The sequence below is a fragment of the Aedes albopictus genome, chromosome 2 (assembly GCF_035046485.1).
Source record: "Aedes albopictus strain Foshan chromosome 2, AalbF5, whole genome shotgun sequence".
Taxonomy (NCBI): Eukaryota; Metazoa; Arthropoda; class Insecta; order Diptera; family Culicidae; genus Aedes; species Aedes albopictus.
Genome location: NC_085137.1, coordinates 67,213,372 through 67,285,460, shown reverse-complemented (window position 1 = coordinate 67,285,460; position 72,089 = coordinate 67,213,372). Strand labels below are relative to the sequence as shown.

General features: G+C 40.5%; 3 protein-coding genes across 4 annotated transcripts; 2 read left to right on the top strand and 1 right to left on the bottom strand.

Annotated features, from left to right (window-relative positions):
• The first annotated feature begins 47,472 nt into the window (after positions 1-47,472).
• LOC109423874 (uncharacterized) lies at positions 47,473-49,950 on the top strand. The gene is made up of 5 exons (XM_062849799.1): positions 47,473-47,809; positions 47,887-47,982; positions 48,710-48,918; positions 48,982-49,749; positions 49,825-49,950. Exons 1-4 carry the CDS (start codon positions 47,546-47,548, stop codon positions 49,019-49,021), a joined length of 609 nt encoding a protein of 202 aa, XP_062705783.1. The 5' UTR covers positions 47,473-47,545; the 3' UTR covers positions 49,022-49,749; positions 49,825-49,950.
• Positions 49,951-55,929: 5,979 nt separating this feature from the next.
• LOC109404797 (sorting nexin-21) lies at positions 55,930-65,759 on the bottom strand. 2 transcript variants are annotated; one of them, XM_019677745.3, is made up of 4 exons: positions 65,522-65,759; positions 65,254-65,418; positions 56,572-57,280; positions 55,930-56,507 (listed from the first exon to the last, which is right to left on the bottom strand). In XM_019677745.3, coding segments are annotated over exons 1-4 (1,011 nt in total). In that variant the 5' UTR covers positions 65,523-65,759; the 3' UTR covers positions 55,930-56,371. The 2 variants fall into 2 exon arrangements, with proteins under 2 accessions (XP_019533290.3, XP_019533291.3); XM_019677746.3 differs by having other exon boundaries at positions 65,308-65,418; positions 65,522-65,758.
• A 551-nt stretch (positions 65,760-66,310) lies between these two features.
• LOC109423883 (pre-mRNA-splicing factor ATP-dependent RNA helicase DHX16) lies at positions 66,311-69,508 on the top strand. The gene is made up of 4 exons (XM_029871418.2): positions 66,311-67,708; positions 67,766-67,880; positions 67,984-69,273; positions 69,344-69,508. The coding sequence occupies exons 1-3, from the start codon at positions 66,422-66,424 to the stop codon at positions 69,258-69,260; spliced, it is 2,679 nt and encodes an 892-aa protein (XP_029727278.2). The 5' UTR covers positions 66,311-66,421; the 3' UTR covers positions 69,261-69,273; positions 69,344-69,508.
• Positions 69,509-72,089: the final 2,581 nt, after the last annotated feature.

Genomic DNA, 72,089 nt, shown 5'->3' with positions numbered 1-72,089 from the left:
ACATAACCGATCAGTGAAATGACAGATGCGGCGAACAAGAAAAAAAAACGGCGAAGCTAGCGAAGCTTTAGGCCGACTCGGGTTTACACTCATCCGTTCTTCTTTTGACGGATTTTGAGGCGAACGGACGCGTTCGTGTCGCGCTCCGTATCCACAGAGATTTAGGACCGTTTGAACTCGGATTTACGACAGGGGCTTAAATATGAACCCTGGGGGAGACCCATGTAGCTAATTCGTGAAACTGTCAAGTCGTCATGAGCAAAACTCATCTGCTTCTCAAACAGCAAATTGTACAAAAAGTTGTTCATAATTGGTGAAAGGCCGCTTTCGTGCAGTTTGTCGGAAAGAATATCGACACAAACTGAATCAAAAGCCCCCTTGATATCCAAAAACACTGAACCCATTTGCTGCTTTTGCGCAAAGGCAAGTTGAATTTATGAAGAAAGCAACGCAAGACAGTCGTTCGTTCCTTTGCCTCTGCGGAAACCAAACTGTGTATTTGACAACATGCCATTCGATTCAACCCATTTGTCCAGTCGAAAGAGAATCATCTTCTCCAACAACTTCCGTAGACAAGACAACATCGCGATTGGACGGTACGAATTATGATCCGACGCGGGTTTACCGGGTTTTTGAATAGCTATCACTCTCACTTACCTCCAATCATCCGGAATGATGTTGTTATCCAGGAACTGATTGAACAAGTTCAACAAGCGCCTCTTAGCGACGTCGGGGAGGTTTTTAAGCAAGTTGAACTTAATTCGATCCATTCCTGGAGCGGAATTGTTGCATGAAAGAAGAGCAAGTGAGAATTCAACCATCGAAAACGGCCTTTCCATATCGTCTCTATCCTCGGAAACGTCACGAACTATTCGCTCCACGGGTACGGAATCTGGACAAACTTTTTTTGCGAACTTGAGAATCCACCGAGGAGAGCTTTCTCGATCCTCGTTTACCGACGACGCGTTACGCATTGTTCTCCCGACGTTCCAAAGAGTTCTCGTCGATGTCTCGCATAACAAACTCTCGACGAACCGACGCCAGTAACCGCTTTTTTAGCCTTTAGCAAGTTCTTAAACTTACTTTCAAGGGAAGTGTACCGCTTAAAGTTTTCGACCAAACCGCATTTCCGAAACTTTTTGAATACAGCGGATTTCTCCCGATGGATTTCCGTACACTCGCTATCGCACCACGGATTGGGAGTTTTCCTGCGAACCGACGGACCGGACACTGGCCGACGTTGTGCCTGAAGCGCGCTACTGATGATCAGTTCTGATAGGAACCGATACTCTTCCAGCGGTGGGAGGACTTCTACCGATTGCTCACCGTCGATAATTGCTCCCGCGTACTCCCCCCAGTCAATGTGTTTCGTGAGGTCGTAGGAAATGTCGATAGATGGAGGAGGTTGACGTGAACCATTGGAAATAGAAGCAATGATCGGAAGGTAATCACTACCATGGGGATCCTGGATAACCCTCCATGTGCACTCCAGCGATAGTGAGCTCGAACAGATTGAGAGGTCTAATCGGCTGTCTCTAGGACTGCCATCTTTTGCTGGAGGTGCCACTCGCGTAACTTCTCCGGTGTTCAAAATTGTCATTTTGAAGTCGTCGCAGAGGTCATATATCAAAGTTGAACGGCTGTCATCGTACAGTTCCCCCCCAGCCTGTACCATGGGAGTTGAAATCCCCCATGAGCAGCCGTGGCTCAGGCATAACCGAGCAGATGTGGGTGAGATCCCTGCGAGATATCGCAGTTCTCGGTGGAAGATATATGGAGGCAACACTGAGGGTTTTACGTCGAATAGTCACCTCACATGCGACGGCTTCGATACCTGTCATCGGATGAAAATCGACTCTGTAAAATGAGTGCTGCTTTTTGATCCCTAAAAGCACCCCTCCGTACGAGTCGGTAGAGCCGGTAGAGCGTGAAATTTTTGGATTATGTAAGTATAGTGGTCAGCTGGACTTTTCGAGAACGAAAAGTTCTGAATTAATCAATTATAATCTGCAAAATGCGGAAGAATGTGCAGCAGAAGTGTGTTCCAGTTAGTGCGAGTGAAAACGTACCGAAAAGATAAAGATTTTGTTAGCCGGTGCGAGAGGACGCCGTGCTAAATGTGGGGTGTTTTGCAAGTGCGAGAGGTCACCTAGCAAAAAACAGAATTCGCCGGTGCGAGAGGACGCCGAGCAGAAAATTGAAGAGAAAGTTGTTTTGCAGGTGCGAGAGGACACCAAGCAAAAAAAAAATATGTATGAGCTGGTGTGTGTAGACGCCATGAAAAATTTAATTCTTTCGCAGATGCGAGAGGACACTTAGCGTAAAGCAAAGTATTTGTCGGTGCAAGTGGACGCTGGGCAGGAAGAGGCCGTTTCGCAAATGCGAAAGTGAGCCTGGAAAACAATTTGGAAAAGGCCTGGCAAACAAAACAAAATCGAATGGAAAAGTTTAATACAGTGACGATTCGTTCGTTGAGAGCTCGTTAGATGGGCTGTCTCGATGGTTGGATGTTCACTGGTTGGGACAAAACCCAACTAAAAAGCACTGTCAATGTCAAAATAGATGTCAAAACGAGTTTGACGTCTTACCGCCGTCGCATCACAGCTCCTGTATACAGAACGTTTGCGCAAGTATGTGATTGTTCCGTGACGTATTTCTCGTCACTGGCGTGTGTCTAGAGCATTTTGATCAGTTGTCAGTTGCCCCAACGAACGAACACGATTCGCTAATCGGGGCGCAGTCGTGACCCAACCAGCGAATCCGGACTGTAAAGGTGAAACGATTATTGAAAAAGAATTGAAAAAAAATGCTGGTCTATATTTGAACTGAAGTTGGAACATTGGTTGGAATTTGATTAAGCTTAAAGTGATTAAGTTTGGAATTAAACTGGATTCAATTTTGAGATTAGGATTGGATTTAAATCGGAGTTTGAATCAAATTGAGCTAGATACAGGTTGGATTTGATTTGGACTATGATGGATTTGAATTTTTTTTGGAATGGAATGGATTTGGATTGGATTCATATTGTTTCTAAATTGGATCGAGTTTGAATTATTATTATTATTATTTATTAAAGACACTTTACCACGTTTGGTAGTGGCATTAGTGACTGCGATCAAGTTTGAATGGTATTTGGATTCGGTTCGAATTTGAATTGGATTTGGTTGCAGTTGTATTGGATATGATTAAAATTCGATTGAATTTGATATGGATTAGATTTGGTTTTGATTTGAATTACATTTCGATTGGGTTTAGACTGTATTGACATTAGATTTAGATTTCATCGGAATTGGATTGAATTTTAAATAAGTTTTAAGTAGTTTCGTCTAGCCGATTTAGGTTGAATCCAAAATGAACTTTGATTTGGAATGGCTTTGAAATAAATTTTGATTGGGTTTGTTTTGGATTTGGGTTGGTTTAATGTTGCATAAACATTTGATTGAATATGATTTTGTTTTGGATTGGCTCGGAATTAGGATTGAATTTGAATTGAATTTTGATTGAATTTTATTTGACATTGGGTATGGATGTGATTTATCTTCGATTTGGATTGGATTGAATTTCAATTAAAATTGAAATAAACTTGGACTAGATTATTTAGATTTGAATTGAACTTGGATTACATTTGAATTGTATAGAATTTTTATTGGTTTCGGATTGTATTCTAATAGGAGTTGGATTAAATTTGAATTATATTCTGATTGGATTTGATTTGGACTAGATATGGAATGGGTTGAATTGAATGTGGATAGCATTTGGCTCGGCATTTAGCTTGAATTGAAACTGGATTCATATGGACTGCATTTGAAGTTGAATTGGATTTTGACTGTACTTACATTGGATAGGTAGATGATATAGATTGGAATGAACTTGGATGAGATTCGAATTGAAGGCGGATCAGAATAAAATGAAATTAAAATTTGAATTAGAATTGGATTTCAACTTGTTATGAAATGAATCTGGATTGGATTTGTTTAGGACTTAGATGAGATTTGGTTTTGATTTTCAATTATTTAAATTTCATTTGGGTTGGATTTATGTCACGATTTATGTTGAATGCTAATTTCATTAGAATTGGACTGGATTTGGATTAAATAAGGATTGAGTTTGGATTCAAAATCGATTTTAATTGATTCCACATTGGGTTTTGATTTGATTTGAATAGGCTTTGGATTTAGGTTTGATATACAATTGATTAAATTTGGATTGGTGTCGGATCTGCTTCGCATTTGGATTGAACTCGAATTAGATAGAAGTTGGTTTGGATATGGATGTGATTTAGATTGCATTGATTAGATTGATTTTTGATTAGAATTGAATTGAATTTGGATTAGATTTGGATTGCAATTGTTGTTGATTTGAATTGAATCATTCCGATTTCATTGTAATTGAATTGGATTGGGATTGACATTTGATTTTGATAAAATTTATCTAATAAAAATTTCGATTTGATTTGAATTTAATTTCGATTGGGTTTTAATTTAACTAAAAATGTACTTGGGTTGGATTGGAATTAAATGTTGATTGGATTTGAAATCCATCGGGATTGGACTGGGGTTTGATAAAGTTTTGATAAGTTTCGATTTGCATTTCGTTTAAAATTAAATTAAAATTGAATTTCATTTTGATTATACTGAAATTGGATGTGGACTGAATTGAGAACGAATTCGTATTGAATTTAGGTAAAGTTTCTATTGAACTTTGATTGGGATAGGATTTGGTATGGATTTGTATTTTAATTCAATGTAAATCAACAATACTTCATTACTGGTTTTGTCGTAGATAGGCTTCTGATAGACTGAATAAAATATTTTTCATATGTTGTTTTACACTGTGAATATTCTAGAATTGAAGTCCAATTTTCTTCTAATCTGATTATATGAGGAGAGTAGAGGAGGGGGATAATGTAGTATATGTAGTATATGTGGTGAAGAACAAAATAATTATCAACTCTTTATTTGAAAAATGAAGTTTAAATTTATTCAGTTTGGCATTGCAAGTTTCTTCTAGTGCATCTGCCAACACTGACAGTCGACATAACCGATCAGTGAAATGACAGATGCGGCGAACAAGAAAAAAAAACGGCGAAGCTAGCGAAGCTTTAGGCCGACTCGGGTTTACACTCATCCGTTCTTCTTTTGACGAATTTTGAGGCGAACGGACGCGTTCGTGTCGCGCTCCGTATCCACAGAGATTTAGGACCGTTTGAACTCGGATTTACGACAATAACCACTCAAAAAGAATAGAAAAAGGACTTATAAATTGGGGCAGAAATATAACACAATAAACGCCTAAGAGTATGCAATGCATGGTTCTTGTAATTTCATGTAGTTTCGACTGCAGTGTTCATCATTTCTATTTTTTTAACAAATCAAATAAAGAGAGCTCACTATGTGTGGCATAAGCAAACGTTAAAATACTTTAGAAGTTAGATTTTACACAGATAATTATTTCTAATAAAGTAATTGAGTTTTTCCTTCAGCACCCCACAAACTCTCTTTACGTACTCACCATACGTAAACTTTTCAGAAGTTTTTCATATTTAAAAAAGATAATCGTGTTAAGTAATGTTCCATTTAATGTGTCTCCTTTGACAGATACGTATTTCGACCTCAACTATATGGTCGTCTTCGGTGTCTCGTATTTACAGGTATTCTACCAACACGCCCAGGTTCATCATCATTCCATGTTTTGATATAAAATTTAAACCAGATATACTCTACACGGCTTCTCCACTTATGTTTGTACTATTCCATGATTGTTTATTCATGAACAATATGTGAATTTTATGGTGTTATTCTGGGCACTATCAAAGTTACATCGAAAAGATAATGTGAAATCCACGAATGAATCCCGGGAGGATATACAGAAGGAATTCTGAGAGTCATATCTGGTAGAGTTCTGAGGGAATCTCAACTGAAAGCTTGGTAGGAATCCCTGAAATAATCACAGAAGAAATCCTGGGAGGAATTGCTGTAAAAATCCCGAGCGGGGATCCCGGCTTATAGAAAGAATTCCATTAGGATTCTCTGAATATGTTTCGACAGAACACTTTGAAAGTATACTAAAATGAATCTGTGAAGTAATTCCAGAAGGAATCCGTGAATGAATGCTGGGTAAAATTTCTGAAAGAATTCTTTCAGGATTTTCTAAAGCAATTCTGGCAGAAATCCCTGAAGTTATTCCTGAAGGAATCCCGTAAAGAATACGTGATGTATTCCCTCGAGAGATTATGACAGGAATGCCGGCCAGAAGCTGAGCAGACATTCTTGCAAGAACCATAGAAGATGTCTCTATGATCTAGGGTTACACGCTATGTTCAAAAGGAAGTATTATGAAAAATGAATGTACCTTAAATGTTATTCCCTAGGATCATAGGTTTGGACCTCTAGTTTCAGAATCTGTGCGGGTTAAAATATTCCATCTTGGATTTTTTGATATTTTTAATTTTTTTTCCTATTTTCCCATACAAATGTCGAAAAAAGTCATTTTAAGGTCAAATTCATCCTATACAAAAATGTATGAAAAAAACGCAAGATGGATGATTTTAAATTGCACATATTCTGAATCTAGAGGTCCAAAAATACGGTTCTAGCGAAAAAAATTTGAGGTACATTCACTTTTCATAATACTTCCCTTTGGACAGCGTGGGTTGCCTGAAAACAATCTCGGAAGAAACATATATGTTTTCATTTTTTTTTTTTCGGGAGGGATCTTTTAAGGAATAACAGCAGGAATCATGGAAGGAATCTTTGAAGGAATTCCAGCACAAATCCCTGAAAGAATGCAGAAAAGAATAACTAACAGAATCCTTTCATGATTTTCCAAAACAACGCCTGCAAAAATCCCTGAAGAGAACTCCGGAGCAATCCATACAGCAATCTCGAAAGCAATATCTGAAGGAATCTCGGGAATAAACCTGAGAAGATTCTCGAAAGGAATGCCTGAAGAATTCCTGGAAAGAATTCCTGAAGGTATCTCAAAAAAGAACCTCAGCTCATCTAATCTCATCTCAATTCTTCACCCTATTCTCTAGCCTCTACCTTACTGTCTTCTTTGCCCTCTATTCCAACCCTCTATCCTACGCTCTATCATAACCTTCAACTCTACCATCTGCCCTACCCTCTAAACTATCCTCTACTATAACCACTGCCATAACCTTTACCGTACCCTCTAGCCTATATTGTGCTTAATCGTATCGTCTAACCTACTCTCTACCCTAACATTTTTCGTACCCTCAAACCTACTCTCTATTCTACTCTTCTCCCTACCGTCTACCCTATCCTCTACCCTACTCTACCCTTCTACTCCACTCCCTCTACTCTATCATTCACCCAGACGCTTTACCCGACCGTCTGTTCCACCTTTTATCCTACCCGCTACCCTTTAGATACGCATATTGCATGGTATTATAGCTCAAACTACCATTCCGTGGCCACTAACTTGGGTACGGTCCGCCATCTTGGGTTTCAAAATGGCGTCAGATATTAATTTTTGTGTTCTACTCATGAAGCCCGATCGATAGATACCCATATTGCATGGTTTCATAGCTCAAGCACTCATTCTGTGGCCGCCATTTTGGATATGGGCCGCCATCTTGGATTTCTAAACAGAGTCAAATATCGTTTTTTGACTTCTACTCATAAAGCCCGATCGATAGATACCCATATTGCATAGTATCATAGCTCAAACTACCATTCCGTGGCCACCATCTTGGATATGGTCCGCCACCTTGAATTTCAAAATGGCGCAAAATATCGATTTTTACTTCTACTCATCATGCCCGATCGATAGATACCCATATTGCATGGTATCATAGCTCAAACTACCATTCCATGGGCGCCATCTTGGATATGGTCCGCCATCTTTGATTTCGAAATAGGGTCAAATATCGATTCTGACTTCTACTTATGAAGCCCGATCGATAGATACCCATCTTGGTTTTCGAAATAGGGTCAAATGTCGATTTTTGACTTCTACTCATGAAACCCGATCGATCGATACCCATATTGCATGGTACTATAGATCAAAAACTACCATTCCGTGGCCGCCATTTTGGATATGGTCCGCCATCTTGGATTTCAAAATGGCGTTAAATATCGTTTTTTTACTTCTACTCATCATGCCCGATCGATCGATACTCATATTGCATGGTATCATAGCTCAAACGACCATTCTGTGGCCGCCGTCTTGGATATGGTCCGCCATCTTTGATTTCAAAATGGCGTCGGATATTAATTTTTGACTTCTACTCATCAAGCCCGATCGATAGATACCCATATTGCATGGTATCATAGATCAAACTGCCATTTCATGGCCGCCATATTGGTTATGGTCCGCCATCTTTGATTTCAAAATGGCGTCGGATATTAATTTTCGAGTTCTACTTGTGAAGCCCGATCGATAGATACCCATATTGCATAGTATCCGAAGCAGCATTGTCGTTAAAAGCATATATTCTGTAGTTTTGACCGCCATCTTGGAACCTAAGGCGCCATCTTGAATTTAAATATCCTTGCTACCACCTCCACATCCTAAGGAATGTGTGATTAACAACTCTGCCCAAGAAATGAACTGTAAATTATTAACCATTGTCAAGATTCCAGGGAAATAACTTTATTTTTCGCATTGGAAATGATGCTCACAGATCGTGACAATATGCATTCTTTGCAGCATCGTTTACGCCACCTAGTGAACCAGTCACATACTATATTATCCACTATGAGCAAGGTATGGGTGTGGAGAACATCTTCTCTGAAGAAAGTATTCTAAAATTTTGCATAATTCTGGAGATATTCACATCAAAAGGACTGTCCTATTTATAGGACGCTGGGCGTTCGGGGCATCTGTCCTATAAATAGGACGCTGGGCGGATATGGGTTAATAATTACAATAAATCTTCTGTACCATAAAACGCCTAAAAGTAGGCAATTTTTAGCAATTACTTAGAAAACATCGACCGGCTTGAGGACGGACCAGCACAATTGTGCTGGTCCTAATTTGACCCCAAAAAGTGCATAGGTGGATAAAGTAGCCGAAGTAAAGAAAGTTTTATTCTAGATGACGTTAAGTTTATAAGAGAAAATTAGAGATAATCATTCTTTTATGGTCCGTCACGAAAGGGATATAGAGCTCTTCCATCTCAACGCACGAATTGCGTAAACACAACCTTTTTCAATTCCAACGAAATGTTACTCATGAATGAGATTCTATTCGAAAATATTCTTCATGATAGGTATATATATTTCTTTTGCAATATTCATCTCCTAACTGTGGAAAAGGGCGTTTGAAAAAAAAAACTAATTTTCATCATTAAAAAATTGTAATTCGAAAACGGTTTGTTGGACTGAAATGATATCTTCGAAGATGTTTCAGGATATTCAAAAAACTGTTAAAAAAATATATATACTGAGAGTTATATTCATCTCAAATCTATGTTAGATGGAAAGAATATTGAGGAAAATTGAAATTCTATAACATCTAACATACACAGCAAAAAAAATCTTGTGATATCACATCATTTTCGCTGCACATTAGTCGCGTCGTAAAAGTGATGTACAGATTACATTCTTTTCGCGCAGCAAATTAGCCGCCGCAGCTTGAAAGTGGGTCTAGCAATCGCTATAGAGCCGAATCGATAGATGAATTATTTATAAGTATAATATTGGGATGGATTCGTACACTGATCCGTTCATTGGGAGGCATATCCTTTACCTCTCGGCCATTTCACCGAGTTGGAATGAGCATGATAAATATGATACTGCTTTTAGGTATCTGCTGAAACGGGTTTATCGACGCTTTTCGCTGCCAACCAGGGTGTACATGGTAAGTGTAATAATTGTTGGAAAACGATGTAATCGGCAGAAATTACATCCAAAAACGGATACATCGCCAGAAAATACGCGCCTGGATATTACAAAATTATTTGCTGTGCAGACCCGAGATGAATATTACTCTCAGGGTATTTTTTAAGTACTTCAAATATCCTGAAACATATTCGAAGACATCATTTCAATCCAACAAACCGTATTCGAGTTACAATTGTTTGAAGAAGCAAAACACATTTTTTATATGCCCTTTTCAAAAGTTAGATAAGGAAAGATAATTATGTGTTGATGCAAAAATAATTGATTCACGAAATTCAGCCATTCAGCGGAGCGCATGAAGAAAGTCTAGGTATTTCAATTTGAAAAATATCGAGTCAAAGGTGGCATTTCTTTCTCTTGTTTTGGGTTGGAAATACTCAATATCATGTTCAAATTTATGGCCTATCGACATATGAGGCGTCTCAAATATTATCTGGTTTAGAATTTATGGCTCATATTGTGCGCATTAACTTTCACGTTGCTACCCTGTAATCTAATCTACCTATATCCAAAGGCCCAAATTGAATTTGGTCATAAAGATATCGTGCTCAGACTCTTCCGGCCAAAATATTATTGATAATCTTGCATTGGTTAGTGTTTCATTTGACTCATAATGTCATTCAACCCAAACAATACATAGTAGGGTATTTTCCTAAAACGCTAGTTTTTGTTTTTATATTCCAAATTTGAGGACACTAACTATGCAATCTATTTTACATATATTTTACTAGTAAATATCATTTTAGCAATCATTTTCGAAAAACGTACTCAACTAGAGTAAAACTTAACTTATATTCAATGCGTTTGGTTTGAATAGGTCGAATCTACATAGGACTAGGAGTCACAGCAAACTTACGGTCAATTTAAATCAAACGTCCTTAGATACAAACGCCTAGAAAAGTGGATATTAAATTAGTAATTTTACCGCGCTTTACAATCATTTGCATCAAAACAAAAAGTTGTTGAAAATGCCACTGATTGAGGGTAATGAATATACGCTGCTATACATGATTCGCCAATCTCGTGCTAATAACTCCCCAACGCCAGTTACCCCTCCAATTGGCTATCGAATCATTGTATAGGGTGAATTAGCTGTGATCCAACGCGCCACTATTGAAGCTGCCACACATCAAAACAATCCAAACTCCATTGCTCGTGGACAGCAACGGGCCCGTCATCGCTGACGAAGCATGGTGATCTTGAACTTGAAGCAGCCTACAATACGCACGCAAGGCCAAACCACCAGTCGCTGTTTTTGTACTAGGTCAGTGAAACCGAAACGGATTAGGCTCTGGCTGTCTGGCTTCGGCACCATGGATAAATAAATCATTCAAGATCAAAGTCCAATCTTGTGAGGAATTTGTCGTGACTGATGCTGATTTGCCCTATAACTATTGCTCGTGATCTAATCTCCACCAGGAATCTCACGAAATACTTAGTGAAGCTGATGTGGTAACATATCACACCAAATACCTGCAGTAGTTTGAAACACTTAACACGACGGTGCACCTGTTACCGCGCGGTAACCCGGTGAGCAAATGAGGAATACGTAGGTGTGATTTCCTACTTCCACATTTGATTTGCAAACCGGATAATTTTGCAAGCGGACAGACAGGTGTGCCGTGCGGTCAACTTTGGCTGCGATCGCGACTCGGATTGTCAATGATCATGACAAACGATCACGAGCGGAACCTTGAGACTGGAAACAAGTTGTATTTTTACGATCACCAGAGGTGGTTGTTCCACGTCAAAGGCTTTAGAAGTGGCACAGCTCTCAAGTTGAACGCACCCTCTATTCGAAAGGCATTTTAAACCCAAACTGAACTGACATCCTACTCTATAAAATGTATATGCAGGTTAGCAAGCCGGAAAGTACAACAAAAACTTTTCCTCTTATTGCCTTTACGAAGGCCATTTTTCAACAATAAAGAAATAGCAAAGTATAATGCTTTCGATCATAAATAACGAAACCAGATGACTTCATGACGCAATCAAAATTTTATTACTTTACTACAAGAAGTTCACAGAGAAATGTTAGGCGGCATTCTATCCAGAAATGCGAGGTAAAGGATTGCATCCCGAGCAGAGGAGAATATCAAAATGATAACAACGGAATCACAGAATCTGTGTTTATATCTTGGTTTGTTATTATTAACTTATTGAAGCACTACCTTTCCATAACATGTTTTGTTGGACAAACTTATTTTGTTATGATCGTGCTATTAATATATTTTCTTCAAATAACATTTCAAAAACATGTTTTGTTGTAGAACAAGTTCAGTTATTATTGAATTATTGGGACTTTGCAAATATTTGATCATCAATAATACATCAATAACAAGTTTTGCAATAAAACTACTCCATTTGAGATTGACGTTGTTCACAGCATTTCGCAAGGAACTGTTGAGAAAATCATGGTTTCTTGACAGTTCCTTTTCCTCTTCTTTCGGACATTACATTCTAACTGTGTCAGCAGGAAGCCTCCATTGAGTTCGTCACGCTAAAATTGGGGATTTTCGCCCCTCCCCTCCCCTCTTCGTACGGGGTTTTCCTATACTTAACACATTGCTGGTCATATTTTCACAAACCCCCCTTCCTCCTCAGACCTTATAAGATCTTATAACTCATTCTGCTTTAAAATTGTTATCAATAACTTGTTAATTTCAAAATTTGTTATTGAAATGTCAGGAACATTTTTTTGTTATGATTTTTGTTATTTTGCCGCTTATGACAGATAAGTTTATAACATGATACGTTATGTTAATAACACAAAAATAACTCTTTACGTTTCTCAGTTATTTTGCCAAAATAACATATTTTGTTATTCTGTTGATATTCTCTATTGCTCGGGATATCAAGAAAATCCACGTAGTTCTCACAAGAATTTAAACCGAAATAACCACTTCCAATAATGATGATGAACCTGGGCTGTTTGTGGAATACCTGTACACGGTGCTCAATAAGTTCGGATACACAATCAAATTGAATTTATTTCCCATTTTGTAATTCAGATTTTCAAAGTGAATGTAATAATTGAAAGCTCACAAAGTACTGTTCAAATACAGTACGTGTTTTGAAATAAACTGTCATTTATCCTTTTGTAATAATTGCAAATGTGTCTCAAGCAGTGCTGCGAAGTGTCAGTATCAACCGACATATAAAGCTGAAATTGAGAATGGTAACCACTCATTTATCCATTCACTATCGGAATATCAATTGAATAGCCTCTGATCATTCAATGGACATCAGCTCCAGCCTCAGTCAAGGCACATACCATTCAATTGAGCTCCAGCTAGGAAGCAAAATGTGTGGTGTTGTAGGTTTAAAGCTTTTACCATGATTTTATTTTAGTATAGTGAGTTCAACTGCAGTGTTGCGAAAATTCATCTCATTCATTTGAACACTAACCAATAAATCTTTTCAGTCATTCCTTCTATTCATGTTCAAAACGATTTCATTAAATCAGAGCACCTATCAAATGAGAAGCGAATCCTTGTCAATTGAATAAATTGTCACTCGAATGAGTAGCTGGGCACGAAACACAAAAATATCGAATGTCGAGTCAATTTTTATCGAATGTTGGGCCACTGTTGGACCAACAACGAACAAGTATTGAGTTCATGTTGGGTTTGGTGGCCAAAATAAAAATAGGTGAATGATAGGTTGATGTCGGGTTAGAAGTCATCAATGATGGTAAAAGCTTTAAACCTACAACACCACACATTTTGCTTCCTAGCTGGAGCTCAATTGAATGGTATGTGCCTTGACTGAGGCTGGAGCTGATGTAAATTGAATGATCAGAGGCTATTCAGTTGATATTCTGATAGTGAATAAAAAAAATGAGTGGTTGGTTACCATTCTCAATTTCAGCTTCAAAGGTCGGTTGATACTGACACTTCGCAGCACTGCTTAAAAGTCAACGTTTTAGACTTCTGTAGCATGAGCAACTGAGTCCAGTCGAATCAACTACAACACACTGAATGCGACCTTACAGTTAAGGTCGAAATACGTATCTGTCAAAGCATGCAAATTCTTAGTGGAATGAAATGGAACAGCACCTAACCCGATTTTCTTTTTTACTCACTTCCAATGTTTCGTTAGGATCATTTTCCAGAAGCTTCTTGACGAAAGCCTTTTGAAATTTGTTTTAATTTTTAATTCCTCACAAAAAATCCTTACAAGACATGATTTTCTTCGGAAATATAACAAACCAGGAGTTTTTTTTTACCCACATTTGGATTGTATCTGGTAATTTGGCCGAATGCCGTTTAGTCGAATTATGATCGAAAAAAATTCGGTGCTGCGGTGAAGCCCCAAAAACTGCGCTGATAGGGTAGTGAAATTTTCAAAAACAGTTTTATCATCTATGATCTTTCTAGATTTATTGATAAAGAACAAGTTGGCATTCTGACTGCTGAGGCAATCATTGGAAAAAGTCTCTTCTTTTGATCATAGGCTATTCTTTTCAGCTTTACCCATAAGAGATTTCGTTGGCTTTGAAACCGCTAATATTTTCATCAGAAATTTATCCTTCTTTCAATTGAGTTCTACTATTGTATGGAATAGTAACATGATAAAATGATTCATCCCATTTTTCGGCAAAACATCATGCGAATGGCGTTTGGGCATAAGATCCTTTCGACCAAATAACTATCGTCCAAACTGAATTCGCCTGGAGCCATTCACATTTTTTCAAGCAGTATTCCTTCGAGTTTAATTTCAAATCAAGTGAAGAATCCAGCATGAAGTCTAGAATTATTATTTGCATGAAATTTCATAGCTTTTTTGCAAACCTTTTCCAAGATAAGAGAAAGTTTTGATGAATGATTGTTTAATTAGTTTTCAAGCCTTGTACCGTCTTTTCGAACACTCTATGTATAATACCCTCTTCGAAAGAGTGTAATCAGTTTTGTACCTATAGTTCTGTTTCTATAAACTAATTACACTCGTTCGAAGTAGTTTTCTAAGTATTTGAATTTGTAGTGAAATTGCCAACAAAAATAGAACTCGAATGGATCTGTAAAAAAAATCGATGATTGATTGTGTTAGAAATTTTTTTCATTTGATTGCAAGGAAATTGACTTTTTTATAACAAGTGCACCAGAATTTGCGTATAATTATACTTAATTAGACTTAATTTTGCTTATGTTAGACATCTACTGTACAATCTGGAAGTATTATATTACAATTGTTTCAGAAAATCTGGTTTATCCCGATTTTCAGCCCAAATGTTCTTCTGCAAAGTTGGTCAGATGGACGAAACACATTACTTTACTAAACAAAACATATTTAAAAATCTAAATATTGATATTTTTTGAAATGGTAGTTTTGGGAGCTTTCAAAAATATGTTATTTTTTACCCTATTTCATGTTATTACAAAAGTCCAGGGAAAATTTGAGATCAACCGTTGTACTAGAGGTTCAGATTCAAACACCCTAACTTAAGCAGTTTGTATGAAAAACAGTTATTACGCACATTATTCATGTAGTACTGTGTTTTATACATTGCCAGACATTCGTTGAGCCGCGGTCAAAACATTTAAAAAAATGCTCAAAACCCACACATCAGTTTTTATAATATTTATCGTGGTGATAGTATAACTAATACAGTTTAATGACTAGGTGATACATCAAACTTACTCTAAAACAAAAACGAGGGTACAACCCTATAAACGTGTGTTTTTACCTAGACAATCATTTAGCCGAGATGAATAAAAATGTAATTTTCTATGGAATTGTGGCAATTTTGTGAATTCGAAAGTATAACTTTTAGTTCATCAGATGTTAGTAATATAATTGACCTGAAATGTGTATATATTTAGCCATTCCATAGAAAAAAACGATATAGTGCAACTCCGATTGTCGTGCAACATGGTGGGTTTGTAGTTCATCGGAAATAATTAGACCCGTATTTTTTATTTTTTAATCCTTATAAAACTATGAATTCCAAAAACACAAGGAATCACTCAAAAAGTAATACAAGGCATAGTTTTATCTACAATATCCAGTAATTTTAGAGCGGCTAGTATTAAAATAAATGACTCTTTATATTCAAAAAATCATATCTCAAAAACTTAATACACACATCTCTGATTTTTTTTATATGTTACGCCAAATTTTCTGATAAAAATATAGAACCAGGGTACCTCTTTGCTGTTGAGACCATGAAAACGTGAAAAACTGAAATAAATGCATATTTTTACCCCTAAACTCAATTTGGCGCCTTCAACGTATTTTTCCTTAAAACTACAATTCAATAGCTTTTAATAAAAAAAATAAGTTTAAAATCGGTCAACTGGTGCAAAAGTTATAATTTATTTGAAAAACAAAAGTTTTTGAAAACCTCGTTTTTTTTAGAACCACCCTATCTGAAAATTCATCACCCCAATGACGAAATAAAAAAACGGGTCTTATTATTTTCGATGATCTACAAACCCACCAAGTTTCACAACAATCGGAGTTGCACTATATCGCTTTTCTATGAAATGGCTTAATATATACACATTTCAGGTCAATTATATTACTAACATCTTATAAACTAAAAGCTATACTTTCGAAAAATACTCACAAAATTGCCACAATTCCATAGAAAATCACATTTTTATTCATCTCGGCTAAATGAATGTCTAGGCAAAAATACACGTTTATAGGATTGTACCCTCGTTTTTGTTTTAGTGCAAGTTTGATCGTAATACAGATTTAGTTGTGAAATTCAGAGAAATATTACAATTTTTGTCTGACAATTCCTGGAATTCTTGCAAGAATTCCCGGAAAAATACTTGGAGGAACTCATGAAGGATTTCCTGAAAGAATAGTAAAAGTAATACCAGAATGAGTCATTGGCGTAATTCTTAATGGGATTTGTGAAGGAGCTCTTGGAAGAAAATCCTGAAGGAATTATTGATCAAAAAAGCGGTAGGCCTTGCGAATAAATGATAAGGCAAGAAATCAGCGTGATTACTTGGCCAGGAATTGCAAGAATTGCATTAATATTGTTGGTGCAAGTCATGGAAAAGCTTCAATGTGGAACAACTTAGTAGATATTTTTAGTGCAGTTCAGGTCGAAATTTCTAGAACAGATTTTTCATACTTAATAGACACAATTAAAACCAGTGCACTACAGTTTTCTCTCTTCTAAATTTTAAAGAAATTAGCTAGTTTTTAATCAATGTAGGGTATCGTATAACTCAGTCAAATTTGAACCAATTGACACAACTTTTGAAATGTGGTGAGATAGGTATAGTATCTACCCGTGTACAACATTTCAAGTCAATTGGTTCAAAATTGACTGAGTTATAGTGGAAAACAGACGAATATAGAAGCCACCGCAAAAGTGGCGCGATACCCTAGATTAGTAATAAAAGGCTGAAATGGCATCATAAGGCACTGCCGCCCTCTAGCTACGCCTATTTTCAAGGCCAGTCACGACGAATAAAATTGATCAAAACATATCCAACGGGGTCACCGCCAAACGAGACCGGCATTCACCTTCAAGCAGAATAGTACACCGCGCAAACCGCAAGTGCATTCCGACTGGCTGCGTTGCTTGTTATACAATAAACACTTTGAATGCGGGTCTAGACTAGACGGTCATCGTCACGCTCACGCTGCTGTGCCCCATTGTAGGTACAAGAACGAAGCATTCAATCTACCACGGCTCTGTGGGTCAAGATCTTTGCATGTAAGTGTTGAACACCTTACAGCCGATTGGAATGATTGTTGGCGCAAAAATGCTAGAATTTTAGATTTGCAAGTTAATCTTAGCACAAACGAACACCTCGACGAATGGCATCGAGCGTGTGAATAACTAATGCGATTCGAAACATTTTACCATAACAACTTTGAAACTGATTGATACCTTATCTATCGAAATGAGGCTCATTTGTAAACTATCAATGCATCAGCATCGAAATGCAACGCGATCGCGATCGCATTCCACTAGTAGGTAGTGGATGAAATCACCGAACGATCGTCACCGGCAGTTGTGGCGGGATTTCCCCTCCCCGATCGACAACGGCGGCGATCGTCTGCTGGAATCGGTCGACCATAAAGTTACTAATTGGATGGTTTTTCGATAAACCGGTCGAGCAGCAACGTCACCACGCCGATGTAAACCACCGAACGATATCTTTCACTTGCCATTCTGCTACGACAATTGTCTTTCCCCTCTTGTCTAGGTTATGTGCGGAGATATATGTACCTAGATGATCGCGGCACGCGCTGAACGATGCCCTCAAGCATTGCAAACTTACCGGTCGCGGATATTCTCCAGGTAGTTGGCGATGTAGTCCACCATCTCCTTGGCGAAGTCTTTGAACTGCGGGGCCTGCATTTCGGTCTGTTGCGAAGAGAAATAGTTGAAAAAACGTTAGGACGAAACTTGATACAGTATTGAAAGCATATGGTGGAGTGATTTTATGGATTAGTCGGAGAACAATTACTTACGACAGGTGGAACTTCGAACTTGTTAGTGCCCATTCCGAATTTTGTTAGGAAGCTTGCAAGGTTAGCGGAAAATTTAGTAAAACAGAACATATCTAGAAAAGGGTGATAGTAAGGGTAATGGTTCAGTGTTGATCTTACGCGGGGAAACTCTGGGACTGGCATGTTTGGATAAAAATGGTAGGACGCTTGGACGAACAAAATTGTTTCAGAACTGAAAAACACTAGAAACCAACGGAGCAACGTGCACGTAGTGTGGTCAACACAATACTAAACGGAATACAATAGGATAAAGTTTTGATCGTTGCTGGAACGCTGTTTAGGTAAACGATCAAAACATATCGTTTGCTATAATTGGTTAGAGATTGTGAGTGTTATGTAGCTTCGGGCTTGATAAATTTCAGGCGTTTCAAATGTAAATTGGCGCCATATTACATACACTGGAATAGAAAAGTTTGCCAGACATATCGATTTTCTTACTGTTTTTTGTTGTTTCGAATGTTTAAGAGCACATTGATCGATTGGAATGATTAAAAGTTGAAGCCCAACACAAAACGAAAACCTTGGTAGGACAACACTATTGCATTATCTTACCCATTTTTTACATAGGAAATTTTGTAGAACTTTTCTGATTTTTCCACTATACAAAAGTACCTATAAAATGAAAAAAAAACGAAAACTAAAACCGAAAAAGTCACACCAATCCATTTAAAATCTGCGCTGAGGTTTGCGCCTGTATAAAAATATATGTTTTTGGTAAATCAAATTCGTAAAAAAAATCAAAATATTTTACTCAAGAGAACATCAACTATTCAAGCCCATATTGACTTTTATTGCAAAATAGTACCGTAAAATGGGGTGTTAAGGGACAGAAAAAAAAAAATTTCCCCATTAATTCATGGGTTCTACTTCTTAAAGCTTTCAGGAAAAGCAGTTCGATCATTGTCTTGCTGACTGCTACGCATATAGATTACAAAATTTGACGATTTTTGGAGAAATTGAAGATATTTAACAAAATGTGCGAATTTTTGGAAAACATGAAAATGGGGTGTTAAGAAACTTAAGGGGATAAATGTTAAAGTTCTTATATTTCAAAGAAAGATAAAACTTGATTAATTGTAAACAGTGATTGAAATATTTCTTGAACATCGCCGAAAAAGATTATCATAGTCCTGAAGGTGCAGGACAAGTTTCATTGTCATCTACCTTTGCATATAAGTTTTTGTTTGTTAAAGCCTCGAAATCTGAAAAAAACCGTCAATTGTACCTGAATGGCTTCAATTTTTAACAAACACATTATTCACAGTTACTATTTAGGGTAACCAAGTTGAACAGTTCAGACTGACCAACAGATTGTAAACTAAGGATGTATATTGACAGTTTTTTGTTAACATAAAAACTCTTTTATATTGAAATGTTTTATATGCAAGCATCATTAGATAGCCCAGTGTGTAAACTGTATATTCAATGCTGATATTTCTACTCTGGAGCAACGCTGATACGTCATATTTTAGATGTTGAGATATTTTAGCAGCCATGCGTCATCTTCACAAATACTTGCTTTTGTAAAAGTTACTGACAGTCTGGTTTGCATAATATATGGAACAAGTGAGCATATTCCACATTTTTAAAAAGCTGTCACGTTTTAACGCCAATAATTGATAATATTTATTTAGACAAAAAAAACAGATGGAAAATCTATTTTGTAGAATACGCCTTCGTTGAAACATACCATAACACCTAAAGAGCACAAACTTCTGTAAAGAGGGGACTACAGTGGCATTGAGTATAAACATTTGATCAATTTTCTTATTAATATGTATCAATCTAACACTGTATCAGTCGAATTTATCATCCATATCAACTGTTGGGACGCTTATTACCCAAAATGAAATCCGTAATATGTTATGCAGAAAAGTTATTGTTTTTTTTTTTTATTCTTGATCACTTAACCTAATTTACAGCTCTATTGTCCACCAGGGCACTACGTGAGCGATTTCATTTGACAGCTGCACTTACATTTTGTACAGCGCCTAGATGTATTCTATTCTACAATACTGAACTGGTTGCCTTTTTGCTGCTTTCACTTTTCTACTCTATGGTAGAATGATGAGCACAAGGATGATGATTCCTTGCCGGTCCGATTGGGGGTCCATTATGAGTAGCAGTACGCCGATGTCCAGGTATCCGGGTCCGTTTGAGCCAAGGGGCTCAGAAGAGGGTCAGTGTCAGTCGCTCTCGGGAGAAGAGTAACTGACGAAAAATTGCAAGTGCCGGGGCTGGGAATCAAACCCATGACCATCCGCATATGAAGCGAACGTGTGACCAACTACGCCACGGGCCCCGACAAAAGTTATTGTTATACAACGAATAAATTGCCTCAAAACTTCGTGATACAAATAAAAAGGTTATATGAGAAATTTCCCCTAAAACCCCACCAGGTTATGAAACTAGACTTTTTTCTCAAAAATTGTCGGTGTTCGAAAACAACCTTAGTAACTTCAGATATTTTACCCTAGTTTCGTTTGAAATTAGTTGTAGAACACCTTACGAATTCTCACAAATTTTTCCTAATAATATTTCTGACCTTACAAATGAATGTTTCAAGGGTAGCGAAATTGAGAAAAACCAATGCCGTTCTATTTTTTATGTATAGTGTCCAGTAAAAAGCGTATTTTTATGATTGGTAATCCTTATAGTATAACTTTCTTTCCAACACACATTTGAAGCAAATTTGGAATTAGTGAATCAAATTTTTAACGGTCTAGCGATTTTTCAAAGTAGTATGTGAAGATGAATCCCTTAACACCCCATGAGTTCTTAACACCCCATTTTACGGTATTTCTTTTAATAGATCGATTAAGTAGCAAACAGACTAAACTATTCGTTGTTGGTTATTAAAACTGTGAATCAATAGTTGATTGATTGCTTATCATTCAGGCTGTTTACCATTTTACGCGATTTAAATTCCAGTATGTGTGCTCATGGCAGTGAAACATTTTGTCAGAATTCGTTACAGAGTCCCTACAAGAATTGAAAAAAAGGTATAACATTCACGTCAGAAAAAATACCGAGGTGAAAACTCCAAAGGGAATTTCTAGCGAAATCCTCGGTTCAAGCTGTGGAGTAGCTGCTGAACGACATTTTTCTAGTGGAATTTTAGCAACAAAACTGTAAGGTCTGTTTCTGTCAACATCCCAAAAATGTTTGAAAACATTTCAAAATGAACTTCTGGTGAAAGTTCACGAAGGGACGGAAATTGTGCAATGGTATTTCTAGTAGTAATTTTGGCGGGAAATCATGTTTAGTTTATGTAGGGGTTTTTGACTTAATGTCTGACGGAAATGAACGTGTCTATAGTCCATTTTATAAGGTCTTTTTTGTGAAAGATCTCAAAAAACAGTTGGAGTAAGTTGGAGACAAACCAGCCTTGGGTCCGTAAGCTACTTAGTTTGGTATGACTGGCATCAGAATATAAAAACCCAGATTAATCCACCTAATGGTAGTAGTGCCTTTCTCGTCGAATATGTACTCATGATCTTTTCATCGACTGAAATCAAAGTGTTCCTGAAAACGAGATTTGTTTTCTCAAAACCATCATCAATTTGGTAAACTTATTGAAGGCACATATTCTTGACAAATTCCGAGTTCAACGCATAGGCAGAGCTGAAAAATATCAGACCTCTTAGTTGACTGCATGACCACTTCCACTATCACTGGAGGCAGATCACTTGCGGTCTTGGACAAAGTTTTTTATGCACAGCAAGTGAAATTCTCCATACTCAATCTCATTCAAATTTCAACTACAAAAGAGGATTGGAAAAACTTTGTTTGGAGTTGTTGTGACTGAATTATAATTCGTTGAACTACTGTACAGTTTAACCTCAGAAATCTGAAAAGGTGTGATTTGATGATTAGTTTTGTCAAGATTTTGTTCTCTTTTATTGCTCCGGTTTTGTTCACTTTCGTATTTCCGGCGAACCACTCAACGCTGGTCCTACAACATTAGTGGTAGTCACTATTGTGATCTGAGCCTGTTTTCTTGCAAACCGTTCATCATAAGGAACCCATGCAACACATAAAAACAAAGCTTTTTTGATAACCTTCCTTTGAGGAACTGTCATTAGTGAAGTGTACACGAGGAGGGTTATAACTTGGTAGGCTTATGTCAGACGACATGTGAGGGGCCCAGAATCAAAGGGGTGTAAGTGACCATTTTGTCGATTCTGAGCTGAGCTTATCATAAAATTCTTCAGATTTCAAGCTTTCAGGAACTTTTTTAAGATTGTTTCTACGATGATTGGAAAAATTACAATAAATCAGAGAAAATTGGGTTGATTTTGAAGCTCCATACATTTTATATGGGATGAAAAACTGGTTAAAAACTTTAAACCTCATTTACTCGAAAGTGGGTTTTTGTCACTTACACCCCTTTGCTTCTAACCCCCTCATGTAGAACAGATAAATTTTCATGAATTTTGATTGAGTGTTCAGACTGAGCATTTCTTCGAAGTTTTCAATAACAAGTGTGTTGCTCACTCCACACTTGATAAGTAACCTTAGCGACAGTTCCCAGAAGCCGTTCTGGAGAGGTTTCACCCCTGCCAGGACCTCTAGGCTCGCATTATGCGTTGAGTGCATGCAGCCGAGGGCAATACGCGAACAACGATATTGAATTCGTTCCAGCTTTATTAGATGGCAGTTTGCTGCTGAGTGGAAGCAGAAAGAGCCATACTCAATAACAGATAGAATAGTCGTTTTGTAAAGTTTTATGAGGTCTTCCGGGTGAGCACCCCACCATGTTCCGGTAATTGTGCGTAGAAAATTAATCCTTTTTGCACCAAATACTGGATTTGGGTACCCCAAGTGCCTTTTGAATCAAACCAGACCCCAAGGTATTTCGAAGTCAAACATTGGTCCATTTCTGTTCCCAAAAGATTGAGTTTCAGTTGGGCTGGGTTCCGCTTTCTAGAAAACAATTGAGTTTTTTGCGGAGCAAACTCGATCCCTAAATGTGCCCAGATTGACAGATTATTTAGAGAATTTTGCAATGGTCTTTGCAACATTTTTGCATGTGGCCCTTTTAGAGAAACCACAGCATCATCTGCAAGTTGTCTTAGCGTGCATTGTCCTTCCAAGCAACTATCAATGTCTTTCACATAGAAATTATAAAGCAAGGGGCTTAAACATGAGCCTTGGGGTAGGCCCATGTAGCTAATTCTGGAAGTTGTCAGTTGTCCGAGATCGAAGCTCATATGTTTTTCTGACAACAAATTATACAAGAAATTGTTTAAAATTCCTGGAAGTCCACTATTGTGCAGTTTTTCTGACAATATTCCTATGGAAACTGAATCAAAGACGCCCTTAATATCCAAGAAAACTGATGCCAGTTGCTCCTTTTCCGCAAAGGCCAGTTGAATATCTGTTGAAAGCAAGACAATCGTTTGTTCCTTTGCCCTTGCGAAACCCGAACTGTGTATTTGAACGGAAGCTATTCGATTCAACCCAATGGTCGAGTCGCGATAGGATCATTTTTTCTAACAATTTCCTTGAACATGATAACATAGCAATTGGGCGGTATGAATTATGATCTTCTTCTTCTTCTTTTTTCTGGCCAACTAGCACCGTTCGGCGCCAGTTGTGTTTTACGTCGGCTGGGTCTAGGAGCTAAGCCTTAAATTCCGACGCCCCAGGGAGACAGCCACCACACCTGAGGACCCTACATATCGAACCCATCAACACATGGGCCGGGACCTACGGCTTTACTTCCTATCCGAGGGAAGGCGTGATCACGGATTTTATGTCTCAGAAAATCCCATCGGCGTCGACGGGAATTGAACCCCGACCGACTGGGGTGAGAGGCAACCACGCTTACCACTACACCACCGACGCCGACATGAATTATGATCAGACGCTGGTTTACCAGGCTTTTGAATAGCTATTACTTTGACCTGTCTCCATTCTGGCGGAACAATGTTGTCCTCCATGAATGAGTAGAACAGGTCTAGTAATCGTCTTTTCGCGATATGTGGGAGATTCTTAAGAAGATTGAACTTGATCATATCGCGTCCCGGAGCGGAGTTATTTGATGAAAGAAGACCATAGAAAATTCCAGCATAGTGAAGGGTCTGTCCAGAGAACCGTTTATTGAGGATGTTTCCCAAGAAATCGGTTGTGCTGGGACTGAGTCTGGGCAGACCTTTTTCGCGAAGACGGTTGGAGTATTCGTCACTCTCATTGGAAGAACAGTGTTGCGAGCCACTCTCCAAAGCGTTGTCATTGAAGTTTCTCTAGAGAGGCCCTCAATGAAGTGACGCCAATAACTACGCCTTTTTGCTTTCAGCAGGTTCTTCAGCTGTCTTTCGAGCTTAGCATACTCTTGATAAAGATCTGAAGTACCATGCCTGCGAAAAGCTTTGAAAGCATCAGATTTTTTAAGATACAACTGGGTGCAATCATCATCCCAGCCTAGTGTGGCTGGTCTTCTTTTGAAGGTTGCACTTGGAACTCGTCGTTTTTGTGATTCTAATGCACTCTTGTTCAGACAGGAATCGATATTCATCCAAAGGTGGGAGGGGGTTGAATGATTCAATGCCAAAAGATACCGCTTCTGCATATTCTTGCCAATCGATATTCCTTGTGAGGTCAAAAGGAGGATCCTCGATTACTTTCCACAAGCAATCGAATGATAGTGAACTTGATTCCAGTGATAGGTCGAGACGACTTTCTTTGCCGTCAGATGCAATACGTGTCACTTCACCTGTATTTAAAATGTTCAAATTGAAATCGTCGCACAAATCATAGAAAATGGCCGCTCTATTATCGTCATATGGATAGTGCAGAAACCGCATTCCAAAGATGACGACGGTTAATAGAAATTCTTGGAGGAATATAAACGGAAGCTACGCAAAGATCTTTACCATTTACGTTTATTTGGCAAGCGACGATTTCTACGCCTGGATGAGTTGGGATTGGAATTTTATAAAATGAGCAACTTTTTTTGATCCCCAAAAGTACTCCTCCGTAATGGTCATCTCGGTCCTGGCGAATAATGTTGAATTCGTGGAATTTGAGTTCGTCTTCAGAAGAAAGCCATGTTTCACAAAGTGCAAATATATCACAATCAGAGTTGTGAATCAAAAATTTAAACAGGTCTAATTTAGGTTTTAAACTATGACAGTTCCACTGTAGTACAGTGATCATATCTTAAACCTCGGTTGATGAATTATCCATCAAAAGATATGATCGAAGCAAGGAGGGGCCATGATTGTGTCAAATTCCGAAAATACTCTTCAACTGCTTGGAGAAAAATGTCTAGTAAGGAGTCGGAAAGTCCGAGGGCATCATATAAGCGATCCACAAGGGCCCTAAAAGTGAACGGTCCTCGTTTGGGCTTGATAGGTTTTGCTGAAATTCGAGGAGCTTTTGTGGCTTTTTTCCTGCCACCTTGTCGAGAATTTCTTTCTGAAGTATACTTAACAGTTGGAGGCGGAGGTTCTAGGTCCTTGCTACAGCAAGGAACTGCACCATCAGAGACCTGCTTATTCGGAGTTTTTAAATTCCCTCCGCCTCCTTTGGTAGTTGTCAAACTTTTGAGGGAAGACTTTAAGAAAACCTTTGTAACACAAATCTCTCAATCTTTATTTGTTGCATAGGCAAAATTAAAAAAAAAATGATGTACTTTCAGCAATTTCATAGTCGAAACATGTATTGGGACTGAACGTGAGTTTAGCCCCTCAGACAACAATTAGTCAGCACCCTTTTATTGTTGCGATTGTACTATAGAAAGTATTATACCAATAATCATCAAATTTCGCTGGCATAATATGCACATAATCCACTATCTTCTGTGAAAATTTCATGAAAATTGGTAGAGAAACTCAAAAGTTATGAATAGGCAAACATCGCACATGAAAAACACGAAAAATTTTCACTAACACTCACCCCTATTAACACCAGTAGCTTTTAAACCAATTCATCAAAGTTGACGAAATTTTGCAAGAAAGTGTCTCAATAAGTACCATAACTGCTAACAAAATTTTATAATTATCATCAGAGAACTTTGAACTGTAGCGTAAAAGAACCATCTATTATGCGAATGAAAATTGGTCATGATTGTGCAAAATGCGTAAAATGTCTGTTTGTTTTTCATCCACAGTAATGCATCGATTTTCATGAAGAAGAAGAGTTTTCAGTCAATTATTTGACTAATTTTACCGATTCACTACAGAGCTACAGCCGTATTTCTGTGTCCCGATTATTGCGGATACAGGCTTTATTGTTTATCAGTTTCGTCAGATTTATTAATCACTGATTTCCGACTTCAATTAGTAGAACAAGTAACATTTTGATGGCCAAAATGTTCTTCATCTGGCCCAAAACTAAAATATTTCGCTGATTCAATGGAATGGTTTACAGTTCACTCTGGTTGGATGCAATTTTGTTTTTTGTATGTTGTGCCAAACAGTAATTATGAATTTACTCTACGAAGAGCAGCCAGAATTACTGGATTTTTACATAGAAGGAGGATCACCCATTTCTTCATCCAATGGTTAAGAAAACTCAATTTTTCAAATAGTGGTCTTTGGTTCGGTTTAGCAGAACCCCGACCAATTAATTTTTTAGAATTTTCGAGAACCGTCATAAAACCTAATACCTTTTATTTTGAATTTATGATGGTTTTAAGAACCTCTTCTAGTCTATGTTACTGAAAATGTTACTTGGGTAGGTTTACCGAGAAGTTTACAGCTATTTCAGTGACCTGCTTCAAGAACTTTATTCGTGAGTTTTATACTAGAGATACAGTTAGTATTTTTTAAGGATTTTCAACAACAAAATCCTCAGAATAATTTTTTTTGATAATCTGGAAATTCTGGATTTCCTCAGAAATTTCTCAATATCCGTTAGTACTTGCACCATTAACTAAAAATCCCCTGAGCTGAATATCAAAATAAAGGAACATTGTTAGAATTTTGCATTCTATGAATTTCACAAGAAAGTTCTCAAAAAAAAAAAAATACAAGAGCTCTATATATCCCACACGAACTTATTAAGGCAATCTCTTTTAGTCTAGATCAAACAAATTCCATTTTTTTCCAGATTGAATGAAATTTCCTGATAATTCCAGAGTCTGAAGTTTTTTTTCAGGTAGTAGTTACCCTGAATCCCGTCAATATCATTTGCATTGGGGACGCATTTATCACCTAAAAATAGCTTGTCTGCAACAGAAATTTCATTGCCAGGAGCTGTTTGATACTTCGTCCATATACTGCTATCGATGACGATAAATTTAACTTTTGCTCTTTTCAATCAGTGGCAACCAACCGACTGTTCTCCTCACCTAATTGAGTTATTCTTGCTAACGAAATTTGTGTCTCTTTTGTACACTGCTTGTCATGATGATGATGATGATGGAAAAGCGACTAGTTGAATGCTGTTATAACACCTTTTAATACTGTGTAGGCAGGTACCATGTAGTTGAGTGCCGTGAGAGTGTAACAGGAAATGCAAACTTTTCGTAAATAATAAATAATCAAGTTTCAAACAAAATTCTCACTTTCTATATTCTTTTTAATCCTCACATCCATTGAATTAACCAGTTCATATTGTTTTCAATCTCAATTAATCGCATTGTAAAGCCAATAAACTAAATAACTAAATCAGTTTTGAAACACACTTAACGTCTATCCAGAAGCGATCACCATTCACGTTCACCACGGAACTTCGCTCAACACTTATTACAGGTTCGTAACGCAATTTTCGTTCTAGGTCACCACCCAAAATGCCCGAACAATCACTCGTGCAGAACCTGCCGAAGGTCAGAGGATCCGGTTTTTATTTCTTTTGCACAAAGGTGCCAATCCAATTCGTCCAAAACACGTATTTCACACTGAGTTTCTTCTATACACCACATGCTTCTGGTCCACCGAGCCACCTCTAACAGAACATAAGATTGTGTCCTTGATCCGCTTGCGAAAGGAGCTCACTTCATTCTTCGCGTACACTACTATGTGGTGATCACTTCAGTTGATGCCAGTCCCAGAGACACGATTTTCTGAACGTTGTTCAAAACTTACCTCTGTTTTAATATGAAGTTGATTTATCGATGGAATGAACACTTATTGTTAAGTGCCAAAGTCACACCTGACTGCGTAGCACACCAAACAGTTTCCGGAAGTACGCGTCTATGATTCAACAGGTCACCCCCGATTGAAATGAAAAAGGAAAACGTCCGTCGGGAAATGGAAAGGAGCGAGCGGAAATAAATTAAGCACCGTGAGCTGTGTACCACCCCCAACAACTGAGAAGCTACTATTGTGCTGTGCTCGATCGCGCCGTTTCTATGCAACTGAAAGCTAAATCTGGCGGCAACAGGCTTTTAAAGTTGCTTGTTCCTCATCCTCACCAGTAGTCACCGTCGTCGCTGGTGCTACCGTCCATCATCAATGGGGAGACCGAGAGTCACAGAGTGCCATTCATTCGTTCTCAGCACGCACGCACGACCCGAAACGGTTCGCAGAATTGGTTCACGTGGAGGAGGTGGAGGAGGAGGGTGGTAAATCACAGTCTAGCAGAGGCTAGCACCTTGCGCGCGGAATGATGGTATGGACCCGCCAGCAACATGTGACCCGTGTGCTTCGGGGGTGAGAGATGTGATGAGAGAGAATAATCGGCGTTTATATGGAAGAATCTCTGGCATAGTGGGATAAACTGATGGTAAAAATATATATAAAATAGTTATTTATGCAACAAGTTGCAAAATGATGATTTTTTCAGCACGAGTCGATAAATACGAGTGGATAAATACGACAAGTGCTGAAAAAATCGAGTTTTGCAACGCGTTACATACAACATTTTTTTGCAATTACGAATGTTGTGGTAAAAACGAGCTGTGAAACTGGCAACACGGGCTGATAATAGATCAAGATAGTAGTGAAGTTCAATACAGTTGGTATAGGAAGTCGCATCTAAAAGGCGTTAATTTAACACCAAAATGTATGTATATATTTATTAGAATTTAAGATATGTTTAATAAAAAGAGTGAATTTCAGCATTGAAAATGCAAACATGAATAATTGGTGTAATCGTCGAAGTTGACTTTCCTCCCCAACAACGAAGAATACCCTTAAGTACGATCATTTCTGAATGCTCAGGCAGAGGTGTCAGCTGAAACCACGTGCGAGCATCCATGCGCACAAGTCCATTTTTTTTTCAATCAGGTAGGCTATGTTTATAAGTGCCACAACTACTCGGAGTCGCGTCGTCAACGAGCGTTTTTTGTGTTGCTGCTTCTAACTCTACGTCTGTTTGGCTGATCAAATCAGAATTAGAATTGCTTCTATTATTCAGGTTCGATCTGACGAACAGACATAAAGCAGCCATCATATAGACAAATGTATACGGAAGTACATTAGTGCTTCAGGAAACTTGTGAAAAGTGTACCATTGCAAAAATGCCGAAAAGTAATACTTTTCGGCACTCTTAAAAGTGCTGAAAAGTACTACTTTTCAGCACCCTTGAGCTAGTCAAGAAAAGTAGGCCATTTCTGCACAGTTTCGACAATTGAAAAGTGCAATCTTATGGCACGTAATTGCAAAAAAGTTTTGTTTTTGTCATTACGTTGTGAAAACGTCAACTTTTCACTAAGCGAAAGAGCGCTAAAATGGCCTACTTTTTTTATTAAAACAAAAGTGCCGAAAAGTACTTTTTGTCGACAATTGTACTGAATAGTATCACTTTTTGGCACTTTTGCCAATATCCTTTTTTTTATTAGTTTTCGTTTGTGGGAACGTCCCTTGGAACGTCCACAAATTACCCCCCCCCCCTCCTATGTCACACTTTTTGTATGAGACCTCTGAATTTTTTTGTATGAGTCGTCACACTTTGTTGAACCTTTAGATAGATAACTATTTTCTTCTTTCTGGTGTAACATTAGGGCAGCTCAGATTTCAAACATGTTAAAAAATCAAATCTCCTATGTGTTTATTACAATGCAATGTTTTGTACAAAGAGTCCTGTTAAATTTTCAGCAATTTCAGTGGTGATTTAATGACCCAAAAGCAAAATAGGTTAATATAGGAATTAAGTTAAGGAGAGCTTTCAAAAAAAGTTTTGTTTTCGATTGAGTGTAATTAGATTGGAATCGATTTGTACAGATGCGTGTATCTGTAACGATAAGCATTTGGGGCCGGAATTAAAAGGCACAAATCGGATTACACTCAATTGGAGACAGTATTCTGCTTAGAGGGTTGGAAAAGACTGAACAAAACCTTTTTAGTCATGTTGGCATCTAGTCATGTTTAAACCGATTTCAGTCAATCAGAGCTACCTTCAAGTGAAAAGTGATTCATTGTCGTTGTGAGTGAATTCTCTCTGAAATGATTAGCTTATTTTTTGTGAATATCATACGCGCTATATTGTGACGTAGTTGGGGAGACAAGGCAGAACCAATAAAATTGTGTCAAAATCGATGATGTTCATCCACATTAAGTAGGCATTCACTTTGAAAGTAGTGCATTCAGTTGAAAAAAGTTACGTTTTGTTCAATTTTAAAGAGCTTTTGATATGCTCCGGAATCTATGGCCTTAGAACAAAATCTCTGTCCACTTAGAATAATAACCCACAAAATTTCAGGCGGAAATATATAAAATTTTAGAACGTTCGTTACCTTAACAGAAAGTATAGATTTGCAAAAAAAACTTCGACAGCCAAGCTGCTGTTAGGTCTCTCAGTGTGGAAATGCATTCCGTCTTTGAAAAACTTATCACACAGAGAAACAGACGTAACATTTGGAACAAATTAAAAAATGAAACATCGTTACGAAAACGCAGACGCCCAATGCTGACCATACTGGGTTTGGCCTGACCACCATTATATGACGGTAGTGAGCAAACGTCCACACCAATTCCACAACAATTCGCATAGTTGACGTAACATGTGACGTAACCACCATTGGCAATATTAGCATTCACAAGCTAAAATCTATCGCCTGTGCATAATTGGATAATGTATTGATTTTTTGATTTTATACAAAAGAGCACCTTTTTCTGAGCCACTATGATTTTTTTTTTAATTTTTAGAACTTTATTTTGGTACCTTAAATCATTTTCAAAGAGATTTTTTAAAATCACCTTTTGACAGCTGGACAACTGTTTGACAGCTCCGCCCAGTACAAACTGCGACGAGGGGTGATTCGACAAATCGCTCCCATACAAACTTCAAATTGATTTTTAAATAGGTTCCCGGGCAACAAAATTCATGAAAATTTGGATTTCGGCTGAGTTTGACATGCAGATTCTGAATATCGAATTATCTCAACACTGTTTAAGAAGCCAATTGACTTATATTTAATTGTGTTTTTAAGGAAAGTAACAACATAGCCGTCAACAAATTGAAAAAGTAATGGAATGCATATTAAAAATAGACCAATTTTCCTAAAAATCGTGAAAAAAATAAAATCGCTATAACTCTTTCTCTTGTTAAAAATTTCAAGTTAAGTCAAATGTTTTCCAGAGTTAATTATGTAAGTCATGAATGGTCAAAATTTCATTGCAATCGGTTCATTAAATCCGGAGATATAATAGCTCAAAGTTGGCTATCGGATAATTTTACCTTATTCAAGGCCCGATTTTTCCCAAATTTAGACCACTGATACACAACTAGTTGATGAACTTACAGTAAAAATTTGAGAATATTCGATGCACTTTTCGAAAAATTACAGCTAGTTGAACATTTTTTGAAAAGTGAAAATTTTGCCTGTTCCGATCATTTTGTCTATCCCCTGTACGTATTTCGACGTCAACTGAAGTGGAGTCAAGTACGAGACACTGAGGACGACCTTATTTATGGTATGCAACATTCATCGGGTTATCGATAGAACCCCGATTTGATGTGTTCCTTATATATTTGACCACTTCCGGTGGGACACACGGAACTGATTCCGGGACGCTACCGGTTCAGATATGTCTGAGACTATTTTCTTGTTTACCGTTCATCAGATTCTTGTTAATCATTTTTTAGGCTATCAAAAAGGCCGTTAGTTGTGCCGCATGTATGGGTGTGGTTTCTTTTGCATTTGACTACTTCCGATGGGACACCCAGAACCGGTTCCGGAACACCACCGGTAGTTTCTAATGTAGACTGAGCCTATTTTCTTGCTAATTGTTCATCATTCATCATCCAAAAAGGGTGCGATTTGATGTGTCGCAAGCATGGTTGATTGATTTTGATATTTGATCACTTCCGGTAGGACACCCGGAACTGGTTCCGGAACAAAACTGGTCTGAGATTATTTTCCTGTTTACCGTTCCTCATGTTATCAAAAAACCCACGATTTGATATGTTGCATGCATGGGTTTACTATTGGTACACTTTTATATTTGGCCACTTGCGGCGGGACAGCTGAAACCGGTTCCGTAACAATACTGGTTCAGATATGGTTTGAGATTATTTTCCTGCATATCGTTCATCAGATTATAGAAATAACCGCTATTTGATGTGTCGCGTGCATGGTTTTGGTTTACTTTTATATTTGGCCACTTCTGGTGGGACACCCAGAACCGATTCCGGAACTCTACCGATTCAGATATGGTCTGAGACTATTTTCCTCCTTACCATTCATCAGGCTATTGAAAATACCGTGGTTTGATGTGCCGCATACATGGGTTTGATTCACTTTTATATTTGGCCACTTCCGGCGGGACAGCTGGAACCGGCTCCGGAACAATACCGGTTCAGATATGGCCTGAGACTATTTTCCTGTTTATCGTTCATCATGCTATCGAAAAGCGTATGTTGCGCAAGCTTGTGTAAAATGACCGCTAGATTTCCTGAAGGCTGGTATATTGAAACAATAAATAAAAAATAATCACGCTTATTCTGCGCGGCGTGTGAGGTGAGACGGGCGGTTTCGTCTCATGTGACGTGAGACGACTAATGTAAATCAAATGGAGCGAGTCGACTTTTGTCACCTCATTCGACTCGTCTCACCTCACACGCCGCGTAGAATAAGCCTGAATATATAGAAATATAGAAAGAATGTCTAACACTAGCGTAGTAGACGTATTTTGGCCAGGGGCAGGTATTTTGTCACACCTTGGGAATTTTATTGAATTTATGATATAATTAAAATTAAAATCTTGGCAAACTTTTATTGGAAGTTCAAATAAAAATTTGCCAAGATTCTTTAGAGATTATATGATAAATTGAATAAAATTTCCAACCTTTTTGGTTTTGACCATCAAACAACCCGTAGATCACAATGTCTTAAGTATGCTTCAGATGGTGAGAGAAAATCAAAATCAACCACTGAGAGAACGAGAGAGCATAGACGTAGAACACTGTGCAAAGCTTAAGTTCAGGCAATGAATGTTTAGCAGTCAGAGACCAGAGTCAGGAAAGCGGTGCTGTGTGGAGCTGGGTTCCCCTGTCAGTAAAGCTTTCATCTCTATAGGGGTAGTTATCGGAGGGTAGCCGGCCCGTAGCTGCTTCACACATAATACATATGAATGAAGTGGAAATGAGGGATAAAACCTGAAATCCAAGTCAAGTGCGTGGTTGCAGACTGACTTGCTGCTTGAACTACATAAATGAATGGCGATTTTCCTCCTCGGAGCTGCTGGTAGAACTGGACTGGGGCACATACGTATGCACGTCAGTGTTTTGGACGGATCGGAAGATAGTTAACGATCCGGTTCCGAATGGGAAATGCTGAATTTTGATGAGGTCATTTACCGTTTGCGTAATTTTGCTTATGGGCAAAACTGATAGTGAAATCTGCAGTACTGATGCTTTTTAAACTACGCTTAATCAATTTCGACTAAGCGAATCGGAATCAATCACTTTGCCTTATTGTTCGCACGTCTAGTTGATGGCATTCTAGACATAAATTCACCCACTTGAATCAAGAGTCCAGAGAACCCTCTCAAGCGTAGAATAAATCACAGACGTCGTCGTCCTCGGCGGCGTCGTCGTACGGAAAATCAAGAAAAGCTTTTATCGCACATTTTCCTTTGCTTTGTTGGCTGTAGATCTTAGTTTGCGCTCCCAGTTGTTTCCCATTCCAGTACGACCATGAGATCTGCCACAATACGGGTGGGAATACAAGAGGATATGGCATGAGGATGAGTCGTCCGTTCCTATGGCGGTAAAACGGAAGGCAACCTCCAACCACTTGTTGAATCATTGTTCACCAAAGAGAAGCGAAAAAAGATTATCTTCGGACTATCGCCGTGTTTTCTGAAAGGCACTAAATAAATATCATTTAATTTAAATTGAGTTCTAGAACGTTTGAAAGTGCTAACAAATGAGGTTCGTTTTACAAGTCCTATAAAAGTTCATGGATGACCATTTGTAGCACTTGTTGAAAAACCAAAATTGTAGAAGATTTTTCAATAGAAATAATGAAACTATTTTGAACAACCAGTTATCGAACCCAAACACACTAAAAATGGTTGAAATAATTATTTTCGAAGTGTGTGTCGCTTCGTCTATATGGGCCAAGATGATGATAATAATACTTCTCAATTACAGTAATCCTCCAACAACAAATAAAATTAGTTTAACTAAAAAGGCAATTCTGTGAATTTTCCCACATCGAACTTTTGCTTCGAAACAATTAATTTATCATAGCTCAAAGACCTGTGTTAGGGAGGGACAACTCAATATCCGTTTCATCCGTCTCCATGTATAAAATTTAGCCGGAACAAGTGCCCCAACCAGCATAGGATGTGCTTTTCATTCTCTGAAGTTCGTTATCACAGCACTTTTCTTCCCACGAACCGGCCGCTAGGCGTTGATGGAAAAGTTGAACCGGAAAAGCTGCTGGTATCATGGCTCTGCTGCGTTGCAAGGGATGTTCTTTCTCAAGCAAGACGATGGATATGATGTATGTATACTGAAAGAACAAATCTGGAAGTAAGGATGAACTCCCTCTTTTCGTGCAACCCCAACGATAACCCGTAGACACAATTGGCTAAATTAAGCGCTTCTAACGTCGTTATGAATCGTTTAACTTCCTTTCGATAGCAGGAACGGATTTCTGATAAACCCGAACGAGTCAGAAGTGAGTAGTAAAGTATTGAAAATGACGATAACCGTACTCATGGAGTTGATATTGCACAAATGCAAAAGACAAGCACCACCGTGACGGCACGAACCAAATCGATCAAGTGCATTGCCTGTCTATCTTATACATAGTACCGCTGATCATGATGGATACAGGGAATCAGATCGTGACGTATAGACTAGTGAATGTTGAGCAAGAAAGAAGTGTGAGGTATATACCTACTATTTCCTTGAAACGCAAAAAGCACGCATAGTTATATGATGGACAATTCAAGAACAAATTTCATTGATCTATGAGCATTTTTTGCATAAGCATTCCCAAGTAACAATTCAAAATCATTAATAAGCATGTCAGTTGATTAAATGTGCTACAAAGGCGCCGACAGTTGTACAAGAGTTTATGTTGAACAAAATGGCGAATAAATGTTTCATGCAGTGGAAACTGCACGTTAGTTAAACATATTTCTGCTCATTGAATAACCAATGGTATACAAGTTTAAAAACAGTTGCTTAAATATTCACATCATCTGTTCAATAGTGCTCTAATAATGATAGAATACAAGCTGCTTCCAACGTATTAGATGCCGTTATTCCACATAAGATCTTCAATGGAACAAGTAGTCTATTTAAAGTTTAACAACTTTTGCTTGATCATTTTATTCAACTTCACTGATATAGCTTAACAACAAGATATTACCAAAGCACTAGAATAGAATAGAATAGAATAGCTTAACAACAAGATATTACCATATTTCTTTAATACAAATGTTACACTTTTATTCAAGCAATGTTGATTAGCAGTGGTACTGTGTCACTTAATTATCGTTGTTCGCCCTGCTCCTTTTTGTAAACACGATTGTTGGTTAGGAGCCTAAAAAGAGCAACCGCGGCTACAAGCTTGAAGACCAAACAAACTTCTTGCAGCAGCTCTAAATATCGCACTCTTCACACTTTTAAAAACATTTTGACTTACCTTTTACACTACACGCTCCAACGGCAGCAAAATCGGTAACAAAAACACCAGAAAATGCAGCTGAAGTGGATGCTGGGCGGCTCCTGGGCGGCTCCTCTGTTTGGTATTGACAATCTACTCTATCCACTTTGTTGCCGCCGGTCAAACCGGGTTTATCTTCCTTATGTTCATATCTTATAGCTGCCTGGAGATACACAAGTTTTACACATTCTCCTCCCGACACAAAACAGGAGCAGTGAAAATAAATAAAGTTCACTTATTTGGACGTTCAAATAAAAAAAAGTTCGAAGCGATACCAATCTTACAACACAACACCGAACACCGTAAATTACTGACAGACTAGCAAAATAATTAGTATGATTAAACGTTGCGGTTACAATTATTCAAACATTGATCAACTTCATTGTTTATGAAGACAATTAGTTGAATAAAATATGTAAGCAATGTTTAAGCAGCATATGTACGGTAATGTATTCGACTCAGGAATTGAATATTTATATACTGCTTTAAATCTGCCGATTCATGTAATTCGGATTGAAGCAGAGCGGATGCAGACGAGTGTGAACCCAAAGATCCAGAGTTCGAGTCTTTCCATTGATGTGATTTGTTCCATAAAGTGTAATAAAATAAAGATGTTGGGGATACATAATCAGAGAGAGCTATTCAAGACACAAATGCAGAAATGTTGAAAGTTAAATCATTTTCTCATTTTATTGTTACATGATGCAACATGATGTTGAAGAAGCGTTTAAGAATCGTTTTTGTAGCAATTATAAAATCATATCTATAAATAGAAATAAATTTCGTAAGTTGTATCACGGCTCCAGCATGTTTTGATTGTATTATGGTGGAATAAATATCGAAGAAAGCTTGTTATTATGCGCTATGCTGCTAGTGCACAATAACGGTTTCTAAAACCATTCTTAAATGATTAAACAAATAGCGTCATACAACATTGTTTAATAAACGTTGAAGTAAAGTTTATGATGTTTGTGTAAATTGCTGATGGTTCTAACGTTGAACAAGAGTTTCACAACCGATGTACGATCATTGGATAAGAAAGAATAATGGTCCCATTCCCGAATATTTTTTCAGAAGAGAGAGTAATGGCGCTTAAGCCTAGGCTTTAAAGCCAGGACACATGGACAAATGCCTGTGCCCCATCCCAGGAGATGATACCCCAACTATAACGGAGTGTGCATTAACCTTCTTAGCAGCACCACTCCCAACGATTTTATGTTCCAACATCAATCCCCTACACCGAAACGGTTGGTACGGTTGTCCCCGTTTCTTCCTTCATTCAATTCGAAAAGGTTTGTCAATCATGTCATTCATAAGTGGATAACCTGATTGCCTTCTATTTTTGAATTATCTTTCAGTCCAATAGTCTGCACAGTGGGCCTGGCCATTTTAATATTTGTATCACATCAATGATATGCTGCAAATATTAATACTGACAAGAAAATATCAGAAGAAATTTTGATATTTCCAGGATGCTTTTCAATACTGGCTGTGCAAGCACTAGAATAGAATAGAATAGAATAGATGTACGATCATTGGATAAACATTCATTTCATCGTGCTTATAGAACGGTTGACGTTGAATAGATTCTCATTTTTGGGCGAACAAGAGTTGAAGAACAGTTTTATTTCAAAATTATTCAAATATAATACGACTTCCAGTTTAATAACGTTGCTTTGAGAAACATTTCTTAAAGCAAAAATTGTTTCTTGGGTTGTTATTGGCAAAAATAACAATTTGCGTCATTAGTAATAATGGTTTAAGTAGTGCATCAATAACACTAGTTTACAGCATTTTTGAACTCGGTAAGCTGATGATCGTTTTTGGTGTAGAATCATGCCGTGAATTCGAAAACGCGAAGGAAAAAAAAATTACAGTAGAGCGGAATTTTTTTCGACTTTCCATACAAGGTTGATGATTTGAAATCGTATTTTGTTCTATTTTTAAGCAAAGTCACTCACTTCACACATCTCATCCTCCGTAATCAATGCCCCGATTGAGCTGATTTTTTTTACTGTAACTCGCCTACATATGATATATGTCAAATAAACGTTGAGAAAGAATTTTTAAATTGTTTTTTTTTTCGTATTGAAAAAAAAATACATTTCTTCATATATTTTTGAAAATTTTGCTAAAATTTAAGAAGATTGTCCCCAAAAGTCGCCAATGTCTTGGATTTCATCAATCTGAAGCAATACCTGCATTCAGATGATCGAATGGTATTATATTCAGCTTTTAATTTATGGAAAAAGATTTAAAATTGGTTGAACAAAACACAAGATATTTGAATTTTTTTTAAATTCCATATTTTAAAGAGTTGTAAAACTCGATATTGAGCTAAAGTTCAAAAACAGGTCTACTTAAAAGTTTTTGAAGCACGGTTTCGAAATCAGCGCTAAATTATGCTTCAAAAATTTTGGTCGTTGACGGAAGTTCACGACTTTCGTTTTATTTTGTAAACTAGTGTAATCGATTAGTTTAAGTTTTTCCCAAGAAACAATCAGAAGTCGTTAATAAACATGTCTGTTTAACACAATGTTTCCCAAACTTTTAAGAGATACCCCCCCTATCGCCCCCTTAGAGCTTCAAACAATATTTTCGCCCCCCCCCCCCCTTACGTGCGATTTCATTTTTCTATAGTAGAAAGCTAAAACTGAGTTTAGCTATAGCCTGTAAAAGTGTTACTGTGGCAAAGTTAGTACAGTTTCTTACCGATTTTGGCAACAATTTCTTACCGGTTTTGGCAACACCCAATTTTAGCAACACCCAATTTTGGCAGCAATTTTTTACCGATTTTGGCAACAACAAATTTTGACCAAAATTTTTTACCGAAAAATCGTTTGTATTTGTAAATGTATTTATATTTTAGCCACAGACAAACAGACGTAACATTTCGAACACTTTCCGATTAAAAAAATAATCACGGTTACATGTTCCCCCAATGATAAAAAGACTGAGTTTGGCCAACCATGAACTAGGTGGCGGTTGTGCGCAAACGTCAAACTCGAACAAAACCGATAGAAGCGCCACGGGTGGCCCGTCGGCCAACTATCACATTTTAAAATTGGTCGTTTAATCGAAGTACGATGAGAATGATTAGAGTGTGACGTCTGTTTGTCTGTGTTTTAGCCTTATTCTTCTTCAAAAAATCAAAATTCATTAAATTTTCCAAAATCAACAATTTTACAAATCATGACGTAATTTATGAACGTCACCTACAGGGATCGTTTTATATCTTGTGAATAATCCATATTGAAAATATAAGCCAAATTAACGTATAAAAGTTGAAAATAATCCACAAAAAAAATTACCGAACTGGCAACATAAAATTTACCTCGTGTTGCTAAAATCGGTAAGAAACTGTAGTGCCATTTCATGTATCTAGATCTGTGGCACTCTCATTTCCATTAAATAGTTTTGCATTTGAAAAACTGAGTATTAATCGTGTATCATTTACATAAATATTGATATCGTGTTTGTGCCTACTTCTCAAACCGTTGTTGATTGAGCATTGATTAATCGAAACAGAACGGACTGTGAACACCTATGAACACTCGATATTAAACCAGATGTTTTACCATTTTTCTCAAAGGAAGTTTTTCATCAACCGTGAGTCAATGTTTGATCGCAAGTAAGACTGGTGGAGAATTTAAAACAATTACAAGAATATGTTATGTGAAAAAGTGCAACTCAGAAAAATGTCGGTGTATTTTCAAATGAATTTACTTCTTTCCAAATCCAAACCAACGAGCATCGCACAAATTTGAATGCTTCCTGTATTTTAGATAAATTGTCGAATAAGTAAATATGCAGCATTCATGATTATATTTGAACCGAATTTTACGCAGAATTTTTTGAATGTTTTCAAATTAACTTCTAGTAAAATTTGTAAGTCCTCCGAGAAGCTTCTCTGAATTACTTTCAAGCACTGTATGTGAAGTTGTTTGTAAACACTGTGTTACGAAATTTCATCAGAAAAGTGTTCTAAAATTTGTCTGAACATCCATGTTTTTGATTGAATATTCCATGAAGAAATCCACCTACCTACCCAATTTGCTCATGAATTCGCGAAACAAGCTCTGTTCTCTGTTTATAGTTTTGGCAAAACTAATCACAATTCACGAATGTTCGTTATTGGAATTTTCAAATATTTTGTTTTAGATTTCCAGAATAACAGAATCCATCAGAAATACGTGTGGCAGTCTTTTTTTCTAGCAATTTTGCAAAAAGTCCACATAAATACCAATAATTTGGTAATATAAGTCGATGCTTAAGTTTAACCCTCAAGCGATCGCGATGTTGTATTTTGTACAACACGTTGAAAAAATCTCGCTTTTTGTACTCACCGTTAACGTGGTGTGACGGTGGTGGCCAACCGCGCGAATTACGGAAGGCAAGCCTGTGCACAAGGGAGGGGTTTTGGGGGTTAAATCTCTCCCATTGTCGATGTTCCATATAATAGGCGCCCTTCCGTCTTTTATCGAAATTAGGAAAAACCTGTGCACGGGCCTGACGGAAGGTTAATGGTGACAGCCTTTTTTATAATCCTAGACAAAACTTGAACTGTAAGCTTGAATGTCAGAGAGTTTTTATGGTTCAGTTGACATTCTCGACTTTTGTCATTCAATACTATTGATGTTTTCCAATCATTGAAAAAATCGCCCCCTTTTTAGTATATTCGCCCTCAATTTTGATTTTTGACATTTTCGAACCCCCCCCCCTGGGCCTGATTTTCGCCCACTTTGGGAATCACCGGACAGGAGCTCTACAAAAGCGCAGACAGTTCAACAAGTACATATGTTCAACAAAGTTTTGAATAAATTTTGCTTACAGCAAAAACAGCACTTTTGTTCGACATATTTCTTTCAGTTGAACAACTAATCGAACAGTAGTTTAAGGACAGACTTGTTAGAATACCAAAATGGCCGACTTTGGCGACAATTCACGATTTCGAAAGCACAAATCTCTTCGTAAACAAAACCAGCGCACCTGAGCTTTTTATTTTAAGTTTATTACAAGTGAGCAAGAACAGAATAATAAAATGCAGTGTTGTTTGAAGCTTACTTCTGGAGTTTTGTGCGTCTGAAGTTCTGATGCATTGCTGAAGCGGGATTTCAAGACGTTTGTTTTAAACTTGTTTAAAGTTGTTTAAAACTCTTCATCAAACGCTTTATACCTAGTGTCGTAATGATGATTGAACACTACCTGTTTCCAACACTTAAGATGCCGTTATTCCACTTATGATTCACTATGGAACAAGTAACTTAAACAAAGTGTAATAACACCTGCTTAGTTACCATATTCAGCTGCACTAGTATCGTTAAACATTTTAATGAACTTGGCGTTCCTTAGAATAATGTTCAGCTTTTAAACAACATCGTTGATCAGTAGTGGAATATTATCAGTTAGTTGCTACTGTTCGCCATGTTTACTTTTGTAAACATGATAGATGGTTAGGAGCCTAATAGGAACATCCGTGGCGCTTCAAATAAACGTCCAGCAGAAGCTCTAAACACTTTAAGCAACGCATGTACGATAGTGTATTCGACTCAGACATTGCATGCATATAAATACAGTGTAAAACCATTTGCATAATGTGATCCTGATTGGAGCAGTACAGATGCAGACGACTATGAATCAATAGGACCCGACTTCGAATCTTGTCAATGTTGTGTGTTTCATAAAAAGTGAATGAAAACGGTCTTGTAGAAAAATAAAGTCATTTCAATTTGCATACAAACGAAAAAATGAAAGAAGTTAGTTCACTTTTGCATATTTATTGATACATTCACATTTTAGAAACGTTGAAAAAGCTTTTATGGTAACCTTTGTTCAGACCTATTAATTGAAAATGAATCCGTATGTGGTGCATCAAAACTTCAGTGAGCACGTTGTTCAATATGTTCTTATTGTATTAGAGTGGAATAATTGTCGAAGAAAGGCTGTTATCATGAACCTAGCTGCTTATCTGCAATAATGGTTCTTAAACATTTTTTAGACATTTAAACAACAAAGCGTCATACAACCTAGTTTAAGAAACGTCGAAAAATAGTTTCTAATATGCTGATGGTTTAAACGTCGTACTATGCTGCACAATCAGAGTACGATCATTGAATAAACGTAAATTTCATAAGCTTATAGACCTATTGTTGGTTGAATAGATTCCCATTTTTGGGCGAACAAGAGTTGAAAGAAAGTTTCAATTCAAGTAAATCAAATATTCTTCAGCTAACAGCTTAATAATGCTGCTTTGAGACACATTTCTTGAAGTAATAATTGTTTCTTGGGTTATATCTTCCGAGAAATCTCGCGGAGTTGGATTAAAGTGCAGTAAAGGCTGTCCCAGTGACAAGTAAACTGAGCTGGGTAGTTAAGTATATAGTATTTGTATTGCATTTGTGTATTAGCTTTTAGTTTGTTTCTGACTAGCTTCCCTTTTATTCAGCGTTGAATGATTCAATATGACTGGTATACAACACTACAAGATAAACCAAATGACCGAAGCTTATAGCGCTGAAAATGTTAGTTGGGATATAGCTTTTAAAATTATCTAGGTTGGATTAAATTGAGAAAACTCTCCGCTTTTCAAGCTGCTGACAAGGTGACAAAAAATCCCACATAAACGATAACCATAAGACGTGCTTAACCACCCATTCGGGATACAATTGGAAAGTATACGATATTATTGAACCGTCTAAATTACGGTCCACGTGTATGGTGTTGGTTTATTAGGAATCTTACCTAGTTTATCGCGTAATGTATCAATAATTCTTGTAAATGTGCAAAGCTTCACATTAATATGAAGGGAAAGTTACATTCCATTTAAAGTTGTAGTAATTCATTCAAGCTGGAACAAATTTAACAAATTTTGGCCATGAATATGATGGTTTAACCCTAGTATTAAAGATGTTATGGTCAATATGACCCAGATAGGCACGCTGAACATGCACTATTTATTTATTTATTCATTTCGTCAACCGACGTAGACTAGTACATTATACCAGCGTTTCTCAAACTATGGATCGCGACCCATTGGTAAATCGGGGGCTGATTTCTGGTGGGTCGCGAAAGTTTGAACGTAAAGTAATTTGTTGTTATATTTTTTTCGAATTCTAGAGAGACTTTTTGCTGTTTAACCAACTATTTCAAGAAATGAGGTTTGTCCTTAAAATTGTTGAGAGTTTTTGTCATAATTTACGTCATAACTTCTGCAATGTTTCGAAAGCGGTGACTTCGAGTTGATGCTTGTAAATTGCATTTTTTTCTATTTTTTTGAAAAAAATCTCAAAAAAAAATTAAAATAAAAAATCAGAATATGCAGTAGTCTTGATACCGCCTAAAACCCAAATTCTGGATATTCTGTGGAAACAAATAATAGCAAAGGTACCTTAACTTTTTTCTGTATTTATTTTTGAAAATCTAAAAATTTTTATTCAAATTTCACAATTTTGGTAAATATGGAACTAGCATTTAAGGAATATGTATATAAAAAATTGACGTTATAAAATAGCAGTTTTAACGTATTTTGACTTTCTCTTGGAAATGCTACTGAGCATGGTAAATAACAATGTTCTAGGCTTTTAGTTTTTATTAACGAGATTTTACCCAAGCCAAAAGTTTATCTCCGAACACACGGTATTATTTCCCTAGTGAAGGAAGAACTCACTTTTTGTGGGGTTGTCGAGAGAGGGACTGGATACCAGTTTCTAGGTACAAAAGTCACGTTCGGTAATATCTACGCCAGGACCGCTCTATTGGACATATCGATAAGCTTAAAATAAACAGAGTGCATTGTATCACAAGTTTATCGCTTCTCTTCAATTGTAAAGCAGATCCACGTTGATTAATATCACATTCCAAGTACAAGTTTTCTACAGTGATTTTCATAGTATTACTTCTTGGGTTCTGAGCGAGGCAAGCAGGAAATTTCTGGCGCATCAAGCAAGATCGTGAAATTTCTTTTGAACTTCAATAATACGTTTACATGCTTGTTGCAAAGGCAACAGTTTTCTCAAATTACTATTTTTGTGAATATATGAGGTGGGTCGCCAAATTCTCTTGCAATTAAAAATGGGTCGCGAACTGAAAAAGTTTGCGAACCCCTGCATTATACAAATGCATGTTTTTTCCTATTTTCTTATTTTATAGTTGTGAAATGCATTTAGAATATTCAATAGAAAATAGTTGAGTAGTGTTTGTTATGTGTATACTCTCAGGTGTATACTTTTCTGATTTGCCTACACTTGGCAAAGTCAATCGTTTCGCAGTGTTCATTATAAGCAACCATCAAGCGATTTATAGGCTCAAATTTTTTGGTTGATTAAAGAGATCACACAGTGCTGCAGTATTTTAAAATAGATCTAACATAGGCAATATAAAGTGTTTTAATTGTGTATGGGTCATGATAGTTGTAGCAGAAGCGCTTTATGAACCCTAGCATATTAGCCCTGTGAATGATAGTGTTGTAGTAGTCAACGAATGTAAGTTTTGAGTCGAAGATTACTCCTAAATCCCTAACCCTTTCACATTTTTCCACATTCTTATTTCCTAATGCAATTGAAATATATATCGAACTCGACTATCCGGAGTCGCGTTCTAAAGCTTTCCAAGCATATATTTAGCGAACGGAATGCCATTTAAAGCTGAAATTTTACCATTTTGTCAATCCAACTTTGATTAGTAATCAGTCAAAATTTCAATTTTATACAATTTGTTTGCCAGCTATTTGCTTGGGAAGTTTCAGAACTCGACTACGGATAATTCGGTGTTGTTCTTTTTCTGCTAAAAGATGTTATATTGTAATTTTTTCACATTCAGTTCTAATATGCTTTCGTTGCACCATGTGTAGAATATGTCCATTCATTTCATTGCGGAATACAGGGGTAGCCAAAATGTTTGGGATAGGTTAACAAACTGTAACTTTTCATAGAGTACATCAAAAGTTCCCATATTTTGACTATTTGTCAACCTATTATATCTGCATCATAAAAACACTCGTAAAACACTATTTTTAGACACCTATTTTTTAGACAACTTATTTTTGAACTGTCATATCTCGGAAACCAGTGAACCGTATCAACAATATATTAATGCTTCACAAGTTATTAAAACCTAAGTACTTTCTAAACCTTGAAACGTTGGGGGAAAATGTCAAACCGGTATAAATAAAAAGAAAATCGCGTTAAGTACTGTTCCTTTGAATTCCACTAAGAATTTGCATCCTTTGACAGATACGTATTTCGACCTCAACTGTAAGGTCGTCTTCAGTGTCTTGTACTTGACTCGAGTCAATGCAAATTCTTAGTGGAATTCAAAGGAACAGTACTCAACGCGATTTTCTTTTTGTTTACAGATATTCCCCTAACAAGCCCAGGTTAATGATCATCAAACCGGTATAATTTTATCCTTTTAAAATAAAACATTTTATAGTGTCGTATTTTTGATAAACGTTAAAAATTTCATTCAATTCGGTTCACGGGTTTCCGAGATATGACAGTTTGAAAATTAGTTGGCATTAGCATTAGCATTAGCATTAAGCAAGTCGCGCAAATTCGTAGGTGGTACAGCCCTGCATCGCTGTTATGAGGGTTGCATCCTTCCTGTTCGTTACCATTACCAAAGCACAAAGATTTGGGACTAATCTCTGACTCTTAGACAAGATTGACGCAATCCTCCAACGGTCGAGTGCTGTCCTGGCCACGTCCTTGCAACAGCTGAGGGATGGGAAAGGAAGGTTAGTTGGACACCTACTACCTAGGACATAGATACCTCTACATTCTTTCAGGCCTAGGCGTCACGGGAATTTGGGTGTTAGGGGAAGGATAAAGTTCGAAGGAAACGTTTGATATGACAGTTCAAAAATTAGTTGTCTAAAAAATGATGTTTTACCAGAACTATTCTAACTTCACGAAAGATCAACAATCAAGCCCAAATTTATACTAATGATGCACTTATAATAGGTTGACAAACAGTCAAAATTTGAGACTTTTTAATGCACTCTATGAAAAGTTACAGCATGTAGAACTTTTTTGTGTGAGTAAAAAATGTTGCCTATCCCAGACATTTTGGTCATCCCCTGTACGTTGATGTCTTCCTCATTTTTTTATTTCCTTTTATTTCCGTCGACATAAATTAACACATTTAGGGTTTGTGTCAATTGGCGAATTAAAATTAATTTTCTCTTAAACTTGACAGTTCGATAATTATTTCCTTAGGAGAACTGTCAAGTTTAAGTGTTGAACTGTCAAATTTAAGTACAAATTAAGACGGGCTTGGTGGTCCAGTGGCTACCGCTTCTGATTCATATGCAGAAGGTCATGGGTTCAATCCCTGGCCCGTCCCTTTCATCCTACTTTGTATCTTTCAATCCACTTTATCTCTCTCTCTCTCTTCTCAACATATACAACTCATGTATATTCATATGTTCATAGCCATCGCTAGAACCAGAAACGAATTGGAAAAAAGTCGTTTCCCTCCCTTCCAATTTCCACTCACAGCACAGTGTATATAACGCCTACAAGTTATGCAACCAAAGCGTGCTGTGCCGCTTGACCTTATTCACCTCATTCACCACACAATCTATCACCTTACGAACACTATAAATAACTCCCTATCCATGGATCGCATCACCGACCCAACGGTGACTCCCAGATCTCCCATCCGTTCCGTCTAACAAATACCCCAGTCCGTGCTGGATGTGGGGATGCAGAGGTGATCTCGGTCTTTAGTAGCAACAACCAGCACACTCTAACATTCCTTTCCCTTCCCAACTGACTATAAGGACGTGGCCGGCGCCGGTATTGATCCAAAATGTATGAGCTGCTAGAATTGCACTGTGAGAATAAGTGGAGTGTCCCAGCCCTTATTCATTTGGATCTCAGTGCAATTGGTACCAGCTCAGATCAATAACGGAGTAGCAACCATTGGCATGTATAGTCAGATTTGATCGTTTGATCGTTTGATCGTTGAACTGTCAAATTTAAGTACAAATTAATTTTAATTCGCCAATTGACTTAGTTTCTAGTTTCTAGGCCATCGTGATGCGAAAATCCTAACATCCTAGCATTGCAATCAAAGGAAGCATTGTCACCTATGTCAGAACGAAACAGACACTTATGTTTACGTACAATAGTTAAAACAAAACCTTGAAGATTGTAATTCATCCATTATCTCTCAACTCATGGCATCCAAGCTGGAGAAAATTGTCAGCATTTTGACGCCCATTGCCATCCACGCACAGGGTATCAGTATGGTCGAACTATTCGCAGACCGGCGCCGCATGCCCGAATCGATGCAACCGGATATCGCTTCCTTGATGTTCGTCACGGCAACCAGTATGATTGCGACCAAATGGTTGGAGAAAAATCCCGTGCGTCTTATGGGACACGTGGGCCGTGATGGTGGTGGGGTTGGAGTGGAATCGTTAGTCGTCCTGTTGATTGGGGTAAGTCAGAAAAGTAATATTGCCTACAAAATACCGTAGGGACTGGTGCATTGAAGATTATAAATCGACGATTGCAGGTTCTTGCCAACATAGCCGCTTGTGATTTGTCGTTACGGGTTGTATGGATACCGATGCAGTATTTTATACGCTATCTGAAAGATCAGCAAATATTGGTAAGCTTGAAATATTGTTTCTTTTTCCATTGTTTTTCTTTGCCTTAAAATAACGATTATTTTAAACTCATGCCCTGAAAGTTAAGGACAGTTCATGAAATCGAATATATACCGCTTCCTACAGAATAATAAAACACAAGAAAGTCAAAACGTAAATAATAGTTCAGAAACTTCGTTTAGATTTTTTTTTCCAGAAATATACTTGCGGGAAATTTGAAACTCCATCCAAAGTTTTCAGGGAACTCTAGTTTTTTCTTCAAGAATAACTAAAAAAAAAAACTCCTTCAAGTTTCACGTCTTTAGGAACCAGACTTCAGAAATGTCGCTTCGATAGATGTCATTATGATATTTTTCTGATACCAAGTTGGGTTCATTCCATTTCAAGTTCTCATATGTTGTGCTAAATTTGCTCATGATCGGTTGTGCTAACGCTTTACTCATACAAAATTTAAATGGGATGTATCAAAACATATTTCAAATTTCCTTCAACCCGCGTAACCGAAGATGCTCAGTATCTCAGTATAAAAGTAGAGTCTTAGATGTGCTAGAAAACATAGTCGAAAATCGCAAAATATGTAATCCAAAAATCTACTAGAAAAACTGTATACAAACGATTAATTTTAATAGAAAAACGATAGATATTTATTGGATATGCAAAAAACGTGTATCAAGACGCCATCAAAGCAATCTATCATTCCAGACAGACAACTTCGAATGTCATTTTCAGGTTTTCGCGATCCGTTGGATGTTCTTCTACTTTCGATACTTTCGGTTCACACGACGCACCCTCGTCAGCTGGATCGAGGCCGCCAAAACCGACGCCGGCTTTCTGTTCGTGCGAAATCTGGTGGCCGCCGTATATCTGCTGAAAACATTGCATGCCCTCGGTTATTTTTCAGTGGTCAGCAGCAAATTGAGTAATCTACGACGGAAAGGGTGAGTTGAATGCGTTGTACAGACACTGAATATCTCTAACAAGCGCCATTTCTCATTCGCCAGAAAACCCTCATCCATGCGCTGTGATCCGTGCGAGCAATGAGCAGCAAAGTTGCCCTCTTCCTAGCAGTTCTTCTTCACGCCGGCCTTAAAATTTTAGTATTCATGGATCCTCCAATCAACGCCGCCGGATGTTGCGCCCTTCGACTTAACGCCCGGAGTGTCCTGTTTCTAAGCTCGATCGTAATGTACCTGTCGCGGACCAAAGTGTTTCCCCAGCGATATCGCAAGGTACCCCTGTCGGCCCAGGCAGTGGTTGAATTTTTCTTCTTTCTACTAGCGATCGAAATTGCCATGATCGCTGGTTGGTGCCGGATCGAAGCATTGTTGTTCAAAATTTTCGAATGTATGTCCTCGGGTCAGCAGTCCATGCTGTACGCCGACATGGGCGGTGAAAGTCTAGTGGAGTTTGTGGTTACATTGCTGAGCTTTATTGCGTTTGTCATAACGGCAACGGCAACAGGGTACGTGGACTCTTTCTCCGGAGTTTATCAGAAAGCAGTGGATAAATTGGGCGAAGTGGTAGAAAAGGTAAGAGGACGGCGACGAGGCGAGGATCCTGACCGCATATGTTGTCCCCCCTGTCCGGCTGAAGCAGAAAATAATGAAGTAACTGCAGAAGTTTGTGATATTAGAACACCACGGCGATCCACCAGAAGGCCACGGAGCAGAGAAAGTACCGGTTATGCGAGCTATCTTGAAATCCATAGGAGATCTCCCTCCGCGAGGCGGCAGTCTTGTCGGAGGAGATGAGTTGGACTAAATCTAATAGTGAGTATTGTGTTCTTATATTTAATAAAGTTGTAAAAGAACAACGAGTATACATCATTTTCTTAAATTTTACAGATAAAAGATGACTGAAAATCAAAATTTAAAATTGCTTCGATAGGTAAGACATCAACCTGTGAGAAATTTATCATAAAATCTCTAGTTTTTAGATTAAAACTGAATAAAACAAATATTTAAATCGTTGAGATCCTTCCAATCCTTACCCCAAGGCAACGCGTTTTAGAAAATTCTATTCTGCTATTCTGCTATTATCAACGCATCCCCTGGCTTTCGCCCATCTGCGTTGTCTTTTCACTAGGCAATACGTCTACCAATTGATGTTTATGGGCTTGCCGGACCAAGTCATGTAGCTAAGCCAAACACCCCACCTACAACTGTTGGGTAGGCACCATTGTCCCGCCCACTGGTCTTTTACAGCTAGTTGTAGGTGCATGTGTGCGTGTAAGTATTGGAGTGTGTGTGTCAGTGTTGGTGTATTGTAGGCGCCAACTCGTTCTAATCCACTCTGATAGCTAACACCCTATTGAACCATTACCCTTAAATTTGGCAATCTATGAAATAGAATGAGTTAAACGCCTGTAGAAAACAGTCAGTTAAATCAAACAAGGAATATTAGTATTAAAGCGAAGATACAACGAAGCAACGCCCCGAACCTCGAGAGCACAAACCCCAAGAACCAAATGACAGGCAGCGCCGATAAGTCGATCGACTGGCCACCATCAGTGAATAACCAATCGAGTAAACCCCCCAGCACAAACTGCCACCAGCTCTCCCGACCTGCGCCCAACAAATCCGAGGCACAGCCCAGCCTTAGCTTCACCTTAAAACCAAAATCTAGATTACAGAGCACAATACTTCCCAAGTAACCACACAGCTCGAGCCGCAAATCACGCACAACACGGCACAAATAAGACAAACACTACCACGCCCGTACAACCGAACCCGACCTAGAGTAGAGAAGGGTCTCTTTCCACTCCAACCCGGACTCAACTGCACCCACAGGGCAGCGCACCTCACCCACACCGCACTCATTCATGCATCACTGTCCGAGCCGCACGGTCACCTGGGTTGAGTCTATCTGCATGACCTCGCCCAACCCGTAACGCAGAGTTTAAGTCCCTCTCTTGCATTACAAAGTACTCCCTCTTCCCAAAAATCTGTGCGTGGTATAAATGAGATCTTAAGGCTGAAGAAATCGTCACCAATACAACCGCCAACACTGAGCACTCAATGATGTCGGCCTTATCAACGACGACCCCCTCAGTCCCAAACCCAATTATCCCACACTACCCAAGTAACCACCCTGCTGAAGCCGTAAGCACCACACGCACAAAGCACACACACACCGACACGCACCACCCCACACAAACCACCAAGGCCGAACAAAAGCGGAAAGCGGTGCCACCACTGCTGAATCACGAGTTTTTCAGTATAATTCAGCAATCGTAGATCCATTCTTCGACCCTACTCAGCCCTAACGGTCCATAGCAATGCCTGTCAATATATGCGCCTCACACATGCAACCCCTACACCCTAACAGTATGGTCACTTGGGTATCCCTGGGTTTTGACATGATGGTCAGGGATCACAGCCATCAAAACGTTCCACACTTTATCAGGGCTTACGACCTGTAGACATGATGATTTCTCAATAGTTTCAAGCTCTTTCGGACCTTCCGCTATTGGAGACCATCATGGCTAGCGGTGTTAAGGCAACGCGTTTTAGAAAATTGGAAACATTTTTTAATCTTCTTATAAGAACCTCTATCCATGGATTCCTCAAAAAAAAATCATCTAAGGATTTCTCTAGGGATGTTTTTTGTATATTTCTCCAGAAATGTCTGGCGATTTTTCAAGAAGAACCTTCTGGGGATCCTCCAGAAACTCTATCTGGCGATTCTTCCAAGATGAACTCCTGTGGCGCCAAACCAACTACACTCACACAAGCAAGGAACCAAAGAGATAGCTGCTTTGAACTAACAGACATCTAAAGCGTATGAATGTTGATGATCTTCTATTTTTCAACGAGAATAGCTTCTACTATGTCGGGTTATAAGTCAATGTGGGAACTTGAGCTTGATCTTGATTGACCACCCGTGGATGCTACTCCACTATCGCGAGACCTGCTACACTCACACATTGAATCAATTAGACTAGATGCCGGGGACTGAGGCAGGCATCTTCGGTGCGTGAGCGTTAGTGATCTTCTATTTTTAGGCGACAATGGGGTACGTTCGGTGCAGTACTAGATTTGTAGTAATGAGCTGAATTTTTGTATGGTGAGAAGGTTAATTCTCCGTTTCTGCAATGAAATGGTGCAAAAAGCGTGGGTATTATGATTCCTTGCCTAATTTTATGCTGTTTGAGCAAAACTTTGGATAACTATGTTGTTTATGTTGCAAGAAAAGGAGAAAACAACAACACTGTTGTCCTAAGTTTTGCTCAAATAGCATCAAATTAGGCAAGGAATTATAATACCCACGCTTTTTGCACCATTTCATTGCAGAAACAGAGAATTGACCTTCTCACCATACAAAAATTCAGCTCATTACTACAAATCTAGTACTTCACCGATCTGTCCTATTGCGCCTTCCCCGTCAGGTATCAGGCCAATGTGAGGAATGGGAAGGAAGTGATGAATGCAATCGTTTGTATCCACTTCGGCAGACCAGACCGAATATAACCCTGCGCTTGCACAACTTCACGCGGATGTTGGAGTGTTGGTGGGATACGGCTGGTAGAGGGTTCACACATTGGTGCGTGGATGCCAGGCCAAAGGCGAAATATGAGTGTGCTTATTACTCTGAAAATAATGCCGTACAGCTCGCTTGATTGCATTACTCGTAGACGTTACATAACAGATTGACACTGTGCTGTAAAAGTTAGAAGGAAGGGAAACGCACTTAAGGATATGAACATGTGAATATACAATTAATATTATACATAAGTTGTATATGTATTATAGAGGATAAAGTATATAGAAAGATACACAGTAGAAGGTAAAGGGACGGACCAGGGGTTCCAGGACCTCCTTCATACGAATCAGAAGCTGTAGCCATTGGACCACCAGGCTCGCTTAGTTAGGTTACAGGGTAATGTAAGGAAAGAAAAAAAAAAGATTATTGAAATTGCTTGTACACGGTATTGTTGTTGAGAAATGGTTGTGTGGCAGAGAGTTCAAGATAGTGCGTGGATGCCAGATGATAGGTGATAGATTGCGAGTAGATTATTATGAAGATGATGCGGTACAGCTCGCTTGTACCAAGCCGCTCTTGATCAAATTAGGTTTGGTATAATGATATTCATACTGTGCTGTGAAGTTGGATGGAAGGGAAACGACTTTTCGAATCAGTTGATCGATCTAACGATGTTATCAGAGAGTTGAGAAGACAGATTGCGACTGCGAATCGGGCCTCAGTCAGCTAAAATCCCAAAGGCTGCAAATGAAGACAAAACTCTGATTCTTCCGGTCGTTTCATTCGGCTACGAATCGTGGACGATGATCGGAGAACCTTTGCGAACAATATTCGGCGGAAAACTTGAGGACGGCATCTGGCGGCGCCACATGAGCTACGACCTGACCCAAGTATATGCAGAACAAGGAGCCTTCGGCTTCGTGGTAGGCTGCGCCCGCGTTGGCTTTTTGCAGTTGAAGAGGTCTGAAGAAGAACCGAGACCAGTGGAGACGAATGCTTTATTCAGTGTAGATTCACCACTAGAGTTTTAGCCGTTTGCTGCATCTTTCTTGATTCGCTTCAGCAAAGAGGAGTGAATATGAATGGAGTGAGGCGAATATACCGATCCTTGGTTGTAGCCCAATAATCAAACTCTTTCGTAGTTTCTCACGGAATTCTTCCCGCGACTTCTGCCTTGAATTTATCAATGGTTATTTAAAAAAAAAGACACGGAAAACGTCTTCAACCAGCGGCTGTACAGACTGAACGAAACTGAACAGTAGGCAACGGAAACACAGAGCATGCACCAGTGGATACGGAGAAGAAACGTTTCTCACGAAAAGTTTCCTCGTCCGGAGCGGGAATCGAACCCTCACCCCATAGCATGGTGCGATTAAGAGCTTGGTGACTCTAACCGCACGGCCACGAGGCTCACAGGAGGTTTGTCGAGGAATCCCCGAAGGAACTTTTTGGAGTTTTTTTTCTGGCTTCATCCAGTTTTCCAAAGTTCCCATCAAGTGATTCTTACCGTATTCCCTCCCATAAGTAATTCTTTCCGAGATTTTATCGGTAATTATTCGGAATTTCTAAGAGTTGTTACCGGGATATCTTTCAAAAAGTTTTCCCGATATACTCCCAGAATTTCTAGTTATATTACTTCCAAAGATGCTTCCAAAATTTATCCAAAGTTTCGTCAGGAATTTTCCTTAGTTGTTTTCCGAGATAGCTTTCCAACAGTTTCTCTCGGGACTTTTGTGAGATTCTTGCCGAAGCTCTTCCAGAGATATTTCCGATATTTCTCTTGGATTTCCTCACGGAATTTTACTTAGGGGTTTTCAGAATTCTGCCTAGAATTTCCTTAATATTTCCTCCCGGGTTTACTTACAGTACTTTTTCTGATATGTCCCAGCTTTTCCCAGGATTTCTTCCTCTGGAGATTTCTCCAATAGGTCTTGAGGAGTTTCTTGCAGAATTTCATATGGATTCCTTCTGATATTTCTCTAGGAATTTCTTACAGAAAATTCTGTAAGTTATACCAGAAGACATTGAAGAAAATCTTAGAAAAATCCCTACAAGAACTTCGGGAGCAAACTATAAAAGAAATCCAAGAAGAAATACCCAGAATCTCGGGACAATTTTCATCTTGGATTGCGGTGAGTGTTCTAGGAAAAATCCCGAAAAAAACCTGCAAAAAAAAACTCTGGAACGCCATGCAGAAAACCCAAAAGGCAATCCGGAGAAAATCTTAAAAGAAATTCAAGAAAAACGTTCCAGGACCAACACCGGCAGCAATCTTCTGAGAGAAACAGGAGAAACTCCAAGATAAAAATCAAATAAAACTTCAAAAGAAACCCCGCGAGAAGCTTTATGATAGAAACTCCTGCAGAAAATTCGTAAAAAATAACTCCTTAGAAAATTCTTGCTCTAGTACAAATCCCAGGAGGACCATCCCAGGAATAACTGCTGTAGAAACTCTGGAAAATCTCGAGAAAATCTCCTGAGGAAGTCCCAAAAGAAACACCGGAAGGAATCGCGGAAATCCTCTAGAAAAAGTAGGATAAATTCCAGAGATTCCAGGATAAATTCTAGAGAAATCCTTAGAAAAAGTAGGATAAATTCCACAAAAACATCTGAGAGATATTCGGAGAGAAATTGTTGTGGAGATCTTGGGATAAATCTTGGAAGCAATTTCACGGAAATTTCTTTGGGGAAAATGCAGGAAGAACTCCAGGAAACATCCCACGATGGACTCTGGGAGCATCACCGGAAAACCGGAAAATGGTAGGAATTCTGGAAAGAAATTTTGTAGGATTCTCGTAAAAAATTTCAGAAGAAATCGGTTGGAATCAAAGAACCCTGGAAGATTCCCAAGGAAGAATCCCGGATAAATTGTTTGAAGTTTGGAAAAAAATGAATAATCCGGAAGAACTTGCTTTTTGAATAATCATGCAGAAGAATCTTCAGTGTCGTTACAGAACCACAAGCTTTGAGTAAGAACCCTCGGCGTTACGGGGAAAAATAGTGGCAATGTACTAAACTTCGTTGACTTTTTTTTCTGAGTTGATTCAGTAAAGTTCAATACTTTTTGCCCAATGTTTTTTTGTCAATATATAATTTCCCTGAGAAAGTGACAAAAAAGGACTTCCTGAGTATTCCAGGGTTTTCCATGTAGTAGACAGACACCCTGTTATTGGAGGAATTTGAATAGATTGCATAGAAAAATCCCATGAGATTACGGAAAGGAATCACTAAAGAAACTCTTTGAGGAATTTCCTCAAAAATACTGCTAAACGAATTCTAAGAAATAACCTAAGAGAATCCTTCTAGATGTAATCCTAGAAATATTATTGAAGGAGTTGGAGTACCAGCAAGAATATTATAAGATTTCTCGAAGGTATCGCACACTCAGAGACATTTCGTAGTCATGTGAAAGAAAGGATTATTATTCCTGGTTTTGTGATTATCACCACATGAAAAATATAAAAGTATTTTGTTAACATGGCTGTATTCTGCTTACTTCAGTATTTCTTACTCCTATATAAAATTGATATGGAATTATCCGCGCCGATTTTCACTAAACTTGTATGGTGTTACATGGCTTTATCGAGAGCTGGAAGCTTTATCTTATCATCATTGACATGTTTCAAGTTTGAGTCATGAAAAAAATAGCGATCGCACAACGAAGGCGAAAACGTTAGGGCCTAATCACAAAAAAAACTAGCTAGGTACATAAATATGACAACCTATCATATGGTAGTTTGGTATTAACCGAATCACAATACAGTAAAACAAAAATAATCGTTGGGATGCATCGATTCTAAACCTAAACTGCTAAGACACAAACGAATATTGCTGTATAAACTTATGATGCACTGTGGTTGATAAACTTAGGACTTACTTACTCGCAAGAAGAGTTTGTGATGTTTCCTGTTACGTGGTTTCAGCTCTCGGGTCAAGAGCATGGATGGCTTGGGTTAGTGTTGGGCCACCCTTCACCTTGATGCCTTTTTTGGCCATTTGATCCAGTCGTTCCTCCAGCAGAGATCGGTCGCGACCACGCTGCCACCTGGAAATTTGAAAAAAAAAAACTTTTTTCAGTCGAGATCTCTATTGAAATATGAAAATCTCACCATAAATGCAAACATGTTTGTAAAAGCGGAATATAAAGCACCAATAGATCCGTATCGCAGACGTGCTCGTAGCGTCTGAGGGCAAGCTCGGCCCACTGTTCCGCCAGCGGATGAGGAATTGGTGATGTGGTGCAGGCAGCCACCAGACGGCACAGCAGCAGTAGAACACACTTGGATTTGTCCAGGAAAATTTTGTTCAGCACTCGGAACGTGTTCTCCAGAATCGGCACCGCAAACTCGTTTCGCCGCTCGTCCAAAAGTTGGCAAGCTCGTTTCAGTTCATCGCCTTGTAAAAATTCTAAAAAGTGATCCGAATCACGCAGAGAAGGCACCGATACGATGTAGTCGAGGAAACTCTCGAAGGCCATGCTCCGCTCGCCGATCAGCTCCGCACTGAAGTTGCCCACCAGGACCTTTTTGGGGAAACTGACCGTTTGTACCAGCAGCGGGTGCTCCTTCCGGAGGCCATCGTACAGTTTAAGGAAGTGCGTGTAGCGTCGCTCGATGCTAGTCGGATTGGGATCCGGCTGCGAGGTGTCCTGTCGTACGCTCACGTCGTATATGACGTACTTTTTCCCACTGGATGCCCCGGATCCATCCGCACTGGGTACCACTGGAGGCAGCACACGGGCGTACGGGATTTCGAAACATAGCACCACGCCGCCATCCGTCGAGGGCAGTGGGCGATTGGAGGGACGCTGCCAAATGTCTGCAACGAGGGCAAAATTGAGAGAATTATTATTTTGGATTCAAATATGCGTGAAATTATAAAACACGTGCAGCCACTATAACGGAAATATTCAAAAAACGACAGCAATATGTGATAAGTAGCAAATAAAAAAAAACATGAACGTGCAATACTAGTTGGGTTTGGCTTAGGTCTATTGTATTGACGATCAAACGCAAAGCTAAAAAGCGCATGTGGCGCTTTTCTAAAACAGCCATTAACGCACCGTAGACCGAATTCCTTGAGGAATCCTTAGAGGAACTGCTCGAGAAATCTCTGGAGAAATCCAGGGATGAATTCTTGTAGGAACTCCTAGAGGAATTCCTGGAGGAACTCCTTGGGGAATACCTGGAGGAACTCCTGGAGGAACTTTTGGAGGAATCCCTGGAGGAACTCCTGGAGGAATTCCTGAAGGAACTCCTGGAGGAATCCCTGGAGTAACTTCTGAAGGAATCTTTATAGGAATCCCTAGAGGAACTCATGGAGGAATATCTGGATAAACTCCTAAAGGAACCCCTGGACGGACTACTGGAGGAATCCCTCGAGGAACTCCTGGAGGAATCCCTGGAGAAACTCCTGAAGGAATTCCTGGAGAAACTCCTGGAGGAATCCTTGGAGGAACTCCGGGAGGAATCTCTGGAGAAACTCCTGGAGGAATCCCTGGAGGAACTTTTGGAGGAATTCCTGGAGGAATTTCAGGAGGAACTCCTGGAGGAATCCCTGGAGGAACTCCTGGAGGAATCTCTGAAGGAAGTCCTGGAGGAATCTGTGGAGAAATTCCTGGTGGAATCCCTGAAGGAACTTCTGAAGGAATCCCTGAAGAAACTCCTTGAGGAATCCGTGAACAAACTCTTGGAGGAATCCCTGCAGGAACTCCTGGAAGAATCCTTGGAGGAATTCCTGGATATATCATTGGAGGAATATTAGGAATTCATGAAGGACATCCTATTGGAAATGCTGGGAAGAATTTCTGGAAGAATCCCTGGAGGCATTCCTGGAGGAGTCTTTGGAAGAAATTCATGAGGAATCCCTAGAGAATTTTTTTGAGGAATTCCTTCAGGAACCAATGGAGAAATTTCTGGAAGAATCCCTGGACAATTCCCCGAAAATTGTCCCTGGAGTATCTACAAATTCTTACAGGAGTTCCCCAGGAGATGCTCTAATAATTCTTCCACGAATCGCTCCAGTAGCTGCTCCGAGATTTACTACACGAGGTTCTCCTAGAATTCTTTCGGGAATTGCTCCCGGAATTCCCAGGGAATCATCTAAAAGTTTTTCCGGGCATTCTTCCATGATTTCCTACAGGAATTTTTCTGGGAGTTTCACTAAGAGGTCCTCAGAGAATTCCCGGAAGTTTCACTGCGAATTTGTCTATCAATTTCGGGATTTCCTCTAGAAGTTCCTCTGGTAATGGGGCACGTTCGGTGTAGTACTAGATTTGTAGTAAAGAGCTGAATTTTAGTATTGTGAGAAGGTCAATTCTTCGTTTCTGCAAGGAAAAGGTGCAAAAAGCGTGGGTATTATGATTCCTTGCTTAATTTGATGCTGTTTGAGCGAAACTTTGGATAACTATGTTGTTTGTGTTGCAAGAAATGGAGAAAACAACAACACTGTTGCCAAATGTTTTGCTCAAACAGCATCAAATTAGGCAAGGAATCATAATACCCACGCTTTTTGCACCATTTCATTGCAGAAACGGAGAACCTTCTCACCATACTAAAATTCAGCTCATTACTTCAAATCTAGTACTTCACTGATATGACCTATTCCTCTATGGCTTGTTCCGGAAATTCTTCTAAGAGTTCCATTGAGAATGCCTTTAAAAGTTGCGCCAAAAAATGAATTAACTTTGATTTGTGATCAGTCAAATGTCAGCTTTATATACAACATTCCGTTAGCCAGATTTGTGCTTGGGAATTTTCAGTCCGTCTGTCTGTCTGTCTGTCTGTCTGTCTGTCTGTCTGTCTGTCTGTCTGTCTGTCTGTCTGTCTGTCTGTCTGTCTGTCTGTCTGTCTGTCTGTCTGTCTGTCTGTCTGTCTGTCTGTCTGTCTGTCTGTCTGTCTGTCTGTCTGTCTGTCTGTCTGTCTGTCTGTCTGTCTGTCTGTCTGTCTGTCTGTCTGTCTGTCTGTCTGTCTGTCTGTCTGTCTGTCTGTTTTTTTTTTTTTTTTTTTTTTTTCCTCCCAACCTCCCCAGCAGAGAAAACCGATTGGAAAAACTCTGCCACACCTTGACGCCTCGATCCCCCTGGTACCACTGATATGCGACTGCTTCAGGGGGGGCAATGCGCTCATGCGCTCTTCTGCTACTGTGCTCATGCACTTTTTGTCGCTTCTAAATTTGTTATTCTAGCCGTTATCGTTTTCGTACCTAACCTATCGCCATTCAGCGACACAGTTAGTACAAACATACACCAAATTTGTTATTCTAGGAATAAAATTTGTTATTCTAGTCGTTCTCGTGTTCGTACCTAACCTATCGCCATTCAGCGACACAGTTAGCACAAACATACACCAAATTTGTTATTCTAATATCACCAGCAAGTACTTCGGATCATACTAAGTTTCTCCGAGGAATGGTGCCGTTTCAGCACTCCAGCTTTTCGCGCACGACTCGTGTAGTCCCCGACGGTGGATCTACCCTACGCCGACAAAGAGTTCCCCGACAGTGGAACATCTTCCGAAACCGTTTCTTCCCAGACAGGTGCCGAGGTCTCTCCTGCGATTCCGGTTGGAGACTGGCTTCCGGTTCACAGGCGCCCCGACGACCAAATTCCGGTGCTTCTTCGCGATAGACTCGGTCTAGTCCCCGGCGGTGGCCCTAGCCTACTCCGACGGAGAAAAACCCCGGCGGTGGAAGTTCTCCCGATACCGATGTTTCTATCCCGACCAGTAAGGTGCCGAAGTCGGTCCGGCGATTCCGGTTGGTGGTGGACTTCCGGTTCACCGGCGCTCCGACGACCAAAAACCGGTGCCACGTTACGGACGACTCAGTCATGTCCCCGGCGGTGGATCATGCCTACCCGGATCGCGTTCCGCCGCTCTCTGGTCTTCGCGCCACTTCCTCTGCAGCGCGGACAGCACCCTCGTTACTGCTCTGTCGACAGTGTTCCACGTGTTTTCATCGCGACACATCTCTTCGACAACGTTGTCGACTGTCACTCCGCCCAGCAAGACGCGAATTTCTTCGAACCTGGGGCATTCGAAAACGACATGTTCCGGTGTCTCCTCCACGTTAACACACTCCGGGCAAAAGGGCGAAAGAGCGTGCCCAAACCGGTGCAGGTACTTCCTGAAGCAGCCATGGCCGGACAGGAACTGCGTCAGATGGAAGTTCACCTCCCCATGCTTCCTATTCACCCACGCTGACACGCTAGGGATAAGCCGGTGAGTCCACCTGCCATTCGCCGAATTGTCCCACTCTTGCTGCCATTTAGCCAACGAGTTCGCTCTGACGATATCTCTTACGCTCCTGGTACTTCTGCGTTGGTAGCATTCCACGTCTTCGGCGATGGTGATGCAAATGGGCATCATTCCCGCGATAACACATACTGCCTCCGTCGAAATGGTTCTGTACGCGCTGGCGACCCGAGTGGCCATGAGTCGGAATGCGCTGTCTAGCGCTCTTCGATTCCGCTTCGTACTCAGTGCTTCAGCCCATGCTGGGGCACCATACCTGAGTATTGAGCCTGCTACGCTCGCCAGAAGACGCCTCTTACTACTTCGTGGTCCCCCGACGTTCGGCATGATCGTCGCTATAGCATTGACAGCCTTCGCTGCCTTTCCGCAGGCGTAGTCGACGTGCTCCTTGAAGTTAAGTCGATCATCGACCATCACTCCTAGATGCTTCAAAGCTCGTTTCGATGTGATAACATGCTCTCCGACTACGATCTCCATCGTTTGGACTGCTTTACAGTTGCTGACCAGAAGCACCTCCGTTTTGTGATGGGCAATCTGTAGCTTGACCCCAGTCATCCATCTTTCAACAGTGGACATTGATTCCGTCGCCAGCATTTCAACTTCTTCAAGAGTCTCTCCCATTACCGTCAACACGACGTCGTCTGCGAAGCCCACAATGACGACTCCTTTGGGAAGTTTTAACGACAGTACGCCGTTGTACATGGCATTCCAGAGCGTTGGGCCTAGTATGGACCCTTGTGGAACACCCGCCGTTACTTCTATAGACCTCTGCCCTTCGTTGGTCTCATACACTAGTACCCTGTTCTGGAAGTAGCTCCGTAAAATCTGGCACAGATAATCGGGAACCCGCATACTGTGTAGCGCTACGGCGATAGCCTCCCAGCTGGCACTGTTAAACGCATTTTTGACGTCTATCGTTACCACAGCGCAGAATCGATCACCTCTCCGTTTTTTCTTCGACGCCTTCTGGGCATTCTCGATGACTACCCGAATCGCATCCACCGTCGATTTTCCCTTACGGAATCCGAATTGCATCGCTGACAGTCCCCTCTCACTTTCGGCGTATTCTGTCAACCTGTTAAGGATGACCTTCTCTAACAGTTTTCCTAGGGTATCCAGCAGGCAGATCGGTCTATACGATCCTGGGTCCCCCGGCGGCTTTCCTGGTTTCGGTATAAGCACCAACTTTTGAACCTTCCAACCGTCTGGGAAGCAGCCTTCATCCAGGCATTTTTGGAGCACTATCCTGATCATGTCCGGAAACGCCAATATCCCCGTTCTAACTGCTACGTTCGGGATCCCATCCGGACCGGGAGCTTTCCCGATCTTGAGCCCCTTCGCAATTACCAGCAACTCTGCATTGGATATCCGAGCACCTTCGTTGGGTTCTTCTGCATTCTCTGCGTACGGTGTGGGCGGCCAAAACGTTGGGCCATGGTGCGGAAAAAGACCTTCCACGATCCTCCTTAGTTTGTCCGGGCACATTTCCACGGGTACTGCTGGACCTTTGAGCTTCGATACCACGATTCGGTACGCGTTGCCCCAGGGATTGGCGTCGGCTTCTCGACACAACTCTTTGTAGCAGTTCGACTTACTCAGCCTTATCTCGCGTTTAAGAGCGGCTCGAGCTCCCCGAAAAACGGTTCGCCTTGCTTCTCTCTCAACTTCATTTCTGGCCCTCTGGAAGCGTCTCCTAGCACGGAGGCAGGCAGCACGGAGGGTACTGATCGTCGCGTTCCACCAATACGCTGGCCGTCTTCTGTTTCTGGGCTCTATCTTCCTCGGCATTGCTATGTCGCATGCCGTAACAATCGCTTCCGTTAGTTCACCTGCATCAAGGGTTGCACCGCCGTATGGCCGCAGCGCCTCGACAAAGACTTCCTTGTCGAAGTCTTTTGTCTTCCACCTTCGTTCGCATGTCCGCGTTCTCCTCGTCGAAGTAGAGGCTCGCCGGCCAATGCTGTAGAGGATCGCCTGGTGATCACTATTGGAATATTCCTCGCTGACTCTCCAGTTCATGTCTTCCGTGAGCGACGGACTACAGAACGTAACATCGATGATGGATTCACGGCCGTCTCTGCGGAATGTGCTGGCCATACCATCGTTGCAAAGCCTCACATCCAGCTTCGCCAGGGCTTCCAGTAGGCTGTACCCCCTAGCATTGGTGAGCCTACTACCCCATTCCACGGCCCAGGCGTTGAAATCTCCTCCGATGACTATCGGCTTCCGCCCGACCAGCGTGTCCGTGAGTGCATCCAACATCCTGTTGTACTCTTCATCTGACCACCTTGGAGGTGCATAGCAACTGCAAACGAAGACTCCATTAATTTTGGCAACCACAAAGCCTTCGTATGAACACTCGATCACTTCTTGAATGGGGAATCTACCCATCACCTGTATGGCCGCTATCTGGGATCTGTCCGTCACCCAATTGTCGTTCTCAGGGGGCACCCGATACGGCTCTGCGATGATTGCAACATCGCACTTAGTCTCTGTTGTCGACTGCCACAACAGTTGCTGTGCGACGTCGCAGTGATTGAGGTTGATTTGGGTTATCTCAATCATTGTTGACCTGCCATCGCCTTTTTATAGGCCGGGCACTTAAAGCCTCCCGTCTTATGGTCGTTTCCGTCCTCCGGCTTACACAGCATGCACTTGGGTTGGCTCGTGCAGTCCCGAGCAACGTGGCCGCTTCCACCGCAACTCCAGCATCGTCCAGACCTGTCGGGGCCCTTGCAATTTCTCGCCTGATGACCAAACTCCATGCACTTAAAGCATCGCTCCATTTGTTTGGTGGCTGTCTGTCTGTCTGTCTGTCTGTCTGTCTGTCTGTCTGTCTGTCTGTCTGTCTGTCTGTCTGTCTGTCTGTCTGTCTGTCTGTCTGTCTGTCTGTCTGTCTGTCTGTCTGTCTGTCTGTCTGTCTGTCTGTCTGTCTGTCTGTCTGTCTGTCTGTCTGTCTGTCTGTCTGTCTGTCTGTCTGTCTGTCTGTCTGTCTGTCTGTCTGTCTGTCTGTCTGTCTGTCTGTCTGTCTGTCTGTCTGTCTGTCTGTCTGTCTGTCTGTCTGTCTGTCTGTCTGTCTGTCTGTCTGTCTGTCTGTCTGTCTGTCTGTCTGTCTGTCTGTCTGTCTGTCTGTCTGTCTGTCTGTCTGTCTGTCTGTCTGTCTGTCTGTCTGTCTGTCTGTCTGTCTGTCTGTCTGTCTGTCTGTCTGTCTGTCTGTCTGTCTGTCTGTCTGTCTGTCTGTCTGTCTGTCTGTCTGTCTGTCTGTCTGTCTGTCTGTCTGTCTGTCTGTCTGTCTGTCTGTCTGTCTGTCTGTCTGTCTGTCTGTCTGTCTGTCTGTCTGTCTGTCTGTCTGTCTGTCTGTCTGTCTGTCTGTCTGTCTGTCTGTCTGTCTGTCTGTCTGTCTGTCTGTCTGTCTGTCTGTCTGTCTGTCTGTCTGTCTGTCTGTCTGTCTGTCTGTCTGTCTGTCTGTCTGTCTGTCTGTCTGTCTGTCTGTCTGTCTGTCTGTCTGTCTGTCTGTCTGTCTATGGATTCGGAAACTACTGCACCGATCGGTGTGAAATTTGGTACGTGGGTACTTTTGGGGCCGGGGAAGGTTCTTTGCTTGGTGTAAGACCTCTCCGATCACTGGAACGGGGGACTACCATACAGATGACTTTGTAGGAAACGTCCCTATGGAACTGTATGTCAAAAAAATACAGTAGGCGGGCAATTATCTCAAAATAAAGTTTTTGTCATTTAGTTCGGTTTAACAGGACCCCGGCCAAATAATGGTAAAGTTCTTAGTCAAGGTTTGAGAATATTTTCGGCAGCATTTCAAGTAGCCAGGTAAAGCACGGACAGGCTTTCACCGGCAAAAAATGCCCATTGAAATTTAACCACTCACTCATGATAGAGAGCGATAGAGTATAATGCAAGCACCGCATCATTCTACAGTTATCAGCTGACATCATCTGTGTCGTTATCTCATTTTAAACTATGCGGGCAGTTATGTATGTAAACCGTTGCTCGCTAACATTTTAACACATTTCAAGCAAGTAATAATAGAGCAATCAATGACTTCTGGATGACTCAGTGTCGTGGGCGAGCTTATTGAATAAGTATCGCTCATATGTCGCCGTAAAATAAAAGTAATCGTTTTTCACGCCTTGCAAACACGATAACAAGGCAAGGTGTTAGGTAAAGTCCCCATTTTGCTACATTTGCGAGGTTGGAGAATGCTATCACTGATTAGACTGAAGTACATAGGTGAAATTTCCAAGTAATTTGAATTAAACACATGCAACGCTATACGAATTGACACTGAAATAATTGATCACTCTCCCCTACACAAACAGAGAATACAGAAAACTCACAACAGGTTACTAGATTTAGATTACAGGTGTATTGAAAAGCGGGTGACTCAATCTGTTCATGCACCAGCTCACCTGGAGGTGACTAGGTATCAAAGCAAGCGACAAGAACGAACAAAATCACGAAAATCAAACCTACAACAATCTAGTAGGCTAACACTAGTATTGAGGGCGGGGTTTCCGTGGGTACCTTGGGCACTGCTGCCTCGGTTGTTGGTTTGGGGGATTTTAATGGTCAACATACTTTGCTCGAAGGCTTCGACGGGACTGTCCGGATCGTCCTCGACGGCGTCCGCTCCGGTGGCCGCATTCAGGCTGTCCACCGTGACCCGATGGCCCACGACCGCGGGATGCACTGCGGAACGTCATAACAACACAAAGAAAGAGGAAATAAATAATTTATAATTTTGATTAGGTTGGTGGGTCGAAGAGGAAGGGTGCAAGGGTCGGAAACCTACTTTTCACTGATTCACTGACGACGACTGCAACGCAATATAACGAATCTAAACTAGCACACAATTGACACTATCACACGACATCCAACTAACGTACGGTGAAAATAAATAGAGTGCAATTTATTGATATTATTGCATTAAATGTGATGTTATAAAAAAAGGCTTCTTTGCACTTCCGCAGTTGCTTCCACTACTAGCACTAATCACTAAACTGCGTTTGCTGCGGACTTCGGCGGACTGAGATGTCTTTGTTTACGAAATGGAAATGAATCTTGCGAGCTGAGCGCGTGAGAAAAGAGAGAAGGGATGAACTCATGAATTGAATATGCAACCAGGGTCAAAACCAGGAATAATTTTGTATACTACGAAGGGGCTATCATTAACTACGTAAGGCCTGGGACACACTGGTGGTGTTCGTACCATGGTACAAGTTGTCAAGAAAATTATTCCAAGGCTATCTTGAATATAGACAATTATCAGTATGAAACTCATTTCAAGATAATTTGTACTATGGTACGAATACCACCAGTCTGTCCGGCCTAATGCTTCGCGGAGGGAGGGGGCTTAGAAACATATTTGGATTTATATACAAAAACCTTACTAGAACACTAGAACTAATCGAGAAAGTTGCCTAACGTAACTATAAAGAGTCCTTCCAGCTTTACTACTACGTTGACCCACCCTACTGTCTCATTCATGCGCGGGTGAAGCACCGTTCGATGTTTTTCAGCTTGCCACCTTTTGCACACCCCTGAGTCAAATGTTCACTCATCGCCGCGCAGATTCATCCATCGCTGCAGTTCGCCGTGGTTTGTAAACAAACGAGAAACGTTTCGGTGCAGTTTTTTACCGTTTTTACGAGTTTTTCATCAGTTTTCCCCTGGAATTTGTGTGGCCAGAACCATGGCCAGTCGCCGGAAGCACGCCAGTTCGTCCTCCTCGGAGGACAGTTCCGTTGACAGCGAGGAGGAGGCACGGCGTCGCGATATCAAAGAACGTGATGAGTTTGCCCAACGATTGAAGCAGAAGGATGAAGGCCGCACCAGGAAGGTGGTTGAATCGACTAGCAAGAAGGCTTATGAGGAAGCAGCCAAAAGGTTGAAGCTCGAAGCGGAAGATCGAGATAAGCTGTTGCCGAAGTTGAGGATCCACTCGCGCCGACAGTACCTGGAGAAGCGGAAGGATGATAAGGTTGCGGAACTGGAGGCGGACATTCTGGACGATGAGTATTTGTTCGAGGCGTCGCAGATTACCGAGCGGGAACGTCAGGACCGGGAGTACAAGAAGAGCTTGCTCCAGATTGCGAAGGAACATGAGAAGGCCAGAGAGTTGGAAAGGGTCCAGCGTTATCATATGCCGAAGGATATCAAGAAGGGCGACAAGGAGGAGTACGTAGAGGTGGATGATAGGGAAAAGGTTCCGAATGCAGAGCAGAAGAAGTGGGAAGCCGAGCAGTTGGCCTCGGCGGTTTATAAGTTTGGTTCCAAGGATGCCAAAGCTCGGCAGCAAGAGGAGTACGAGTTATTGCTAGATGATCAGATTGATTTCGTCCAAGCGCTACGACTGGATGGAACCAAGGAAAAAGACCGGAAACCAGCAGTGTCCGAAGCGGACCGGAAGAAAATGGACCTTGAGGAAACGAAGAAATCTCTTCCTGTTTATCCGTTCAAAGAGGATTTGATCGCCGCCATTAAGGAACATCAAATTCTAATCATAGAAGGTGAAACCGGATCCGGAAAGACGACGCAGATTCCGCAATATCTCTACGAGGCCGGGTTCACCAACGACGGGAAGAAGATAGGATGCACTCAGCCTCGTCGTGTGGCGGCCATGTCCGTGGCAGCTCGCGTGGCCCAGGAAATGGGAGTCAAACTGGGAAACGAGGTCGGCTACAGTATTCGATTCGAGGATTGCACCTCCGAGAGGACCGTCATCAAGTACATGACGGACGGTACGCTGCACAGGGAGTTCCTCTCGGAACCGGATCTGGCATCTTATAGCGTGATGATCATCGATGAGGCTCACGAACGCACGCTACACACGGACATCCTATTTGGGCTGGTGAAGGATATTGCGAGGTTTCGGGTGGATTTGAAACTGTTGATTTCAAGCGCTACTTTGGATGCGGAAAAGTTTTCGGAATTCTTTGACGATGCGAATATTTTCAGGATTCCTGGACGACGGTTTCCGGTATGCTTCCGCTTTGAATTCTGCCAATGCAAATTCTAATTATGCTTACTTTTTCAGGTCGACATTTATTACACCAAAGCACCGGAGGCAGATTACATTGATGCTTGCGTGGTGTCAGTTTTGCAAATCCATGCCACCCAACCTCTGGGAGACATTCTAGTGTTTCTTACAGGTGAGTAATTGTTACAGGACAGTTAATAACTGTACCTCTCCAATTCATTTTCGATCAAAGAATCTATCTTTCAACTTTTCACACTATGTATCCTCATTTCCAGGTCAGGAAGAAATTGAAGCCTGTCAGGAGATGCTTCAGGATCGCGTCAAGCGATTGGGTTCCAAACTGAAGGAGTTGCTCATTCTTCCCATCTACGCAAATCTGCCGTCCGATATGCAGGCGAAAATTTTCGAACCAACCCCACCAAACGCCCGGAAAGTCGTCCTGGCCACCAACATCGCCGAGACATCCCTGACCATCGACAACATCATCTATGTGATCGATCCCGGATTCGCCAAGCAGAATAACTTCAACTCGCGAACTGGAATGGAAACCCTGATGGTGGTTCCGATTTCCAAGGCTTCGGCCAACCAACGAGCCGGTCGAGCGGGACGGGTTGCCCCTGGCAAGTGTTTCCGACTGTACACTGCGTGGGCTTACAAACACGAGCTGGAAGAGAACACGGTTCCGGAAATCCAGCGGATAAATCTGGGCAACGCCGTGCTGATGCTGAAGGCACTTGGAATCAACGATCTTCTGCACTTCGATTTCCTTGATCCTCCTCCCCACGAAACGCTGGTTCTAGCTCTGGAACAACTTTACGCCCTGGGAGCACTGAATCACCACGGAGAGCTTACCAAGTTGGGTCGACGAATGGCCGAATTCCCGGTTGATCCCATGATGGCCAAAATGTTGCTGGCCAGCGAAAAGTACAAATGCTCCGAAGAGGTCGTCACCATTGCCGCCATGCTCTCCGTCAACGGGGCCATCTTCTACCGTCCGAAAGACAAAATCATTCACGCGGACACTGCCCGTAAGAACTTCAACCACATGCACGGTGACCATCTCAGCCTGCTGCAGGTCTACAACCAATGGGCCGAATCCGACTACAGCACTCAATGGTGCTACGAGAACTACATCCAGTTCCGGTCGATGAAACGCGCTCGGGACGTTCGGGAACAGCTGGTCGGGCTGATGCAGCGAGTCGAAATCGAAATGGTATCCGGTCTGCCGGAAACTATCAACATCCGGAAGGCGATCACTTCCGGCTATTTCTATCACATCGCCCGGCTTTCCAAGGGTGGCCACTACAAAACCGTCAAGCACAACCAAACGGTAATGATCCATCCGAACTCGGCCCTGTTCGAGGAGCTGCCGAGGTGGGTACTGTATCACGAGCTGGTGTTCACTACCAAGGAGTATATGCGATCGGTGATTGAGATCGAAAGCAAGTGGCTTCTGGAGGCGGCTCCGCATTACTACAAACCGAAAGAGCTGGAGGATTCCACCAACAAAAAGATGCCGAAAACGGTCGGACGGGCGACGTTGACGGAGTAGAAGGTGGCCCTAGGTGAATATCAGTACCCGAAGCAATGAATAATGTCTTTAGTGACTCTACTTTATGATTACATATTTTGCAGGTCACTTCTATTCGATTTGTGGTATGTATGTGACGATCTGGTCCCAATATGGTTCCCAGAGTTGACGGTCGGAGTGCAAGGAAATTTCGTAGGCTGACGTTTCCGAACTGGTTTAAGTGAACGTGAACGGATGATTGGTAAGTGAATAGAATGTAATTTTAATCATCTATCGGCGTCGTTATTTTCGATGACACAGTCCTAGCAATCGTAGATTTTCTGAATGTTGTAATGTTCAAGAAATAGTGTGCTCTTGGATACTCACATTATCTTGTTGTCTACAAAGTAACTTACTGAAGCGCCGAGCGTATTGTTGATCAGAATTTTCATGAGTCTTGGCCGAAGATCTTCCAGTTTCCCCGACTGTGCCTCTCAGATCTTCAACCAGAGCCACGAATTTGCCGACCTCAACCTGCTTCAGGGTGTCTACTCATAGTCATATACAGAAATATGTGCTATGCATCTCAATTAATCGGTTAAGAAATATTTCTAGATTTTCCCAGAGTTATTTTGAATCAATTTCCCAAAGAAATTCCTGTAGTAATTCCGGAGGAATTCCTGTAGTAATTACGGAGGAATTTCTAGAGTAATTCCAGAATTGAGGGAGTAATTTCGGAGGAATTCCTTTAGCAATTCTGGGAGAATTCTTGGAGTAATTCCGAAGTAATTCTTGGAGTAATTCCGGAGGAATTCCCGGAGTGATTCCGGAGGTATTCCCGGAGTAATTCCGGAGGAATTCCAGAAGTAATTCCGGAGGAATTCCAGGAGTAATTCCGAAGGAATTCCCGAAGTAATTCCGGAGGAATTCCCGGAGTAATTCCGGAGGAATTCCCGGAGTAATTCCGGAGGAATTCCCGGAGTAATTCCGGAGGAATTCCCGGAGTAATTCCGGAGGAATTCCCAGAGTAATTCCGGAGGAATTCCTGGAGTAATTCCGGAGGAATTCCTGGAGTAATTCCGGAGGAATTCCTGGAGTAATTCCGGAGGAATTCCTGGAGTAATTCCGGAGGAATTCCTGGAGTAATTCCGGAGGAATTCCTGGAGTAATTCCGGAGGAATTCCTGGAGTAATTCCGGAGGAATTCCTGGAGTAATTCCGGAGGAATTCCTGGAGTAATTCCGGAGGAATTCCTGGAGTAATTCCGGAGGAATTCCTGGAGTAATTCCGGAGGAATTCCTGGAGTAATTCCGGAGGAATTCCTGGAGTAATTCCGGAGGAATTCCTGGAGTAATTCCGGAGGAATTCTTGGAGTAATTCCGGAGGAATTCCTGGAGTAATGCCGGAGGAATTCCTGGAGTAATTCCGGAGGAATTCCTGGAGTAAAGAAGGAAGTGCATGCTGCCACGGGCCACAAAGGGGAGAGTTTCATGGTGAACCGTGATAAACCATCCAAGTCAAACGGCGGCGGCGTGATCCATTTCAAGCTGGATTCCGGGGCGAGCGATCACTTGATCAACGTGACGACATTTTTCGACTCGCTGGAACGACTGCCGTGCCCGGTGGTGATCAGCGTGGCAAAGGACGGTGAGGACCTGATTGCGAAGGAAGAAGGGGTGATTAATGGCTACAGTAACCATGGCGTGCCTCTCAACGTGCAGAAAGTCCTGTACGTGGCGGATCTTCGAGACAATCTGCTCTCCGTGAAAAAGCTAGCAGCCGCTGGCGTCGAGGTGCTGTTCCTCAAGAGCAAAGCCGTGCTCAAGAAGGACGGTGTGACCATCGCAACCGCACCGATGAAGGGCAACCTGTACGAGCTCGATATCAAGGTGAGTCACTCAACTGCTAACGTTTGTCAGGTGGAGCAAAATCAGCTCTGGCATCGGCGCCTGGGGCATCTTGGCCAAGGTGGAATGGCCAAAATCGTGCAGAAGAAGCTGGCGACTGCTGTGGACTTCAAGCCTGGACAGAATCGATTCTGCGATGCCTGCGCCCAGGGAAAGCAGTGCCGGGAACCTTTCGACGGAACGCGTCAACGGGCGGCACGACCACTCGAGCGAATCCATTCAGACGTTTGCGGTCCGATTGACCCGCCGGCATGGGATGGATCGAGATATTTTGTCTCGTTCATTGACGACAAGACGCACTTCGCCATGATATACACGATGAAGAGGAAGTCGGAAGTCTTCGAGAAGTTCCAGGAGTACGAAGCGCTCGTGTCTGCACAGTTTGGGATGAAGATTTCGAAGCTCACCGTGGGCCAAGGTCGGGAGTATGGCTCGAACGCGCAGAAGGGCTTCTACAAGCGGAAGGGCATCCAGGTCGAACCAACAGTCGCTTACACGCCGCAACAGAATGGTGTGGCTGAGTGATTCAACCGGACGCTGGTGGAAAAAGTGAGGACCATGTTAATCGATTCGTCGATGCCCAAATCAATGTGGTGTGAAGCAGCGGTAACAGCGGTGTACCTCATCAACCGCAGTCCATCGGCGGCATTGTCGGTAGGCGCCACTCCGGCGGAATGTTGGATCGGATCCAAACCGGATTTGTCGAAGCTGCGCGTTTTTGGATGCAAGGCCTACGCGTGGGTACCAACAAACCGGGACTGGACTACGAGGAAACGTATGCTCCGGTAGCCAAGCTAGCGACGATCAGGATCATCCTTGCGGTGGGCGTCCGCGAGGGCGATAGATGTGAAGACTGCCTTCCTTCATGGTGAAGTGAAGGAAACCATCTACATCAGTGCTCCAGATGGCGTCGCAGCATCACCGGGGATGGCGTGCAGGCTTCGAAAGTCGCTGTACGGTCTCAA

Bases quoted from the DNA above. Each gene is read 5' to 3' on its own strand.
- LOC109404797 (XM_019677745.3), bottom strand. The intron at 57,281-65,253 runs GTACCCACGGAA...CCCTCGTTGCAG, and splicing joins CCGAGGCAGCAGTGCCCAAG to ACATTTGGCAGCGTCCCTCC. The intron at 56,508-56,571 runs GTGAGATTTTCA...TCAAATTTCCAG, and splicing joins CAAACATGTTTGCATTTATG to GTGGCAGCGTGGTCGCGACC.
- LOC109423874 (XM_062849799.1), top strand. From the start codon at position 47,546: ATGGCATCCAAGCTGGAGAAAATTGTCAGCATTTTGACGCCCATTGCC. The intron at 47,983-48,709 runs GTAAGCTTGAAA...TGTCATTTTCAG, and splicing joins TGAAAGATCAGCAAATATTG to GTTTTCGCGATCCGTTGGAT. The intron at 48,919-48,981 runs GTGAGTTGAATG...CTCATTCGCCAG, and splicing joins AGTAATCTACGACGGAAAGG to AAAACCCTCATCCATGCGCT.
- LOC109423883 (XM_029871418.2), top strand. From the start codon at position 66,422: ATGGCCAGTCGCCGGAAGCACGCCAGTTCGTCCTCCTCGGAGGACAGT. The intron at 67,709-67,765 runs GTATGCTTCCGC...TTACTTTTTCAG, and splicing joins TTCCTGGACGACGGTTTCCG to GTCGACATTTATTACACCAA. The intron at 67,881-67,983 runs GTGAGTAATTGT...CCTCATTTCCAG, and splicing joins CATTCTAGTGTTTCTTACAG to GTCAGGAAGAAATTGAAGCC.